Here is a 72,089-nt window from a genome sequence, read left to right as displayed (position 1 = left end):
CTCGGCGATCCTCCGGTGCCTGCAACGTCTCCAGCAGCAGCGTCGCAGCAGCTCTCATCGGTGGGGCAGCAGGCGGCGTCCTTGCCTGGTCGGAAAAGCGAGAAGAGGGGAGGTGGCGGCTGGCAACTCACACATGGCGGCTAAGGGTCTCTAGGTTTAGGGTTTTGATATATAACGAGGGGAAAGGCACGGGTTTAAGTCCCGTGTCATTTCCTTAACATTTCAATCATTTTTACACTTTCAGTCCTCCCCTTCCAAACCTTTTCAATTTAAATCCTACAATTTACAAAATAACCCCCAACATCCAAATTCTTATCAATTCAGGTCCCATATTTACCTTATAGCCCCTTGCTTCCTGTTAGGTGCATTTCATGTACCCATTTTGTAGCTTTATTTCATAAAAGTAGATTGCATTTAGGCTTAAACTCATGCATTTTGCATGTTTTTCGGGATTTTTCATGAGGCAACTTCATTCAAATACTTTTGTGATATTTCAGGGAATTTTGGAGGTAGGATATTGTTGGAGGAGGTAAATAAGAGTTACGGACAAAATTTCGGGACTTGCGGAGCACCGAGGAGCAATATATCAAAGAAACGAAGATTTTGGCTTTACAGCCGTTTACACGGCCGTGTAAATGGAAGCCTTGCGTTTACGCGGGCCGTGTAAACGTAGATTTCTGCGCAATATATTTTTGCATTTACGCGGGCCGTGTAAATGACAGTGTTAATTTACACGGGCCGTGTAAACGTAAATGCGGGTTTTAAAGCAGTTTTTCACCATTCTTAAAGGGGGGAACCAACTTTTTACCAAGGTGTCAATTTTGGGAGCAAAGAAGGCGATTTTCTAGAGGATTTTGGAGTTGATTAACACTTGGGAACATTTGATTTCATTTTGTAAGAACTTTAATTTCATTTTCTAGATTTGTGATCTTGTTCTAGTCATGAGTGGCTAGAACCCTAGTTTCTCCAACTTTATGTCTTGACTTTTTAGTTGTGATTTCAATCATGTGATTTGATGTTTACTTCCAATTCCTACCTAGTGAATTTGATTTTGTTTCAACTGAATGTTTGATTCTAATTGTAATTCTTATTGGCCATTTGAATTAGGGTTAGGTCATTCAAGTTATCTAATTGCAAAATCCGTAATTGTTTTGTGAATTGGACTAAGTAACAAACACTAAATTGATTTCCATTGAATGAATTTAGTGTAAATCTTATTCACATACTCTTAAACTCCCAAGCTTGTGAGGAGTATTGGGTGTTGTTGGGAACATTCACATAAATCTTATTGCAACCTTTTGATTTCTATCTAAGAGCTTGTTTAGACTTAAATTAGAAGGTTAGGTTATTTTCAAAGAGCTTGTTTTGAATTTGACAACTTGGTGAATGGGAAGTGTTAGAACTTGTTAACACTTTCAAGTACCAACTTAGGTGAAATTGAGTAGATATTATTTCATCATTGGAATCACATTGTTAAATTGTCTTGCATAGAGTTGGAGTTATCACAAATCCTGAATTTGTTTCATTTAATTGATCATTTAGTTATTGCTTTATCCTCTTGTTTAAATCCTTGCATACCAACCCCCCATTTATGTGACCATTATTGTACCTTCCGCAAAAAGGTATAAACACTTGTCCCGTGTCTCTGTGGATCGACCCTGCTTACCTTGTACTACATTATTAGTTCATAGTAGTAGTGTTTAAGGAGTCATTTGTACCCTTTATTTGTTGGGTTTGACACACCTAACACTTCCGTAATCTCTTCAATTTAAGTCCATAAATTACCAAACGCACCCTGACTTCTATAATTATGACTTTTAACTCCTCGAAACTAACGCCTCGCTCAATTATTATTCATTTTAGGGACTCTATACATTTATTTATTCATTTTATAAACGGGGTGTTACAACTCTCCCCCACTTAAATTAGATTTCGTCCTCGAAATCAATCCTTATCATACCTTACACGCTAACCACTCAAGTAACATGGTCACCATCCTGGGCACACCCTAACCTTCTCAGGGTAGCTGTGACCAATCATCACAAAGCCCTAACATCTGCAGGCGAACTAATCCCTCGCAACAAGCTCTCATGTACTCTGTCTGACGTTTGCTATCTCTAGATGATTTGAATCCCTAACAGACCACTCATATTGAATCATTATAGCTGAACCCCACGGTGGGAGACTAAGAATTACTCAGCAATCTCTTACGCTTATCATACATGAGATCCTCAAATACCATCACTGATGGAGACCCAAAACTGTCTGAATCCCTGATCTGCCTGAAAACATTGAACTGCCTGAAACACTGACTGTCTGAAACACTGAACTGCCTGAACATGGCTGCTTCCCAACATCTACCGAGACCTACTTGGTCTTAATTTTCTGCCAATCATCTGAAATATCGGGTTCCAGCCCAACTGCGGAGCCAAAGGACTCCTACTTAGCCGCCTCGCACGACTTCTGGACGAAATCCTTCTATGGATCTAGCTGCTACTAGTTATCCTGACACTATGGCCCTAACGGCCTTTTACTCTAACTGATTGGTTCCATGCGTCGAATCCTGACGTCACCAAACCCAAAGCTAAACGCGATTGCTACGTCACCAATCGTAGCCTTATGTCATAAATGACCTTAAGCAGTCCACTACTTCCTTGCTCTCATCTCTATAGTGGCGCTTCTACAATCTTATCACTGGCTTAACCAGGTCTCATCCGTCTGGGAAATTCTGAAATCTAATTCGTGGATTTCCATTTCCTCACTGCTACACCCAAACTGGTGGGTACTACTGTTCTTTCCGCATCTGAACAACTCACTCACGCTATCTACCAACCTAGAGAAGGCTGCTGCTACACCCACAGACTCACATCACTCTAGTACTATCTGCTAATCTTGTGAATGTTACGGCTACACCCGTAGACTTACAACACTCTAATACTATCTGACTGCTAGGGAATGCTACGGCTACACCTACAGACTTACAACACTCTGATACTATCTGACTGCTAGTGAATGCTACGGCTACACCCGCAGACTTACAACACTCTAATGCTATATCACTGCTAGTGAATGCTACGGCTACACCCGCAGACTTACAACACTCTGATGCTATCTGACTACTAGTGAATGCTACGACTACACCCGTAGGCTTACAACACTCTAATACTGGATCGAACACGCGTTTGCCCCGCACTCAGCTGAACTCGTGTCCTAAATGGAATCCCAAACCTGATTCCCTAAGGCTTGCTAGTAACATCACGAGAACGCGATCTCCTTATTGGCAAGCTTTTCCGAAATTCCATCTCACACTATCCTCAAACCATACAACCACTTGGGCTATCTTCCTTCCCAATAAGGATGCGAAACTTATCCTAGTCTCAAAACTGCCTCGCTTCTGAATCCTTGGGTGATTCTCCCCCACTTTGATTCAGCTAATGCCCTATAGCACACAAAACTGGAAGAATTCCCAATCCTTCTCACCACCCATGACCAATGTGCTAGAAACCACACTTACCATTGCTAGTGTTTCAACACTAGCTAATCCAAAAGATCACACAACTCTAAAAAATTCGAATAAAGCTCCGGTAATAACCCGCTAAACCCAGGAAGCTCCGAATCTCAATTGGAGACCTCGAAATCTCCCACTGCATCACGGCCTCTAACTTAGCCGGATCGACTAGAATATCCTTCTGATTGACAAGGTGCCCAAGAAATTGCACCGCGCGTAACCAGAACTCACAATTAGAGAACCTTGCGAAAATTCTCTCCCTCCTCAAAGTCTCTAGCACCTCCCTCAGGTGCTTCTCGTGCTACTCCTCAGTCTTGGAATAAACCAAGATGACTTTGTACTCCCTACTCCCACAAGTGCTACACTGAATCTGGTCCTACTAGTCTCTTGAAAGCTAATCTGAAATCTTGGGTCTCCTCTCGAGACCCTTCAATATGAGCAACTGATCTGGTTCCCTCTTACCAATGTGCTCCAAGTCCTTATCCCGTTCTCAAGCTCTAGAAGTCATATCATTCAGGGTCTTGCACCCTGAGATACTCATGATCTCTCCGCTATCATTCTATAGTATGTTCTGATAACTTACCTTCTTCATTTCCTCATCTGCTGCATACCAGTACCATATAAGCTCTTTCCCGAGACTTGGCAGTGATCTCTGCCACAATCTCAGTCTTCTGCTGGAGATCTAACAACTATTGCGCCAACTGTTGCGCCTCAATCGCCTGGTCACGCCCTGCTCAGAATCTGGTCTGGAAGTCATCCCATGACATAACATCAACCACATCATCCATCAACTCACTACCAACCTCTTCCTATCAATCTCGTGCTCTATCCCTCAAGAGACAGGAAGTAAGTCAGATCTTGTCCCCTTTCGAGACAATGCCTGGTACGCAAAGCGTTGGTGACATCTGCCAACCATATACTGCTCACAATGGGGTCCCTAACCCCCATGATAATCTGAAGCCTCACAAACTCTGAATTCCCGAAACATCAACGTACGGGTTTCTATCATGACTGCTATCTCAGTGCAGAATGCACTCGGCCTCTCATCACAAATCTCTATAATGCCCTCCTTGATCACATTGAGGATCACAGGAGTCTGGTCAGTGATACTGCGCAAAATTCTCAGATGAAAATGAACTCTCTCATCTGATCATCAATCTGCCCGGCTCCAGAGTCCGAGCCTAATCCCCTGTCGAGACTAGAACTACCATCTGGTCTACCACGTAGCGTCACTATACTCGACAACATGTCATCACTAACATCACAATACTCATCCAAACTCGAGGGATATCACACACTACAAGTTCCCTAGATTCATCTCAGCCTTCCTTGATTCGAGTACGGATCCTCTGCTTTCAGTAGTACGGGCCCATACTACCTTCCACATCTATCCGTACTTTCCTCAAGAACTGCCTCGACTCCACCAAGTCACTCTACTGCTACTAATCTCTGCTACTACCTTCCTAGGCTTGCCCTAGGGAAATCTCTGACTCCACCCAATCTAGTCCTCAGCTGCTGAAGGCCTCCCTGTAATGCTAATTAGCCATCACCTGAATACCATCACATGTGACGAGGCTCAGATAATCCCTCGAGTAAAAGACTAGTCCCTACAACGGTTAGACTCAAACAAGAGTTGTGCAATAGGGCCAAATCCAACACTCTGAGATTATTCAACCCTGATCACATGTGACGTGACGTATTCACCTAACGGCTAACTCCCATCACTCAGAGTCCTACAAAGCACAAAGCAAGCAGCATTCAGACACAGGAAACTACTCAAGCAAATCTATTCTCATAACGAGAAACTGTAATAGCATACAATGCTAGGCTCATACTATCAGGCATAACCTAAACAGGCTATCCTACTACTGTCTACTCAATAGTAGCATGCAATTCTCATAAAGCTGAAACACATATAGCAGGCACATAAGGCATCCTCCAAGATCCTTAGTCCTATTCTAGCATGTTGTTCTACTGAAACTGAAACTGACAATCATAACATAAACTTGTATGGGTAATTTGGGAGTACTTACTGATGGGTTTTAGGCATAAGAACAATCCTATGTGCTCATACAAACCCTAATGCTTGGATCTAGGTTTCTCTATTGTACATGCTTTGAATCCAAGACTAATAAACTTAGATCTAACATATTATAAACTGAATTAGGGTTTAGAGAATTACCTTTGATTGTTATATTGCAATAACAATCAATTCCTTGCTTGGATTGGCCTTAGAAAGCTTAGTGCCTCAAGTGTTGCACCTCTAATGGAGTCACAAACACCATATACAACTTAGCTGAAGAGGAGAAGAAGAGAGGCTGCCCAAAAACGACTAGAAACCCTAGAGAGTCAGTTCCACACGTTTTTGGGGCCTAAGGGGTCCTTTATATACTTGTGTGGGCTGCTAGGGTTTCAGTCAAAACCCTAATGGACAGCTTAAACTCTAAGCAGCCCATGGAACCTTCTGGATAAGGCTATGGACGAAAATATGATGGGCTTGCATCATAATTTCGTTCACCCCTTATTCCTTTAGCATTCCTTAGCCCAATAACTCAATTATCCAATAATTGCAGTCCAGTCCCCTGAATTTAATTAATCTCTTTTAGCCACAAAATTAATTATCAATTAATTCTTGACTAATATTAATTAAACAATATGACTTCTCCTTTAATATATTATTCTCATAATATATTAATAAATCATATTTAAACCTTTCTCTCCTTAAATCATCCTACATATTGCTATGGTGAAGGCAACCCAAAAGGACCATGCTCATAATCGGGTCAAGTACATACCAAAATAGTTATGGACTTAGACATTAATCCAACAGTCTCCCACTTGGATAAGTCTAGTAACTATTTTCCGTATGACTTCAGAACCTGATCAGCAATCGTAGCTTTCAAAAACCGCTGTCAACTCTGATCTTATCAAATAACGTGTCCTTTAGATAAGGGATTATATATTCCTCCATTCTCAAGATATCGTATAGACAAAAGACATGAATTTCAATCATTCTCTCTATACTGTTTCCCGACTTCCGATTTATGACGACTGATAACAGACTACAATTAAACACATCAACTTAGTCCCGGCTTGGCCAAGCGCTTAGGTGTCATCACTAAATCATCGAGAGGCCCACATATATCGCTTTTATCCCACTTTGAGTAAAAGGAATGGATAAACTTCGACTCAAATGCTCGCTTGCATTTATTGATCGAATCACACACAACAATAAGTTTTATAACACCAAGTTACTGGTGCGTTTACTAATTATCAATGTGCAACCGACCAACAAATAACAACTCACATGTCTCGGTTTCAAGAATATACAATATTATCGTCTCACTAATCACTCGTGATAAAACCATGAAGTGATCCAAGTGAGCGTGGGTTTAATCCAATACTCTAATCTTATCAAAGCACTCATGAACTCTGTAGCAAACTTGTGTTATGTCTAAACACTTCAGACAATCTACAGACAGATTCATGACAGTCTTTATTCATACGTACTCCCAACGTATGACCAACTGTGGATGTTTGAATAACCTAGTTATTCTGGAAGTCAAAAGATGAAAACTGAAACATAACAATAATACTTAATCCTATATGGCCCCAAACTTGTGAGAGTAAATAAAACACTTCTATTTAACCACCATATTGATTACTCATTATTATCGTTTAATGTTTCGGATAGTCAACTCATTACTTGAATTACAACAACAATTGTCCCATGCTCTAAGCATGCACACCTTGTTTCCTATGGTCCATGCTTTGTGAAATAGAACAATTGAAAACTTTTCCAATGATTCTCATTTCACAATTCCTCAATCCCCATTGTTAGTGTAAGAACACAAGTTTCTTGCCACTACTAGAATATGCTAGATTCTAACATTTTACGCAACGATCCTTTCGTAAAGTCACAGCACAAAAGTCACCAAGACTTGGCTAATGAAATTACAAAGTACTTTCTTAGAAATTGTTACAGGACAATTCCATAGACGTGAAGTCTCACATTCAAAGTACATTCCTTTGAATGTCCTTCTTGCATAAAAGTTTCTAATCTAGGCATAGACTCTCAATATCCAACTCCCAATATGGAAACATTTCCACATTTGCCATATGACAACTCTTTCTTAATAGAATCTTATCTATTCATAATAATGTCGATATGGTCCATCCAATACCACACTCCTAACTACTCACAAGCAACCAATCCTCAGTGAACTTTGGATCGTCCTTTGATAGTTGTTTAATTATTTTAGTCAAAACCAATTCTAGTCCTTTTTCCCTCTTAATGCGCTAGACATTTGGAAAAATTTTAGAATGGTAAATATTATAGCATTTGCAATCGATCCTATACCCGAAGCGTATGGGACACGATGCATAATGTCTTACATAAAGATATGATACTTTACCAATCTTTTGCCATAATATTTTATGTGTTATGTTCTCACAATTCGAACTATGAAGAGGGATGTCGTAATCATAATCGAATTTTAAGAACACACAATGTATCCTTTGACTGAAAATGTTAAAATTTCTCAATCTAAGCTTTTAGATTTTGAAAAGAAGTATAATATTCTCTCCCTTAATTATAGCAAAACAACTTTTCAACCCATGCAACTTTGCAAATTGAATCTTTGTTTTTCTATAATTAATGTTGCTAACTTGCAATACTTGCCATAATAATCATACAAGCATAACACTTATGCTCCCACTATCATGATGATTATCATATAAGCATAAAATTTATGCTCCCACTAGCTTTGACATGTATTCAGAAAACAAATGAACTTCCAGAAAACAATGCCTATTGAATTTCTGAAATTCATATTTCTAATACCAGATGCTTCGATAAGCCTTTATCTAAGCTTCTTAAACTTATACACCTTTGCCTTAGATAGCTCATATGTGTGCTTAAACAATTTAGAACTTATGTTACTAAGTTCCAAATGTTCAAACTAATTGCCAAATCTCACAATTCGAACTATGGAAAGGGATGTCGTAACCATAATCGAATTTGAGAATACAATTTTCACAATCGCTATCTTCTTAAAATCTCTCTTAGTGAAAGAATTTCCTCACAGTCATTTTCATGAAGGAGGGAATCTTATGACACTTAGATTTTATGGTGTATGAGTTCTTATCCATGTGAATTTGCCAAAACCAAGGTTTGCGACAAATCCAAACTCATATGGACTGAACTTTCTTAATCTTGATTTCTTGCCCTATGGTAACACGAGTGCCCACCATGTCTTCCAAGTAGTTTAGTAACTTGTCCTTACATATCAATGTACTTTCCATCGACTAAGGCTTTAGTATGCATTCAAATGAGAACTCATAGAACTCACATACACAATTAATTCAATTGGAATGGCACAGAAACAAAATAATGTCAGCACGATAGGTTGTAAACCTCAAGTCGTGTGCTAGTGATGATCGACAAGGTTTAGTCTTGATTTTTTTCGAAACCTTTTCAAAAACATTAAAACTCCCACTGACTCCTTGACATATTAGATTCTCTTGTCAAGAAACATTTCCTGACAAAGCAAATGTTCAAGAGTTAGTGTAGTTCTTATCAAGACAAAACACTTCACATAATTGGTCCTAGTTGGTCTTTGTCTTATCCAAGATAGCACAACTTACCAATTTCAAATGTGCAAAAATAAGAAAACTTTTCCAAGTTCCACATTTGATGAGTGTTATAAACCTACTTAAGACTTTTCACTCAATGTCACAATCTTGACTCTAAGACTTGATATTGGAACGAAGTATGATTGACTTATTGATTTAACCATTTCTACAATACTTGATTCCTCTTCTTAGACATGCAATTGCACTAAGACTCACTTAGAGGATCTATTGAGACATGGTTCTTAATCTTTAAGACTTATCATAACACACAATAAAAGGTACTCTCCCTTCTTCATAGAAAAGAGAAACTTTTATCTTTTTGCCTACTTGATTCTTCTTTATTCGTTCTACTATTCATTGAAACTCTTTCAATCAACTCAGAATTACACTTAATCTTATAAGTATAATCATATTTACTAAACTTTAGTAAATCATGACGAATATCTTTGTCACTCTTGTGGTGGACTTGATCAACGCACAACCTAGTGTACTTGATCTCCTAGTCCTTCAATTGACACTTTGTCAAAGAATTAGTCTAAATTTCCCAAATGTGAAAGTTTTTCATTCATCATACAATACACGTTGCATGATTCCAAGTTTCTGTCCAATTGAAACTTGGGCGATGAGAAACTCTCCCTATTTGGTAAACTTTTGATATTTCCACAAATAATACAATTAAGAATCAAATCCATTATTGCTAATAATAGAAACATTCAAACATCAATTTTTCATACATGCCATCGCAAGGATAAATAAATAAGATAAAATCAAAATTCATTTTATTGCGGAAAAAAATTTGTCCTTACAATGCAATTCAATTGAAAAACTATGTTATTACATATTTCTTAACAATCTATTCTAACTCCAAGTAGTAGCTCAAGAATCAATCCTTCAAGTAATGCGATCAAAATCCATTTCTTCATGATTAGATTCAGCTCACTTCTTTTCTCAAGCTTCCTCTCTTTTCTTTGATCCTACAAAACATCAAAATGTAATCTTATCACATCATGTATTAAGAATCTAGAATAGGAACTCAAAAGAGTTAGATAATGGATTTTACCTGAAGTAGAGCTATACGTCTTGACTCTCCCATCTCTTAGATCTTTCAGGTAGTTAGGGCAGCTTCGTCTTCAATGCCCCTTCTCTTGGCAATAAAAGCAAATGGACTCCTTTGGCACAGCACATCGGACAATCATAGACTTAGTTATTTCTGGACTTCCAATGTTGCCCGTGTCCATTGAAGTTTGGGAGTTTGATTCACTAGACAAATTTGCTTGACCATCACGCCAAATCATTGCTGATTCAACAGCTATAAGCAAATAGGTGAGATCAATTAGGGTCACGTCGTGGTCCATCATATAGTACTCTCTAATGAACTCACCATATGATTCAGGAAGTGATTGAAGAACCCAGTCAACAGCTAACTCGCTTGAAATCTCGACACCCAACATGCTTAACCTATCAATGTGTGACTTCATCTCTAAGACGTGTGCACACACAGGTTTCCCATCTTCGTGTTTACTTGCCAAAAGGGCTTGAGTGAGCTTGAACTTTTCAAGCCTTTGAACTTGTGGGTCAGGGAGAACAATTGGAGGAGGTGGAGGAAGTGAAGCATGACTCTCATTTCCTTGATCGTATCTCGGAACGTCATCTTCATTTGGAAAGCTTGTTCCAAAGGATTTGGGAAGACCATTGTAAGATGTAGCCATCTACAAAACGAGAGAAAATTCAAGTTAAGTTGATTAGAATTCTTGATGCAACACCCAAATGAAACATCAAGATAGGATCCAACACAATACTCTACAACCTAGAAGAGGGATGCCGTAATCTAGTTGCAGAATATTTGAAGGTAGGTAAATGACAATTTACCAATTTCCACCATGAAAAACGAAAAGGAAGCTTAAGTTTTAAATGAATTGAAACTCCTAGATCTTTTGAGATTCATTGAACTTTTCAATGGCATGTTTAATCTCGATTATGCCCTACTATTTGTGACTGGGATGCCGAGGATCACAAACAAGGTGTGAATAACCATACGAATCACGTGGTGCACCCAATGCTACTATCACCTAATCAATGTGTCGGTTAGCCACACACGCTCCATTGATCTATGATAAGCTTCAAGCCACCCTTCGCCACCAATGTCATCCCCAAATTAGTGTGCCGGTTAACCACACACGCTCCACTAACGTTTGACAAGGGTACGAAGTGTAATTCCATGGGTTAGCATACAATTTCACATTTTTCCTAAAGTAACTATGATTTGGGAATTTGAAAAAGCATTTAGTTACTTTGTACTTCATTATACTTATAATGGAAGGTTTCTGTCCTATCCTACCTGTTCGGCTAACAACCCTCCACTAGTCAAGAGTGCGGTGGGTAAGAGTGGATACCCATTCAATCGCCATTTTATAGGCAATTTCCTTAAACACCCCTTATAGACCAGCTTCGTGAATGAGGCCTACTAACGGTAAGACTGACTGTTTACTCATACATATATATATATATATATATATATATATATATATAATATTAGACTTTTAATGTTATATATAGTATAGGGTGTATCTTACACTTTTAAAATACTAGGTGGTTTAACTTAGTAAATTATACTTTTAATTTAATTAAATGTAAACCAAAACTTTATGGATTTATTAAATCACTTTTAATTATACACTTTAATTAATTAACAAAACCATAAGGGTGTGATTTGAACTTTTCAAAATACTAGGGTTTTAGAATTTAACATTTCAAAATTAAACTTTTAATTAACTTTTAAATTCCAAAAACTTGAGGGCAACTTTTGAAACATTTCAAAACATAAGGGATCAAATAACAAATAACATAAATTAAAAAATTAATTTGGTGATTATCTATATTTGACCTAATCTTATTTTAGAATAAGATAATTACCAAATAGTTTAAATAATCCATATTTATCATATAAACAACCAATATTTAAAAGATTTGAAATTATCTATTGTTTTGGCAAGGATAATCACTAATTTAAGATAAAAATCGGATTTTAACTTCAAAAAAAGAATTAGGCATCAAATCCAAGTCAAAACAGCAGCTAAATCCCGAAATACCCTCTGCCTGACGCACAGACTCGCCAAGTCAGACCTGGACTCGCCGAGTAGGGCCAACTCGCCGAGTCCAGATACTGACTCGCCGAGTTGAGTCGGGCAGAGGCAAATAATTTGTTTTTCAGTAAACAAAACAGTTAAGCATCACATACAACTGAAACCAATCAAGGCTCTGATACCACTGATGGGTTTTAGGCATAAGAACAATCCTATGTGCTAATACAAACCCTAATGCTTGGATCTAGGTTTCTCTATTGTACATGCTTTGAATCCAAGACTAATAAACTTAGATCTAACATATTATAAACTGAATTAGGGTTTAGAGAATTACCTTTGATTGTTATATAGCAATAACAATCAATTCCTTGCTTGGATTGGCCTTAGAAAGCTGAGTGCCTCAAGTGTTGCACCTCTGATGGAGTCACAAACACCATATACAACTTAGATGAAAAGGAGAAGAATAGAGGCTGCCCAAAAACGACTAGAAACCCTAGAGAGTCAGTTCCACACGTTTTTGGGGCCTAAGGGGTTCTTTATATACTTGTGTGGGCTGCTAGGGTTTCAGTCAAAACCCTAATGGACAGCTTAAACTCTAAGCAGCCCATGGAACCTTCTGGATAAGGCTATGGACGAAAATATGATGGGCTTGCATCATAATTTTGTTCACCTCTTATTCCTTTAGCATTCCTTAGCCCAATAACTCAATTATCCAATAATTGCAGTCCAGCCCCCTGAATTTAATTAATCTCTTTTAGCCACAAAATTAATTATCAGTTAATTCTTGACTAATATTAATTAAACAATATGATTTCTCCTTTAATATATTATTCTCATAATATATTAATAAATCATATTTAAACCTTTCTCTCCTTAAATCATCCTACATATTGCTATGGTGAAGGCAACCCAAAATGACCATGCTCATAATCAGGTCAAGTACATACCAAAATAGTTATGGACTTAGACACTAATCCAACACTTACTTGAGCTCGGCTGATTGCATACACCACACCCTTTTCTCTTTTCAAAACTCTTTTCGCTTTTTCTAAAACTCTTTTCTTTATACTTTTTCTAAAATTGTTTTCTTTTCTCAAAATTCTTTTGTAACCATGGTTTTTCTCTTGAAAACTCTATACCACTTCCTTAGTTTGAGTTCAGACACACTCGGGAGTGCGCCCGAATCCCTCAAACCAAGGCTCTGATACCAACTTGTAACATCCCAAAAATACAGTCTGAAAATTTCGTTTTAAAATAGTAATAAAACCATATTCATCAATCGTCATATAAGAATCATAAAGAATGTATCTCAAAATATCTTAACAACTGTCAAATATATCAGAGTATAACATCCCAGGGTGAACAAATGGTGTGTGCACTGCAAACTTCCCGAGCTCCTCCTTTGAAAACTGAGTACCTGAAACCAAAACTGAAAACCGTAAGCATGAAGCTTAGTGAGCTTGTAACAACGCAAATTTTCAAACAAATTTTTCATTTAAAAAAAATTATTATTTCCATTCAAACAAGGCATAAATAGTTTTAAGTATTCTGTCAAATACAAATAGTCAAAATCCCAAGATCATAAAAGCATTCTTCAGTGTGTATCGATCACGCCGGCGCCTTCCCACGGTCCTCGCTAGTACCTGAAACACATGCACAACAACTGTAAGAATAAATGCTTAGTGAGTTCCCCAATATACAACTTACGCACATACGCCTTTCTAGGCCCTGACCTTCCGGTCCATGTGTCTTAGGGGACTTCCGTCCCTGCTGGGTAAACCTTCCGGTCCTACCCACGCCGACCTTCCGGTCCATCACACAACATATTGCCTTCCGGCCCATAACATATTGCCTTCCGGCCCATAATATAATCGCCTTCCGGCCCATAACATACATAGCACATATAACAAACAGCTTACCACATATAGCATACATATCACATATCATAGCTGACCTTCCGGTCACACAGTCAAACCCTTCCGGGTACAGTATAGTGAGAAGACTCACCTCGTAAAAGCTGAAAGCTAGCAAATCCTGAAATCACTCGTGCACAATCCGACGAGCTACAACCTCCCTATAACATCACATATCTCTCATTAACATTTATATCTTATGAGTGTGACTATCCCTAAGAAGACAGACTTAGGTCAACTCTGGTCAACGGTCAACGGTCAACGGTCAACTCGACCGGACTCGGCGGGTGCCATGGCGACTCGGCGAGTCTAGACGTCCTCCAACTCTCTGAGATTCCCTATCTACTCGTCGAGTACCCTCCTTGACCCGATGAGTTACTCCTGGAAGAATCTCGGGGCCACCCCGACTCAACTCGCCGAGTCTGAAGAACGGCTCGACGAGTCCCAGTTAATCTTCAAACTACTCGCCGAGTCTGTTCATCGAACTCGGCGAGTCCATGCCATGCAACCGCTCAAACTGCATCCTGGGATAAGTATGGTTTCGAAATACACAAGCATGGGGCCTTCTGGTCCTCTAAGGGTCCTAATACAGGGTTATATTCGTTTGGGCAACAAGGTAATAATCCATCTAATCACCAAATGGGTTCCATAAACCCTAGATCCATGCACACATCAAAATAACAGAAATGATCTGAAATGTTACCTGAATAACGCACTCTCTGTGTCCCCAAACCTCAGAATTCGAATCCCTTGCAGTTCCTTTAGCCAAAACTCTTCTCCTCCTTGCACCACAATTTCTTCAAGTCACCAATGGCCTTCAATCTTCCTCTAGATGCCCACGGCCGCTTAGGGTTCTTCTCAATCGACTAAAAGACGAACAATGACGGCATATAATGCGTTATATACGACCCAAACCTGAACGGTTAGGGTTTTCGCTAAACAGCGTAGACTCGCCGAGTCCATATCCGGACTCGTCGAGTCCAGTCGCGAACCCGCGACCAAGTCTGCGGTCCTACTCGGCGAGTCTAGGCTCCTACTCGCCGAGTCCCCTCTTAACTCACCCCAAAAACATAATTTAACAATACCTGAGATTCCGGGCTGTTACAACTCTCCCCCACTTGGATTAGACTTCGCCCTCGAAGTCTCACTTTGAAAATAGTTCCGGATGCTGCTCCCGTATCTCACGTTCCGGCTCCCAAGTCATTTCCGACCCCTTACGGTGTTGCCACTGAACCAACACCAGAGGTACTTCCTTGTTCCTCAGAACCTTGATCTTCCGATCCCTGATGGCCACTGGTCTCTCGGCATAATTCAGGCTCGCATCCACCTGAATATCCTCCAATGGAACCACTGCCGACTCATCGGCTATGCACTTTCTCAATTGCGACACATGAAAAGTGTCGTGGATCTGTCCCAACTCCGCTGGCAACTCCAACCGATAGGCTACCCAGCCTATCCTTGCAATCACACGAAATGGCCCAATATATCGGGGCCCCAACTTTCCCCTCTTCCTGAATCGAATCACTCCTTTCCAAGGAGAGACCTTCAGGAGAACGAAGTCGCCGACCTGAAATTCAAGCTCGGATCGGCACCTGTCTGCATAACTCTTCTGTCGGCTCTGGGCAGTCAATAACCTCTGTCTAAATTGCTGAATCTGCTCTGACGTCTGAAGCACGATCTCCGTGCTGCCCATCACTCTCTGACCCACCTCTCCCCAGCAAATGGGGGTCCGACACCTCCTACCATACAACAGCTCAAAAGGTGGCATACCAATGCTCGAATGATGGCTGTTGTTGTAGGAAAACTCTGCTAAGGGTAAATATGCATCCCAGCTACCCCCGAAGTCTAACACACACGCTTGAAGCATGTCCTCCAGTGTCTGAATCGTCCGCTCGCTCTGACCGTCTGTTTGGGGATGGTATGCGGTACTAAAATGCAATTTAGTACCCAGCTCCTCATGAAATTTCTTCCAGAACCTGGAAGTGAAACGCACATCACGGTCTGAAACAATCGAGATCGGTACCCCATGCCGAGATACCACCTCTCTCACATATATCTCCGCCAACTTCTCCGCTAAAGAACTCTCACTGATGGCAAGGAAGTGTGCACTCTTCGTCAACCTATCCACAATCACCCAAATTGCATCAACTCCCCTGGCAGTCCTCGGCAATTTGGTGATGAAATCCATAGTGATTTGTTCCCACTTCCACTCGGGGATCTCCAATGGCTGTAACTTGCCATGCGGTCTCTGGTGCTCGGCCTTAACCCTACGGCAGGTCAAGCACCTCTCAACGAACCATGCGACGTCCCTCTTCATACAGGGCCACCAATACTCTTTCCTCAAGTCCAAATACATCTGCATAGCACCGGGATGGATCGAGAATTTCGATCTATGAGCCTCTTCCATCAAAGTAATACGTGTACCGCCCACGAACGGTACCCAAATCCGGCCCTGAAACGTCATAAGCCCTCGACCATCCTTAACGAACTCTGAAATTAACCCCACAACCCGCTCTTTCTTCTGCATTTCTGGTCGCACCGCTTCGGCCTGTGCCCCACGAATAGCATCCAATACAGGAGTCATCACAGTCAGTCTCAAGCATACATCTCGCAATGGAGTGCTCTCCGCCTTGCGGCTCAACGCGTCGGCTACCACATTAGCCTTACCTGGGTGGTACAGGATCTCACAATCATAATCCTTGACCACATCCAGCCACCTCCTCTGACGCATATTTAGGTTGGGCTGATCCATCAAATACTTCAAGCTCTTATGGTCCGTATAGATCGTACATCGAACCCCATACAGGTAGTGACGCCAAATCTTGAGAGCGAACACTACTGCTCCCAACTCTAAATCATGCGTGGGGTATCTCGCCTCATGAGGCTTCAGCTGCCTCGACGCATAAGCTATCACATGACCCCTCTGCATCAACACTGCACCCAGTCCCGAAATCGATGCGTCGCAATATACCACAAAATCTTCCATCCCTTCTGGGAGAGCTAATACCGGGGCTTCGCACAACCTCTGGCGAAGTGTCTCAAAGGAGGTCTGCTGCTCGGGCCCCCATGAGAATGCAACACCCTTCCGGGTCAATCTGGTGAGTGGCACTGCAATCTTGGAGAAATCCTTGATGAATCTCCGATAATACCCTGCCAACCCAAGGAAGCTCCTGATCTCAGAAGGTGACTTCGGCACCTCCCAGCTCATCACCGCCTCAACCTTGGCCGAATCGACCAATATCCCTTTCTGATTGACAACATGTCCTAGAAATTGGACCTCCCGCAGCTAGAAGTCACATTTGGAGAACTTTGCATAAAGCTTCTCCGACCTCAATACCTCGAGGACCTCCCTCAAATGCTCCTCATGCTGCTCTCTAGATCTAGAATACACCAGAATGTCGTCGATAAATACAATCACTGACCGATCCAACATCGGTCTGCATACCCTATTCATGAGATCCATGAACACAGCCGTGGCATTGGTAAGCCCGAAAGGCATCACCACAAACTCATAATGCCCATATCGCGTCCTAAACGTTGTCTTATGGACATCCCCATCCCGTACTCTCACCTGATGGTACCCTGACCTCAGATCGATCTTGGAAAACCAAGACGCTCCTTGCAACTGATCGAATAAATCATCGATCCTCGGTAACGGGTAACGGTTCTTGACCGTCAACTTGTTCAACTCCCGGTAATCAATGCACATCCGGTGTGAACCATCCTTCTTCTTGACGAACAGAATAGGTGCTCCCCACGGCGAGCTGCTCAGCCGAATGAATCCCTTCCCCAGCAACTCCTGGAGCTGCGAGGACAACTCTTGCATCTCTGGAGGTGCAAGACGATAAGGCACCTTAGCAATAGGCGCGGCCCCCGGAACCAGATCGATACCAAACTCTACTTGCCTCACAGGAGGTACTCCCGGCAGCTCCTCGGGGAAAACATCTGGAAACTCGCGCACCACAGGGACCTCCTCAACTGATTTCGGTCTCTCGGAAACCTCCCGCGTATCCATCACATACGCCACAAAACCCTTACAGCCCTGCTGTAGACACTGCCTCGCCCTAGCGGCCGAACAAAAAGCTGATCCCGAACGGGTACCCTCACCGTACACCGAAAGAACTCCCCCACTATGGTCTCGTATAGTCACCAACTGACGCTCACAGTCGATGACAGCGCCGAATCGGCTCAACCAGTCCATGCCCACGATGACACAGACATCACCCATCGCAATAGGAATCAGGTCAATCGGGAATTCAACCCCGAAAATCTCTAGTACACATCCCCGAAGAACCTCCGTGGCACAAATCACTTTCTCGTCAGCTATAGAAACTCTCAAAGGTCGACTCAACGACTCACGACTAACGCCGATATGCTGACTAAAGGCTAAGGACACAAAGGACCTACTCGCACCCGAGTCAAATAACACTAAGGCAGGCACAGAGTTCACAAGGAAAGTACCTACGCATATAATAACATAAGCATGACATCTCGACATTAAAATAAATACATGAATTACAACATACCTGCCACGACATCGGGCGCAGCGCGGATCTCCTCCGCAGTCAGCTGAAAGGCTCTTCCCCGAGCCCTCGGGGCCTCGGCCTTCACCGGTCGAGTCGCAGTAGCTCCGGCAGCAGGTGCAGATCCCTGAAGAAGCTGAGGGCACTCGGCCTTCCTATGGCCTGTCTGGTTGCAATGAAAGCAAACCGTAAATCCCTTGGGACACTCCCTAGCAATGTGCCCCTCCTTGCCACACTTGTAGCAAGCACCAGATCGACACGCCCCCTCATGACCCTTGCCGCACTTTCCGCAAGCGTGGCCCTTCAAACCTCCTTTGCTCGCATCGGCGGACTTTATCCGCTTGGCTGCCGGCTGGAACTGAGCCGGTCGCCGGTCCACCCGCTGAGACTCGGCCTCCTCCCTGGCCTGGGTCTCCAACTCGATCTCGCGCTTCCTGGCATTCGCCTGAAGCTCAGCAAAAGTATGGTAAGTGGAGTTTGACACAAACTCCCGGATATCCCTCCTCAACACTCCCAAGTACCGGCTCATCCGAGCCTGATCAGTGGACACCAGCTCGGGGCAGAACATCGCCCTCTCATGAAACTTTCGCGTGATCACCGCAACAGAATCAGTACCCTGCTTGAGGGTTAAGAACTCCTGAACCAATCGTTCCCTCTCCACCGGGGGAACGTACTCATCTCTGAACATGGCAGTAAACCCCTCCCATGTTACTGCTGTAGTCTCTGCCAAAGTGAAGTTCGCCGTCACGAACTTCCACCAGTCATTCGCTCCCAGACGGAGCTGGTTCAATGCGAACCGTACCCTCAGGTGCTCCGGGCATGAACAAGTGTAGAAGCACCCCTCTATATCCGCGATCCACCTCATCGCAGCAATCGGATCCTGCGTCCCATCGAACTCTGGTGGCTTCGTGTTGCTGAACTCTCGGAACAGCAACGAGTCACCCCCCTGTGGCCTAGCAGCGGCCACAGCTGCGGTAGCTGCAGCGGTTGCAGCCTCAGTCAATGCGGCGTACCGCTCATCAAACGTCTCCATCAGGGTGGTCTTAATAGACCCAAACATCTCCGGGATCTCTGTCCGGATCGCCGCCGCTACCTCCTCGTGAATCATCTGACGAATCTCCTCGTCACTCACACTGCTCGAACTCGCTCCGTGGCGCGGTCTAACCATGATATCTCTGAAATACAACATAAAACTATCAGAGACTCCACCGAGTATAATCGCACTCGATAACGCAACCCTACTTAGTCTCCGATATCCAGGGATTCTTACTTGAGCCTCCCACTGACCCGGTGTCTTCGGTAGTACGGGCCCAATACTACCGACCACACCGCATCAGCATTCATCCCAAGTCTTCCTCCCCAAACCCCGGATAGTGAGTACTCTACTTCTGATATGCACTATCTACCCGCACACTAGCAAGCATCTCATATCGGCAAACTTCCCTAGACTAAGGCATCACAAATCAGGCCACTCTAGTCCTATCATGAATACCTAGTCTTCTAGCATGCATAACAATTTATATCATATAACATTGTAAGGTATTTTGGGGATCTTTACCGTTCGGGCGCTGACTGATCGTACACACTGCTTCTTTCTTGCTCAACACAAAACCATTTACAAAACTTTATGCCTTTATTTAAAAAGTTTTCCTCAAATCCTCGGTTTGAGTTCAGTTACTCCCGAAGGTGCACCCGAATCCCTCAAACCAAGGCTCTGATACCAATTGTAACAACGCAAATTTTCAAACAAAATTTTCATTTAAAAAAAATAATTATTTCCATTCAAACAAGGCATAAATAGTTTTAAGTATTCTGTCAAATACAAATAGTCAAAATCCCAAGATCATAAAAGCATTCTTCAGTGTGTATCGATCACGCCGGCGCCTTCCCACGGTCCTCGCTAGTACCTGAACACATGCACAACAACTGTAAGCATAAATGCTTAGTGAGTTCCCCAATATACAACTTACGCACATACGCCTTTCCAGGCCCTGACCTTCCGGTCCATGTGTCTCAGGGGACTTCCGTCCCTGCTGGGTAAACCTTCCGGTCCTACCCACGCCGACCTTCCGGTCCATCACACAACATATTGCCTTCCGGCCCATAACATATTGCCTTCCGGCCCATAATATAATCGCCTTCCGGCCCATAACATACATAGCACATATAACAAACAGCTTACCACATATAGCATACATATCACATATCATAGCTGACCTTCCGGTCACACAGTCAAACCCTTCCGGGTACAGTATAGTGAGAAGACTCACCTCGTAAAAGCTGAAAGCTAGCAAATCCTGAAATCACTCGTGCACAATCCGACGAGCTACAACCTCCCTATAACATCACATATCTCTCATTAACATTTATATCTTATGAGTGTGACTATCCCTAAGAAGACAGACTTAGGTCAACTCTGGTCAACGGTCAACGGTCAACGGTCAACTCGACCGGACTCGGCGAGTGCCATGGCGACTCGGCGAGTCTAGACGTCCTCCAACTCTCTGAGATTCCCTATCTACTCGTCGAGTACCCTCCTTGACCCGATGAGTTACTCCTGGAAGAATCGCGGGGCCACCCCGACTCAACTCGCCGAGTCTGAAGAACGGCTCGACGAGTCCCAGTTAATCTTCAAACTACTCGCCTAGTCTGTTCATCGAACTCGGCGAGTCCATGCCATGCAACCGCTCAAACTACATCCTGGGATAAGTATGGTTCCGAAATACACAAGCATGGGGCCTTCTGGTCCTCTAAGGGTCCTAATACAGGGTTATATTCGTTTGGGTAACAAGGTAATAATCCATCTAATCACCAAATGGGTTCCATAAACCCTAGATCCATGCACACATCAAAATAACAGAAATGATCCGAAATGTTACCTGAATAACGCACTCTCTGTGTCCCCAAACCTCAGAACTCGAATCCCTTGCAGTTCCTTTAGCCAAAACTCTTCTCCTCCTTGCACCACAATTTCTTCAAGTCACCAATGGCCTTCAATCTTGCTCTAGATGCCCACATCCGCTTAGGGTTCTTCTCAATCGACTAAAAGACGAACAATGACGGCATATAATGCGTTATATACGACCCAAACCTGAACGGTTAGGGTGTTCGCTAAACAGCGTAGACTCGCCGAGTCCATATCCGGACTCGTCGAGTCCAGTCGCGAACCCGCGACCAAGTCTGCGGTCCTACTCGGCGAGTCTAGGCTCCTACTCGCCGAGTCCCCTCTTAACTCACCCCAAAAACATAATTTAACAATACCTGAGATTCCGGGCTGTTACAGAGCTCCCCCAAACTACCACATACCATACAATAACATATAAAGCGTCTACTAGGCCTTGTCCACTGCATCGGACCGAAGTCCGGAAACTAACCAGGGCCTTGCCCTCTGCATCGGACCGAAGTCCGGAAACTGCATCGGACCGGAGTCCGGAACTAACCTGGGCCTTGCACTCTGCATCAGACCGAAGTCCGGAACTAACTGCATCGGACCGAAGTCCGGAACTGATTGGGACCTTGTCCCCTGCATCAGACCGAAGTCCGGAACTGACTGAACATAACATAGCATAAACATATCAACTAGCATGAATACATATACTGCATACTGCATCGGAACAGAGTCCGGAACACATAACACAAAACATGCTTGAATCACAAAGACATCGAGCACTCTAACTACTGTATCGGACCGAGGTCCAGAACTAACTGAACATAGCATAACATAATCATAGCATATAATATAAACATATATACTGCATACTGCATCGGACCATAGTCCGGAACACATAACTCATACCATGTCTGTATCACAAAGACACCAAGCATACTGAACTACTGCATTGGACTGAAGTCCGGAACTACTGCTAACTAAACGGGCCGGCATTATGGCCGTAGGCCCGTTCCTACTGGAAGGAAACTCACCTCACACTGCTGAAGTGCCGCAGACACAATCCCACACTACTGAAGTCCCGCAGACTCCACCCCAGCTGCTGGCTGACAGATTCCCGAACTGTTAACACCAAATAGCACCCAATTAATAATTGGGTTCTAACACATAACTAAAAATATATGCTTTGGATAATTACTACATTACCCCTAGCTTGGCTTACCCAAGCCCAAGGCCCAATCCATAGGCCCAAAGTCAACTAGGGATCAAAGTCCAACATATGGCCCAATTTTCCAAATTGGGCCCAAACCTCTACGTGGACTTCCCTTAAGGCCCAATTGATCAGTCCAGTCCAACATGTATCATTCTAGGGCCCAATATCATACAACCATCTAGGCCCCAACTATGGCCCATCTATGGCCCAATTTTCCAAATTAGGCCCAATCCTTCATATGGGCCTTACCCTAAAGCCCAACTAATTACTCTAGTCCATTTGATTATTCTCGGATGGCCCAACACAAAGCCCAAGTGAAATTAGGGTTTCACATCAAACGATAACTAGGGTTAAGTGTTTCTTACTTAACCTACTAAGGACTTAACACACTAGGGACTTAATCCATTAAGGACTTAATCCATTAAGTCCATTATTGGTTTGATTAATTTCTGCTAATGATTATTATTTAATATATACTTATTAAATAATTCTCGCGTGCTGATAATCTCTCAAATATTAGTATTTTCTCAATTAGCCCATTAAGGACTTAATCCATTAAGTCCTTTAATCTACTAGATAAATGGCATGGAATAGTTTGGGCTTAATTCACAATCCAATCCCAATGGCCCACAAGTGGCCCAATTAGTTTAAGGCCCAAAACTCATAATTAGGGTTTTCCACCCAAACATGGCCCAATAAGCCCAAAACTAATCTCTAGGCCCATTAGGGTTTGCTAGCGGGGCACCACCCACTACCACCTCGGGTAGTGGTGGTCGATGGCGGCTCACGGCGGCGGCCACCACCCTATGGTGGTGGTTATGGTTCTTTTCATTACATCTTTTGCTAATTACAATTACAAGCTTTTAATCCACAAATAAACACATACACTAACTATTCTAACACACACACACACAACCACCCTAGTGGTGGCCGGCGGTGGCTCGTGGCGGCAGCCACCACCTCACGGTGGTGGTGGTTATGATCTTGGGCCAACGCAACACCAAAAGCACTTCAATCATCAATCTAAACGCACCCGAAAGCCCACTACCGCCGGAGATGGTAGCTAAAGGCGGCATAAGGTGGTGGTGATGAGTTTTCTTCATTTTTCCTGCCCAAGAATATCAATACAATATTAAATCACAAACTAGGCATGCGCACACACTAAATCACGCACACAGCCACCCTCCCACGGTGGCTGGTGGTGGCAAAAGAGTAGAAAACGGTGGCAGGCACCTCCTTGTGGTGGTGGCAGCGGGGGTTTTTGGCTAACTGTCTCGCAAACAACCCTCGAATACTGAGAACAACTTGCATACACGATTATACTCATATTCAGCCACCTCTCGGGTGGTTGTCGTCATCGGAAAAAGGCAAGAACAGTGGCCAAAAGGTCACCGGCGTAGCAGGGACGCATCTGACACCTCACACACACAAAAGGAACGGAGGAGAGGAGATAGAAGGGCGGCAGAGGGTCATACCAGGAGTTCCTCGGTAGTTCGCGGCCCAAGCATGCGAACACAACGCTTCCATCGATCCTCGGCGATCCTCCAGTGCCTGCAACATCTCCAGCAGCAGCGTCGCAGCAGCTCTCATCGGTGGGGCAGCAGGCGGCGTCCTTGCCTGGTCGGAAAAGCGAGAAGAGGGGAGGTGGCGGCTGGCAACTCACACATGGCGGCTAAGGGTCTCTAGGTTTAGGGTTTTGATATATGACGAGGGGAAAGGCACGGGTTTAAGTCCCGTGTCATTTCCTTAACATTTCAATCATTTTTACACTTTCAGTCCTCCCCTTCCAAACCTTTTCAATTTAAATCCTACAATTTACAAAATAACCCCCAACATCCAAATTCTTATCAATTCAGGTCCCATATTTACCTTATAGCCCCTTGCTTCCGTAATCTCTTCAATTTAAGTCCATAAATTACCAAACGCACCCTGACTTCTATAATTATGACTTTTAACTCCTCGAAACTAACGCCTCGCTCAATTATTATTCATTTTAGGGACTCTATACATTTATTTATTCATTTTATAAACGAGGTGTTACACAAATGCAATCAAATCTCTCTACCATCTTTTTTGCATATTCTATTAGACCTTATGCTAGTCTTTGTATATATTTTTTATAGAGTTTTATAAGTTTAATTTTGCACCACAAATCATGTATAAGAATATTTTACCAACTACATATAAGTCTCCATATTGAAATGTAATACATAAAACTACAGTGAACGATTGAAAGCGCTCATTAAAAAACCTAATAAAGCTCATTACATAACACATCAAAAAAAGAGGACTATGCAAGTATACATAAGGTAGGTGTCAAAGGAAGTTATAAAACTTAGTGGAGGTCTAATAAAAAACCAAATTCAAAATACATACATGTTGGGGATGAATCACGAAATCTATATTCATCTGAGTTCAAAAACACTAGGAAGAAGCTAAAAATGAAATAAAATTGTGTTTTTTTTAATCAAAATGAAGTTAATGTTGATAGTTTTATACCTAATATTACATACATGACAGTCATATATTCACTTTTCCCTATATATATATATATATATATATATATATATATATATATATGTGTGTGTGTGTGTGTGTGTTTAGGTTATTCTATTCTAACTAATTATTGTGCGGATATCGTATGCTATTAGAATTACTAAGGCTAAAGGGAGTTGAGGTGTCAAGGGAGGTGCTAAGGAAAGTGCTAAAGGTGTTACACCACTCCCTACCTTATGCCAAGGAAGGTGCTAAGAAAAAGATGCCATGGGTGTAGCGAGATGAGAGAAAAGAAAGAAAGCATGAAGGTGTGTTATGATTGGTTGATTTGTATTTCTTTATATAATTTAATTTTTTTTCTCCACAATTAAACCTATTAAATTGTCACATTTCCACTCCTTACCTTTTTTGTGCTAGACATGCTAAGCCTACGTGTCATGACAAAAACTTAAAAATCCTATGTGGCAACATGCTAAGAGTGTTACCACTCCCTTTAGCCTAAGAAAATAAGTTGTTTAGCAATGCGAATATGTTCAATCTTACATAACTATTGTCATTAACACACATTCCCACTAATTAAATCGTCTATAAGGTTATTATACACTTATTATTATTATCTCATTTTTGTTAGAATGTTTTTCAGAATGTTTATTGGGTCATATTCTGTCAGAATGAAAATGAGTGAAAAACGATGTGTGAGAACAAAAGTAAATAATAATTAGCAAGAATGCATGAAAATGACGATATTTTTGTAAGGTTGAACGTATTCGCATTGTTAAACAACTTATTTTCTTAGTAATTCTCATAGCATACGATATCCGCACAATAATTAGTTGAAATACTTGAACCTAGTTATATATATATATATATATATATATATATATATATATATATATATATAGAGAGAGAGAGAGAGAGAGAGATTCAAATGTTTCTCACATCTATTGTATGCTAGAACGCACCAATAACAATTTAGTAAAAATTAAATTATTATTTAATCAAATAAAGATAGATATTAAATTATTTCTATAATTATATGTATATTAAATGATATCCATACTTATAATTCTTTTTTTATGGAAACTATTTAAATTCGTCATTAATATCAACAATAATATTCTTTCAGAATGAATTTGTATCTAGAAGAATGAAAGTGTATTCTAGAAAAATAAGAGTGTATTCTAGTAGAATACACTCTCGTTCTTCATATTTCATTCAACTTTATTCTATTTTAAGTGAAGGGTACTGAAACAAAACATGAACCCATACATAAAAACCTAGATATGAATTAATTCTGAAAAAATGTTATTGATGACATTAATAGCGAATTTAATTAGTTTCCATAAAAAGAGAATTATAACTATGGATATCATTTAATATAAATGCAATTATGGAAATGATTTAATATCTATCTTTATTTAATTAAATAATTATTTAATTTTATTAAATTCTTGTTGGTGCATTCTAGCACACAATAAATATAAGAAACACATTAACCTAGCTCTCTCTCTCTCTCTTTCTCTCTCTCTCTCTCTCTCTATATATATATATATATATATATATATATATATATATATATATACACACACACACATCATAATAATTATGAAATAAAACTACATCAAAAGGAAATGTAAGGATAGGCAATGTGCTTAACTATACCATAACCTATCAAAGATATTAATACAAAGATAATTATTATGTATATAGGGTTATGTGTGTGTCTATATATATATATATATATATATATATATATATATATATATATATATATATATATGTGTGTGTGTGTGTGTGTATGTATGTATGTATGTATGTATGTGTGTGTGTGTGAATGATTATGGAAAAGCTAAAGAAAGAATAACAAAGATAATCATACGTAAAAGGTTAAATAAAGTAAGTGTTAAATGAGGTGTATTATTCATCCATAGTTGATTGGTATTCGGCTACCCCGACCCTATAATCGTTAATATTAAGTGAGCGTTAAAGGTATGTATAGATCTATATGGGATTGACTGTAACACTCCAAATCAGGTAGTACTTTGAAACCCTTGAACAAATCTAATTTTAGCATAATTGCCCCTTAAGTATGTTGGGCGTACTTATGAGTACGCTTAGCGTACTATGCAAGGATGATTGCGGAGGAGCAGCACGTGCGTTGGGCGTACCAGAAGTACGTTGGGTGTACGTGCCGAATGTGCAAACCCTAAATTCTGGACTTGAGGCCTATTAAAACGTCCTTAAGCCCCTTGGATGTAACCCTAGACAGACTCCATAGCCTCATTTCGTCCTTCTACTCCAGAGAGAGTTTGTGAGAGCATTTTTGAGCTTAGAGAGTGCATTTATGGCCATTTTAGTGTCCATTCAAGAAGGAGAAGTTGTCAAGTAAGCGTAGAGTGGCATTGGGCTTCAAGAATATGAACCTAGTTCACCTTGATGAGCTTCTGGAGGTATAAAGCTTTGATCTTTCCATCTTATTCATTAGATCTAGTTAGGGTTTTCTAGTTTTGTCCCTTTTGTTGGTTTTGGACCTCCTCTTGTGAGTTGAGCAACTCCAGAGGCTGTAAATGTTAGATCTGAGGTCCTTTGGTCCATTCATATCATAAAAACGAAGTCTTGATGGGTGTTTTGACCTCATGCATGGATTAAGACCCTTAAAAAGGTCTTAATGGGATTGTTGGGAATATATGACACATGCAAAGGCATAAAGCTGCCAACTTTATGCCCTAGGTCGTCTTAATAAGCTTAGATATGACTTTTGGACGTGAGAAAATTAAGTAGTAAGTACTTAATGGAGAAAGTGCTTAATCTGTTAGTACGTTGGGCGTAACCTAGCGTGCGCAGCGCGTAAGGCCCAAGGACTCAGTACGCTGCGCGTACCAGGGTGGTACGCTAAGCGTACGCTCAGCAGTTGGACTTGAATTTGTTTTAGGCCTTTAAGCTTTTGGGTCTCAATTAGTCATTGGGCCTGGTCATGTTTTGGGTTAGTAGGCCAGTTTATCTGTTTTGGACCATTGATGTTATGATTGGGCTTTATTGGGCCATAAGGCCCATTAATGATTCATGGACATGAACTTTGGGCCCATTATCAAAGGAAGAATATTTGGGCCTTATGGAGGGACTTGAAGTTTGGGATTTCCATTGGTTGTGTGAAGTTCTAACATTGGGTAATGTTATCATGGTTCAGCACGGGAGGTTACGGACAGTTAGGAGAGCAGCTTTTGGATTCTTCGATCAGAGGTGGGTCTTCTCACCATACCAATGGGTCTAAGGCACTAAGGTTGGCTCATTTAATGTTATACGGATTGATAGTTGGTTATGTGATATATTATGACATCGCCAATTTCAAGGCCAGAAAAGACCGATTTGTTTATGCTTTGTTTTAAAATCAGAGTAATCTTTTTTAAGGAAAACAGTTGCGGAATTTGTCCTAAAAACAAAATATGATAACCATTTATCAAAACATTTCTCAAAGAGAATGTATTTTCATTAAATAATAAAACCTCGAGATGTCATGTTCTGATACAGACCAAAAACATAAACAATATAAAATAGACCTTACAACAGTTATTTATAAATATTGATCTATAATCCAAATTCTTTCGTCAAGTCCACCAACTTATACATAGTGAGAGGGCCTCGCAGGGGCCAACTCTCTGTTCGGCTGCGAGGGCTAGAAGATTTATGCAACAGGTATGTACGGGATTTTTGGCTTATATATCATATATGAGGGTTGAGACCGCGACGGATATGGGCAGTCTGCCAGTTGTACATGAATTTCGGGATGTCTTTCCCGAAAAGCTGTCAGGGCTGCCTCCAGAGAGGCAGGTGGAGTTTTGTATAGAGTTGGTGTTGGGTGCCGCTCCAATAACAAAGGCACCATATCGGTTGGCACCGCCCGATATGCAGGAGTTATCTACGCAGATTCAGGAGCTGCTAGACCGAGGGTTCATCCGTCCGATCAGTTCCCCGTGGGGAGCATCGATACTATTTGTGAAAAAGAAGGATGGATCACACAGGATGTGCATTGATTACCGGGAGTTGAACAAACTAACGGTGAAGAACCGTTATCCGTTACCGAGGATCGATGACTTTTTCAATCAGTTGCAGGGTGCGTCTTGGTTTTCCAAGATTGATCTTCGGTCGGGGTACCATCAGATGAGGATTCGGGATGAGGATATACCGAAAACAACTTCCAGGACTCGATATGGGCATTATGAGTTTATGGTGATGCCTTTTGGGCTCACCAATTCCCCAGCAGCGTTCATGGATCTTATGAACAGGGTGTGTAGACCGATGCTGATTGGTTGGTGATCGTTTTTATTGATGATATCCTAGTATATTCTAAAACCAGGGAGAAGCATGAGCAACATCTGAGGAAGGTATTGGAGACCCTGAGGGCCAAGAGGTTGTATGCCAAGTTCTCCAAGTGTGATTTTTGGCAGCGATAGGTACAGTTTTTGGGGCACATCATCAACCAGGAGGGCGTTTCAGTTGATCCAGCCAAGGTTGAGGCAGTGATGCTGTGGGAAGTACCGAAGAATGCATCTGAGATCCGTAGACTTTTGGGTTTAGCGGGCTACTATCGGAGATTTATCCAGGATTTCTCCAAAATTGTTGTGTCATTGACCTGCTTGACCAAGAAGAATGTAACATTTCGGTGGGGCACAGATCAGCAATTGTCTTTTGAGACTTTGAGACGGAGGTTATGTGAGGCTCCGATTTTAGTACTACCCGAGGGATTAGATGATTTGTTGTTTCCTTGAGCTTGTGAGACTAAAAGAGTGCTTTTGGTGTATTTTGTTGAAGAAGTTGGAAGGTTGAGAAGCTTGGAACGGGAAGGAGCTTGTAGATCCAGCATCTACAACGTTTAGGCATCCATTTGAAGGTAACAAGTTGTTACCTTGATCATTCTAGCATTAGATCCCCTTTTCTTGGTTTAAGGCCATTTTTAGTATATTTGTGGAGCATTGCAGGTGCTGGGTAAGATCTGGAGTTGTAACTCCATATCTGGAGTCCTTTAAGTCCTTAGAGTTATAAAGTCACTGAACTTATCAAGCATTGGCCCTTCTCTTAGGCTAAAACCCCTCCTTTAGCTTGGTTTTGGCATTTAGGACCTTTCATGTACGTAAAGTTTGCAACTTTACGTGGAAACCATGCCCTAGGAGGTTAGATCTGCAATTTAGAGTTTTGGGGTAGCTTAAAAACGTCTGAATAACTAATAGACTGAAGGGACTCGACGAGTTGCATGGCCAACTCGTCGAGTCGGATGAAGATTGCCTGTATTAGTTATGCATGGACTCAGCAAGTCGGTAAGAAGACTTGACGAGTTAGTTAGGTTTTTCCCGACATTTGGACATCGCATTGACTCGACGAGTTGGCTGGGAACTTGGCGAGTCAACTAGGGTTTTCACGATTTCTCGAGTTCTGGAAGGACTCGACGAGTCAGTGAGCTGCACTCAACGATTTGGGTCAACATGGACTATTGACCTTGGGCGTTGACTTTGACTTTGACCAAGGTTGACCGGTTTGACTTCTGGGGGTATTTTAGTAATTTGGGAATTTATGGAAGTGGATCATTGGTGGATGTAAGTGTTGGAGTTGGAGCTGTATTTGGAGGAGTTTGACATTATCACTCCGAGCTACTTGTGAGGTGAGCTCTTCTCACTATATCAACAGGGTCTAAGACACCAATGCCGGCCCTTTCGGATTTGTATCCGGGTTTATTGCATGATACTAGTTTATAACCCGTGGGAACCATGGTTACAAAAATAAATTAAAATTTTATAGTAAGAACTCAAAATTATTAATCAATTATATAAATAAATTATTAATTAAGAGATTTTTTTAGTTATATAACATTATAATCATTGATTTAAATAAATATGTGAAATTATATCATTTTATAATTTGTATTAATTTTATTTTAATTTTTATTCTAATTTTATTAATTTAATGTAATCAGAGTGGGAAATTAAAATTTGAAATGGAGAATCAATAGGTTGACAAGTGACATGCATTAATTAGGAGGTATAATAGGGTGACACATGACAAAATGAGAATAAAATATGAATTAATTAGGAGGCCTAATAAGATGACACATGTCAAAAGGAGAATAAAACTATTCTTTTATTAGAATAGGGAGATTCTTATTGATTTGCATCCTGGTAGTTAGGATAGTGGTATGCTTAGTGACCTGGTAGTTCGGTTTTGCTGGTATATAAGATAATGTTATGTTAGTGACCGGTTAGTTCGGTATCCTGGTTATAGGATGTTGTTATGATTAGTGATCTGTTGGATCGGTTTGACTGTTATATATGCTAACATATGATATTTATGTGCACATGTTTGTTTGATTTGGGGTTGAGTTGAGGTGGTTCTGCTTTGTGCTGAAGGCCAACATACCCAGGGCGGACCGGATAGACTACGGGTCTGAGAGGGCGTATTAGTCAAGCCGAAGGCCCGACGAGTGGTCCAGATAGGCTAAAGGCCCTGTGAGGCAGTCCAGACGTGCCGAAAGCTCGAAGAGCGGTCCAGATAGGCTGAAGGCCCTGCGAGGCGGTCCAGTCAGGCTGAAGATTCATTATGCATGTTGTTTGTTTATATGATATGATTATGATTGTATGGCGTTGGTATTTTGGGGGAACTCACTAAGCTCCGGGCTTACAATTGTTGATTTTGTTTCAGGTACTTCTGATGATCGCGGGAAGGTGGAGTGTGATCGTACACCTCCTTATGTTTTCATGATTTGATTATGGGATACTCTGACACTAAACTATTTTGAAAACAAGTTTTGTAATTATTGTTGGTTTTTGAATGTTTTAAAAAGTTTAAATTTGGCATGATTTTTATGGGTGTTACAATGTTTGAGTAAACTTGCATGTAATCTCATGCTCTTCGCCCTTTCATTCAATGTTCTATTCATCATATTAACTACTCCATTTTGCTGAGGTATTTCTAGAATGATCTTCTACATCTTGTTTCCATGTTCAACACAAAAATCAATGAATTCTTTGATATTGTATTCGCCCCCATTATTGGATCTAAAACACTTAATTGTCAAGTTAGTTTCATTCTCCACAATTGCTTCCTATTTGTTGAAAGCACTAAAAAAACTCAAACTTCTACTTCAAGAAATATACCCAAACTTTCCTTGTGCGGTCACATAAAAAGTAATATAATATTGGGATCCTCCCATTGAATCAACTGAGGTGGGACCATAAACATTTGAATGAACAAGATCCAATTTCCATGTCTTGGGAGGATGTCCCATATTTGTGAAAGTGACCTTCTTTTATTTTCCAAGAATACATGACTCACAAAAATCCATTGTCATGTTCTTCAGATATGGAAGTCTTCCTTTGGAGGTAAGCATCTTCATTCCCTTCTCACTCATATGCCCAAGTCTTTAGTGTCATAGAGTGGATGCCCCATCTTCTTCAACATAATGTGCCTCATTATCAAAAATTTACACCATGTAATGTGTACCCCACTTCTGATATCAACATTCTTTTCAAGTTCGGAATGAACTTTACATTCTTCAAATTCCACTTCGTACCTAAAGTAGTCTTAAGGACCACGAACCCAACACATGTAATATCAAGGCTCTTGTTGTCTACTAGTCTGACCTTCCCTTCGTACGACCTGAAATTCTGTATTACTTCTCTGGAGTGACTAGCATGGAATGACGCACCATAATTCATGATCTAAGATTCAATTGAGTTTTTAACTGCACAGATAAGAGCATCTCCTTCAAAATCTGATGCAATGTTCATCTCATTCTTGCCTTTGTCTGAAAGAGGCTTCAAACATTAATTCTTGAAGTGACCCTTTTCTTTGCAGTTCCAACATGTGATGTCCTTCCCGTTCTTTGATACACCTCTCTTCCTTGAATTTGATATTCCTCTACCCCCACTCCCTCTGTTGGATTTCCTTCCTCTTTCCTCAGTACTAAGAAGACTTTTAGAGGATTCTCCAGCAATTCGTCTGCTCACATCCTCACCAAGGATTAAGTCGCGAAGGTCTTCGAATGTCAGCTTGACACCTCCAACTGATCTACTGACTACTGTCACTGTTCCTGACCAACTTTCGGACAATGATGACAATAGTAGCAATTCTTGGACTTCATCTTCAAATTTAATCTCAACTGATGTCAACCTTGACAGGATTGAATTAAATTCATTGACATGATCAGTCACTGAGCCACCTTCCTTCATCTTTAGATTTACCAATTATCAAATCAAGTGAACCTTATTCGTTGTTGAAGGTTTCTCGTACATGTTCCATAAGTTGTCTTCTCATTGATAATGTTGTAAGAAACGTTCTTTGCCAATAATAAACGCACCACACCAAGTGCCTCTTGATCTAAGAACTCCCAAACATCCTGCTTCATAAGGAACAACTTATCTTCTGACAAAGGTTCATGTAAATTCTTCTGGTAGAGGTAGTCTTCAATTTTTATCTTCCAGAAACTGAAATCTTTTCCATTAAACTTGTCAATCTTTACTTTCTTGTCTTCGACCATAACTCTAATCCCAGTTTCTTTAGATAAAAACAAAACAAGTTAAGCACTTTAGACAAATATCAAAGAAACTTAGGTAAACTTGAGGAATTAAAACTTCTGAAAAACATAAATAAAAGGAACACAATATTTAACGTGGTTCGTTCAATGTGACCTATGTCCACCGACAAACGAGAGAGAAATAGAGAGAGAGAGGGGGGGGAGAGAGAGAGAGAAAGAGAGAGAAAGAGAGAGAGAGAGAGATGATTTTATTAACTTTCTCACAGAAATTGAGCAATTTATAATGATAGGGATATGAACCTATTTATAGGCAAGTATGGAAAACCTTAATTCTGATAGGTCAGGCCTATCCATAATTAGCCTACTAAAGGGATGCCTTAATTTTCAGCGAATCGTGGAATGCCATGCAGACGCTTTTAGGAACTTCATCATTCAGAGACATTATATTGGTACCATCAATATTCCACCAGCACATCAGGTGTCACTTAGTCGCATATCCTGTCACGTTGGCATATCCTGTCACTTGGTGGCATATCAAGTTACTTGGTGGCGTATCATGTCACTTGGTGGCATATCCTGATTCTAAAGTGGTGCATCTTCTTTATAATGGCGTTCATGAAGCATGGTGCATCATTGATGCTCCATTTTCGTTCCTAATGCTCCACTCCAACTCTAAGTGCTCCATGTTGGACAAGACTTCATACCCTAACAAGTGGTGTTCTTTTTGAAACAACATTTCCACCACATCCATTTGCAGGCATTGTAGCTTCCAGACTGATGCATTATGTATTTCTAAATACTCCTCATAAATTTCATAAAGTGCTTTCTTCACTTCTTCAATGTTCTTTTCAACATTAGAGTATATGGTTGGGAAACCAAATTCTATTAACTTCATTTTGAATCTCGGATCTAACATTGAAGTTATAACTATAACAAGATGGCATCCCCTCCCTAATATTTGTCAAACTTCTCATTCTCAACCTTTTTTTCTTTGGATTTTTGCATTTTGGTTTCTAACACTGCCATTATCACTTGGAATATGATTTTGAAGAGTTGGTTGCTCATCGCCATCCAGATTTATGGGAGCATATCGCTCCTCATTCTCAACCCCTTTCTTTGGATTTGTTGTAAAGACTGCAACTGATTGAGGTGGTGGATCTAATTAATTTCAAAATAGTTTCTAATTAATTTATTAAGCACAATAAATTGGTAAGGTAATGATTCTCCTTAATTCCTGTTCTTTTTAATTCTTCGAATGGGTCATAAGGACAACCCAAAACAACGTTGTTTAGAAGATGTTGTATTTTAAATTTAAGCTGTATATAAGATTGTTTATTTTACGTTTGTCTTGTGATTATTTTGGTAGACCTGACGTCTTAAACATTTTTTAATGGTAAAGATTTAACCGTTTGAGACCTTATTTCGCAAAAATAGTTTTCTTAAATGATTTTCCATTTTACAAAATTTATTTTAAAACTTGTTTTAAAAGAATACTTCAAATAGCTTATACGATGTGTGTTTCATCTAGGACGCGAAAAAAAAAAGAATTTAATGTGCAACTATTAATCATTAGTAATGGTAAAATAAACAATCTTAAATACATTTTTTTTCATAAAGAGTTACGATCTTGTATACATCTTAAATTTAAAATACATTTTAAAATTTTAAAGTATCAAATAGCTCATACATTTTCATGTAGGAACTTATTGATATTTGTTAACATTTCTATAGAAGTAAGAAACTTAAAGTTAATTAGGTTGGTCCAACTCAATACCTTTTTACTTCTTTATAGTGTTTATTTTCCAGCATAAAAAAAATTCTAATGAAGACAACATAGAGATATTAAAGCACCATCATATATCGACTGCTTAATAGTTTGTTTTTTTTTTTTGTTTTTGTTTTTTGTTTTTTTTTTTGAGAAATTCATATAAATATCTAGAATTGGATTTTACTTGAGTTTTCTAAATGACTTATTGTAGGCGTTAAATTAGATCGATGTTGACCGTTAAGTAGCTAGAGTTTTATACTTCTATTAGTTTATAATCTATGTGAATCACTGTTAAAAAATTAATTAAACTTTCATAGTAAAAAAACTCAAAATTATTAATCAATTATTTTAAATAAATTATTAATTAAAAGCTATTTTTTTAGTTATATAAAATTATAATCGTTGATTTAAATAAGTACGTGACCATATAATATGTATTAATTTCTTTTTATTTAATGTTTAATTTAATTTAATATAAATAAAGTGAAAATTTAAATTTTGAAATTTAAAATGGATAATCAATACATCACATTAATTATAAGGCTTAATAAATGACACATGTCAAAAAGTACAATCAACTTATTCTTTTATTAGAATAAACAAGATTATTATTAGAACAAGGATACGAATGGACACAATCTCATGCCCATATTATAATATTTGGTAATCTCCTAAGCAATCGTTAAAACTTAAAAGTAATAAAGGAAGCATATTTTCCATTTAATTATTCCAAATGTTGTTTCTTTCTTTTACGTTGCCTGATTTACAACAAATTGTTAAACTTATGCAAACGTGGTTCGAAAAGTAAGTGGGAGCTTACAGAGATAAATCCATGAGACTCTATTGTTACGCTAATAGAATTACAAACAAAACCCGCATTAACTATGTCTTAGTTTAATATAGAATTATGCTTTTGTAAAAGATATATCAAAAATATTTTAAGCATGAGTTATTACTGAGTTCCAACAACATTTACTAGTTTTGACCTGATGCATACATTTATTCTTTATTAAAAGTTTATAACTATTACCAAAAGTATGAATTTAGCAAACTTTAAAAAACTTGGAAATTTACATATTTTCCAAATATAGAAGGACAATTACTATAACTTCCAACAACTTTCCATTAATAGAAAGTTTATCCTAAGCAGCGTGCGTCTGAACTTTGGTCCTCAAATGGGCCGGAACAAATTCTGTGGGCCCACTGGCCACCGTGTAAAACCACGTGGCATTGGTCTTTGCGTATACGTTAGTTTATGAGACTTTGCTGAGCTGTACTCCAGTTGTCAACCCTCTAGCCAAAGCAGTGGCTCAACCGCTCAAGTCAAGATTTGCACATAATCCGTAAAATATTGTTTCCTGTATTGTTATTCTTGACAAATCAGTTGATAAATTATTATATTATACGTAAAAGAAACATATATTAATTTAATTATAATTTCACAAGACAAGTTGTTTAAAATAACGTCTTTTGCCTCAACTAGCACAAGTTTTATATTCAATTTAAAACTAAATTAAATGACTTTAACTACATAATCATACAATAATTTATAAGTATATAATTATAAACATATTCATTTCAAACATAAACATATATAGTTATGTGATTAGATGATATGATTTAATTATTTGTTAAACGATCCAAACAAAATATATGAAATAAGTAGGTCCGATTTGTGAAAAATTCTGAAATTAATGTTTAATATTTTTCTTTTAGCCAAAAAGTGGTTATTATAATATTCTTTTTGCTCTTGTTAATCATAGTGAAAATAATAGTGAAATTGAAAAGTAGATAAGCATTCTTATTTTAGCATGGCTTAGCGGCTAGTTGTCTTAGCCAAGCCAGGACAGAGCTGGTGAAACTCGGCTTGTGTACGCCAAAATTAAATTTTATATAATTTAATGCGTTTTCTTTTAGCATGAATACAACGTCAATTTGTATCTCCTTCATCATCAACTCCTGTCCATTCTCCTCCCTCTAGTCCTCTTCCTTCTCTCACCACCTGGAAACTTCGATACTTGCTTTCTCAGCGTTCCCGATAAAGCAAGAAGTCGCCGAAGTTCAGTTAACCTCCGGTGTAAAGATGCCGGCAATGTGGAAACTCCGGTGGCTACTTGATATACTGCTATTTGTGTGTTCGGTATCGTTGACGGATGCCCGGGGATCTAGTAACAGAACTAGTAAATGGAATACGTTAAACGGTATAGTATTATTGCAATCACTTCTATGCGATTCTCATTTTCTAACATTGTTCGTGTTTCATTTATTTGATTGCATGTTAAGTTTTATTTTCAGAATTTAATTTCAAATTTTCGAATGTAAAATTGGAGATACATTGTAGTAATGCGTTTCAGTTCTAAGATAGAGATCGAATTTAATAAGGCAACATCAAATCGGTTAAATTTATGGAAATCAGTTGCGAACTTGTGTTCTTCTAAGGGCATTTTTGGATGTGTGCTTCAACTACGAACAGTTTTGAACGTCTAGGTAAAATAATCAAATGGAGGAGGATTGCTTAGATGATTTTACTATTTCTGGTTTTAATCAACTCATTGTACGAAGTAATTATTAGAAGATTAGATGAGTTAGGGTGTGTAATTATAAATTATTGCTGCATCAATCAACACCTAAATGGTCAAATTGACTAAGTTTCGTCATTTGTGCGTATTTTTATTGCATGTTCTTCAACTCTACTTCCCTACCTTTTCAGGAGAACGCCCTTTAGTCATAGCACGTGGTGGGTTTTCAGGAGTATTTCCTGACTCGAGTGTAGATGCTTACGAAATGGCGAAGATGCTTAGTGTTCCCGATGTGATCTTCTGGTGCGATGTGCAGTTAACTAGAGATGCAGCTGGGATCTGCTTTCCGGACCTTGATCTTAATAATGCTTCTACCATTAGCCAAGTCTTTGGTAACAGATCCCAAACATACCCTGTCAATGGAGTACCCACAACAGGATGGTTTCCTGTTGACTTCTCACTCGATGATCTACAAAAAAATGTCTTCTGTAAGTTCAATTTTCACGCTAATTAATACTTCGCGATACCACTGAACTACACAAGATTCCCTTTTTATGTGTCTGATATCTGCAACTTCATGATTTCATGAATAAACTCATGATGATTCCCTTTTGTGCAATGAACAGTAACACAGAACATCTTGTCCCGAACACCATACTATGATGGCTTGTTTCCCATCCTTACTGTAGATGATGTTGCAAATCAGGGAAGATTGTGGTTGAATATCCAGGTGATTATTACTTTGTAAATTAATTTAAAGTGCTAATGGCATACAGGCATAGGCAACAAGTTATGTTTGCTAACCTCTCTTCTGTTTATACTTTTGCAGCATGATGCATTTTTCAGGCAACACAATTTGAGTATGAGAAACTTTGTGATTGATGCTTCTAAAAGAAATCTTGTTAAATACATATCATCACCAGAGGTGGAATTTCTGAAAAGTATCATGACAACATTCAAATCAACCACCACAAAACTAATTTTCAGATTTCTTGAAGTGAACAAGACTGAGCCCTCAACCAATCAAACATATGGTTCACTTTTAAAAAATCTGACATTTATCAAGACATTTGCTTCTGGTGTTTTAGTTCCTAAATCATACATATGGCCTGTGGATAATGACTTCTATTTGCAACCATCTACCTCATTGGTCTTGGATGCCCATAAAGAGGGTTTACAAGTATTTGGTTCAGATTTCATGAATGATGTGCAACTTGCGTATAATTACAGTTATGACCCTGTAGAAGAGTATCTGTATTTTGTCGATAATGGCAGATTCTCTGTGGATGGTGTTCTTTCCGACAACCCAGTGACTCCATCAGCAGCTTTTAGTAAGTTTTGAACCCTTTAAATCTCATGATATGATTCTGCCTTCATATATTGAAAAGGGTTGAATGCAAGAAATAACATTCTATTTTCTACAACCATGCAGGTTGTTTTTCTCATATTGGGAAAAAACATTCTTCAGGAAAGCCTTTAATTATCTCATTTGAAGGAGCAAGTGGGGAGTTTCCAGGGTGTAGTGATTCAGCATACAAAAAAGCTGTTTCAGATGGTGTAGATATAATCGATTGTCCTGTTCAGATGACAAATGATGGAGTAGCTTTTTGTTTAGGTGACATAAACCTTCTTGAAAGGACAACAGTTGCTGAGTCAGATTTTGGTAACCTTTCATCCAGTGCTCCTGAGCTTCAATCTGGAAATGGAATATATACATTCAGCCTCACATGGAGCCAGATCAAGAGCTTAAGACGTAAGTATTGTATTATTCTATTCATCAATAATAGGAAAAGATTCATAAAATGATAAAATCAACATTTATAGTTTTGGTTTTGTCTTTTATATATATGTTTTAGCTGCAATGTTCAACCCATTTGCAAATGAGACATTGTTTCGTAACCCCAAGTTCAAAAATGATGGAAACTTGATGACATTGTCTGAGTTTTTGGACTTTGCAAATAATGCTACTTCTGTATCTGGTGTCCTAATCAACATAAAGGTGTGATTGATTCTCTATTTTCCTCAAAATTTATCTATTTCATTATTTCTAATAACTGACATATTTTTGTTACAAAAACTCCCAGAATGCAGCCTACCTAGCAACAAATCATGGATTAAACGTAACAGATGTTGTGATTGACGTTTTGAATAAATCTAGTTACCAGAACAAAAAGTTATTAATCCAATCTTCTGAGATGAAAGTTCTGAAATTATTCAAGGAAACAAACAAAAACAAAAGGCTTGAGCTTGTTTATGAGGTTAAAGAAAACATCCGTGATGCTGAAAACTCAACCATCTCAGAAATCAGTGATACAGCTAATTCAGTTATCATCGGGAAGCAATCTGTGTACCCTAAATCGAACGGATTTCTTATTAATCAAACTCAAGTTGTGCCAAAGTTTCAAGGGTTTAACCTCTCTGTATATGTCCAAATAATGAGTAATGAGTTTGTATCACAGCCATGGGATGTATTTTCAGACCCTTATGTTGAATTAGCCACATATGTAGAGGGAGCTGGTGTTGATGGTGTTATTACTGGTTTTCCAGCTACCACCTCCAAATATAAAAGTAAGTTTGCTCATTTGATGTTACTTTACTTACTCAGGAATTCATAATCTTTTTTTTTTTTTTGGAAAACTACAGGGAGCAAATGTTTACATTTCAAAGATATCCCAAATTATGCACACTCTATAAAGCCTGGCGAATTGGTCCATCTCATGGCACGTGGGGCAATGCCGCCAGTTGGACCTCCAAATCCGATACTGACCGATGCTGACCTGGCGGATGCCCCTATCACTTCCACAAACAAACCGCATTCGCCTGTTGTCAATGAGTCATCAGCATCACGGAAAGCTTTTATGTGGATAATGCTTCTTTGTTCCATTTCCATATCTTTCTATTGATGTACTAATAAACAAATATTATCACTTCATGTAATCTATAATTAATTTCTTAGTTAAAAGTACAAAATCTAGACACCAAACTCGATATTCAGGTATCTAGACTCTTGAATACAAATAGGGTCTATCTCTACCAACTCTAAATGAATGTTTGTCGTATCAACAACTACTCTACAAGGTACAACTTTTTCTTTGGATATGATACGACAATTTTCATATACACCCTCTTTGGGTGGAAGATTTAACAAGCAGGATTTCGGATACGAATCCAAAATCCTGCTTGTGGTTTTGATGCTGAATGATTGCGAATCATTCAGCATCAATATCAGACGATGGTTGCGACCAAGAAGCTCCGAGACATATCCCATGTCTCCCTCTGAAAGTGCATAACGAACACGTGTAGACGACACCTGTCCTCTTTCTTTCGCATCGTTGAATCCTGTGGCTAATATGCTTTGTTTTTTGTCCATCACGGGGTTTATAATGTATGCCTCTATACCATACTCTTCGCATAATCTTGATAGTTCCGATGCATCACCTGAAGCTCTATAACCAAACCTGTAGTTTTTTCCTATTACGTAAAAAAAATATATAGTTAGTTTAGGAAATATGTGAGAAAATGATGTCACCCTTGAAGAAATGAGGTAAAATTTGTTCTACCTGCCACAACACCACGAACACCAAGCTCTTTGGATAACTTCTCCACAAACTGACGTGGCGTCAAATTGCGAACTTTAGAGAATTCAACTTCAAGCTCTGTGGGGACCACTTCTCCACAACAAGAAGACCAAGATGAAAGCACACGTTTACGGTCACATTTAGCAACCACAGGAGCCCTGTTCAATCACTTCAAATTTTAAACTTTATACCACAACACAATTCATGGTGGGCCCCATTGATTGCACAATACTTGTACTGTATTTGGTGTGCATTTAGACTGAGACTTAGACTGATGTCAATGAGAATAAAAGCTTCGTCCCACACAAAAAGATTCCAAAAAATGGGGAAGGGACTAGCATCTAATCTCATATGTGCAAAAAAAAAAAAAAAAAAAAAGACATAAATACCCTTCGCATCATATACCTAGGTTCCCAGCCAAGAACTTCAGCCATTCCAGTAAATGATAGAAGGAATGGAGTGCCTGCCTTTGATGCTTGGATAGCAAGCTCGCGATGACCTATGTGTAGTGCATCAAACTTTCCCAATGCTACTATGCCTCCTACAATACAATATTAAATTCTTTAAAATAAACAAAACATAACATAGTGTAATGCAATGTAATTATCTGAGGTTTTTTGTTGTTTATATGGTATAAGACGAAATGAAGATGTGACAGTGGGTCAAATTACTAGAAATGTGAAATAAAGGAATACCTGCCACGGAAGATAGTTGTTTGGAGTGAGGGGTGTTTTCGTCTTCCTGTTGACTTTTTGCACACGTAAAGAGATAGATTAACAATAAATAAAAACCCAAAAAAATTCAAGTCTTTAAATACTAGAGGACAATTTCAATTAATTTAAATGAAACTTGGTCAAATAAAATTTTGGGTTATATTTCAACGATAAAAAGTCATACAGCCAACATTTTACAATATAGCTAAAAATAAACAGGTTAAGCAGGTTAAACATTGTCCAAAGCTTATAAATGAGAAATTTTCAATACATTAATATAAAAATTCAAGAAAAGGGATTAAAAAAGAGTTGCATAAAATATATACCTTGTTGCCTGCATATCTGAAGAAGATAAAGAGATAACCCGTCTTGAAGCCCCTTGCACAGTAACTGGTAACCTAATACCCCTGCACAAATACACCAAATTATATTCCCAAAATACCCTTAGAGGCTTAGACTTAGTTTAACAAACCAATAATCCCAATTTCAAGCTCATACAAATTAAAACTTACCCGTTCAGATGGACAAACAACTTCTGATTCGTGAGCATTGTTTGTTTCAATGCTCCAACAAATATTAGACCAATTGTGCTACAATAAACTTGAAATATCTACTGCAAATGTGTTCACCAACACAAAGGCCATGAAAGCTGTTTTAATGCACAAAAGGCTATTACATTAGTAGCCAAACATCTAAAATACTCACAAAAATTTCCAAGATATCTTTTCATCGTGAAAATAATGTGTAAAGATGTATATTTTCATTGGGGAATTTCATCCAACACTTGGAGTTCATAAAATACAGAGGGGTGTCAAATCCTCATATCAGACTCAAAATTGGGGTGAAATAATTCGACTTACTGTTGGTGTTCATGATTTAAAAAAATCATCAAACAAGGATTCACATTAGGCCACGGATTCCATAGAACTCTACGAAGCTCAACACATAAATCAAGTGTTCGATTAACATATAAATCGATTAAGTGTTAAGCAACTACTAATTAAATTTGTTCAACAACCCCCTAACTAACAATTACTGCCCGTAACTAAAGAAACAAACTTTATATTAAGCAATGCTGAAATTTGTCTAGATAGAAGAGGGATGAGATTAATAATGGGTGCGATGAATACGAAGTACTACAGACATCACGAGGGAAAGAACCCAGCTGTGTCTTAACCCTAAGTAAGAACAAAAGAAGAATACTCACCGGAAAAAAGTGGTGGTGGTGGTCGGCGATGGGTTTCCTCCGATTTGGTTCCGCGAGTTCTGGTATGCGACTATGGGCGAAACGAATGACTGCATACATAAAAGTTTGTATCATCAACAACCTCATAGTCTGCTATCTTCTTAGGGTGATTTACATAAACAGTCTATTGACTTTTCTTTTCTTTTCATTTTCGCCCCTTAAAAATCAACTTTATTACTTTTATTCCCTTGTAAAAAAAATTAACAACTTGGTTAAAAACTTGTAGGTTAACACTCTAATTTTTGAAGGGCATGATGGTCCTTAACAAGAAGCTCGCTTTCAATTTTTTTATGTACTCATGTTTTTTACTCGATTTAACAATGTTTTATCTCATTTTCTTTACTAAGCCTAAACATATAGACGTAAAAAAAATAATAAGAAACATATGATTGTGTGTAGTACAACGATAAAAGAAGGTATGGATAAATTGTTTAAAGTATTAGGGAACAATGTATGTACTTAAATGGATTTGTTACTTTGCATCAACTTCAACTGTTTTTTCTTAGAAAAACTGATAAACCTCAGCAAAGCAAGTACAGGAGATGTGCTTTCTATGAACATTAAAACTAAAACAAGTGGGGTTATATAGATGTGTAGCCAAATGACTTATAACGATTTAGGTGGTAGGTTCTTATTTGATTGTTTGTGTGTTGTAACAAATTAAATTATACGGTGGTGTCATATGTGAGTATATTGGCTTCATAAGAGTTCTACATTACAATTCTTGTGTAAATCGACTTGCTTTACCTAATGTAAGATTGAAACAAATGAAGGAATGTGATTTAGAGAAGCAAGGTCTCGATCATTTTGTTGAGATGCTTAAAGATGCTATGGTGACAATGGACTATTAGCAACGACACAACGGGTTCCTCCCACCGCTTATTGTGGCTCCCTGATATCACGAGTTTTGAGGAAGAGGGATCGCCTTTGGCGAGATACTAAACAACACTTTTTAGAATTGCATCACACACCTTTTTCATGGTCAACCCTTGATTGAAACCCCCACAGTTTAAACTTGAGACTTCCCCTATTTGGTGCCCCAAGTGGTACCCGGTGAAACATAATTAGGAAGATGCGACTATTTCAACCTAATTATAAGCAATAAGTGAATCTTGTTATACTTTATAGATAGAACTAAGAACTATACTAAGACTCAAAACAAGTCAAATTGGGTCGAACAAGACAAACAAATCGAAAATTAAAAAAAAAATGTATTCAAATCCATAAAAATTCACATTTTAATTTATTATAAAGAAATTATTGTTATCATAATAATATAACTTTTATAACCATATTTAAAATACTAGTCATTTTTTGAAGTAAAAAACTAGAAACTACCTTTTTCCCCGATTCAAATCCAGAAGCATCATCAACAAATGAATCAAATTTCTTATTTGCTGATATAAATCACCCAAATTTTACCAAACATAACAACAAATACTTGGTTGATTTTAAACATACATTTTTGTTGAATAAACGTAGTCACCCAAATTTTACCAAACATAACAACAGATACTTGGTTGATTTTAAACATACATTTGTGTTGAATAAACGTAGGCCTGACAATCGTGTCGTGTTCGGGTTGGCGTGTATGTCAACCCGAACACAACCCATTTAAATATACAGGCAGGGGCGGCTCAACCATTTTAGGGGCTCTAAGAAAACAAAAAATTTGGGGCCCTTCATGTATCCAAATAGATTTGAACTTAAGACCCTTGGTTTGCTAAACCACCACTTCACCGCTAGACCAAGTTCAAACTTGTCTCTTAACCCAAGAAATACGTATATATATAAATATAATTAACATAATAAGTTTTAAAATTGGAGGCCCTTTAGAATTTGGGGCCCTAATCCCTTGCTTAGTTTTCTAAAGCATAGAGCCGGCCTTGTATACAGGTCACGGGTTGGCGGGTTTGGAACATAAACTCATATATGACCCGCCAACCCATTTATTTATACGGGTTCATAGGTTTGCGGGTTCGTGTGTCAGATTTGGGTTCGTGGGTCCGAATTTTAGACATTTAAGTCTTAAACATCCAAATGAAAATTAAAAAATTATAGAAACATGTTAGAGACTTAGCCTTATAGGTTACGACTTACGAGCTTACACCATCCACCACGAGTCAAAATGTCAAAACAGTCAAATGGTCTATGAATCAATGGTTATATTATATAATACTTATTAAATATTAATACTTGAAACATAAATACATTTAAAAATAAAATAATTTTTTTATTAAGAATATAAACGGGTTGGCGGGTCAACCCGTTTATTTTTTTAGAAACTCATATATGACCCGTTTAATAAACGTGTTGGCGGGTCATATATGAGTTTATGTTCCAAACCCACGGATTTGAGACAAATCCACGATATTTTCCATGTATCGCAATTGAGGAAGTATATAGCCGATGAGTCGGCAGTGGTTCCATTAGGAGACATTCAGGTGGATGCAAGCCTGAATTACACCGGGAGGCCAGTGGTCATCAGAGAACGGAAGATCGAGGTTCGGAGGAATAAGGAGATACCTCTGGTGTTAGTTCAGTGGCAGCACCGGAGGGGATCGGAAATGAACTGTGATCTGGAACGTGATATGTGGGAGCAGCATCCGGGGCTATTTTTCAGAGTGAGACTTCGAGGGCGAAGTCTAGTTCTAGTGGGGGAGAGTTGTAACAGCCCGAAATTTCAAATATTGATATAATTATGATTTGGGGGTGTTTTAAGAGGGGACTCGGCGAGTTGGAGCCTAGACTCGCCGAGTAGGATCGCAGACTTGGTTGCGGGATCGCGACTGGACTCGACGAGTCCAGATATGGACTCGGCGAGTCGACGCTGTTCAGCGGAAACCCTAGCCGTTTGGTTTTGGAACGTATATAAGGCACTTATAGGCCGTCATTGTCCGTTTTTAGTCGACTGGGAAGAACCCTAAACGGCGGTGGGCATCTAGAGCAAGATTAAAGGGTATTATGGCTTTGAAGAAATTGTTGTGCAAGGAGGAGAAGAGTTTTGGCTAAAGGAACAGCAAGGGATTCGAGTTCTACGGTTTGGGGACACAGAGAGTGCGTTATTCAGGTATTATCTCGGATTCTTCTGTGTTGTTGATGTGTGCATGGAATTAGGGTTTATGGAACCCATTTGGTGATTAGATGAATTAGTACATTGTTACCCAAACGACTATAACCCTGTATTAGGACCTTTAGAGGTCCAGAAGGTCCCATGCTTGTGTATTTCGGGACAAAACTTATCTCAGGAAGCAGTTTGATCGACTGCATGGCATGGACTCGCCGAGTCCGATGAACAGACTCGGCGAGTAGATTGGAGATTGACTGGGACTCGTCGAGTTGTTCTTCAGACTCGGCGAGTTGAGTCGGGGTGGCACCGCGATTCTTCCAGGAGGAACTCGTCGAGTAAAAGGGGGATACTCGACGTGTAGAAAGGGTGTCTTAAGGAATCGGTGAGTTAAGGGCGAGTGGACTCAGAGTCGTTGAACTCGGCGAGTCTTGGGGTGACTCGGCGAGTTAGGTCGCGGGTTGAGTGAAGTTCTGAGTATGGGGACTCGGCGAGTCATAGGGTTGACTCGGCGAGTAGGGTCAATCAGGGGTTGACTTTGACCTTGTCTTTGACCAAGGATTTACCAGTGGTTCCAGGGGTATTTTGGTAATTGTTGTTATTGTTTGAGTTCAGTGCATTGGTGACTGTCCAGAGGTGGAGATCGTATCAGTGATCGGAGCAACTTGAGCTATTTGTTCAGTCGGCAGTTTCGAGGTGAGTTATCCTCACTATATCGCTAGGGTTTATGGCACCAAGGCCGACCCTTTTTACCGGATGGAAATCCGGATAGTTGTCATTATATGTTACAGGCCGGAAGGCATTACTATGTGGACCGGAAGGTCATGGCCTGTAAAGGCGTATGTATGCATTTAGTATGTTGACTGATTCATAGGGTAATGTTATGATAGTGACTGGCTAGACCGGTATCTTGTTAGAGTAATGCTATGATATTTGATCTGTTGATCGATTGTTGTCTATGAATTGTTATATGATTGTTTGTTATTTTATATATGCATTTTATGCTTATGGGCCGGAAGGCAATATGTTATGGGCCGGAAGGCGATTATGTTGTGTGATGGACCGGAAGGTCGGCGTGGGTAGGACCGGAAGGTTTACCCAGCAGGGACGGAAGTCCCCTGAGACACATGGACCGGAAGGTCAGGGCCTGGAAAGGCGTATATGTGGTTGGTATTTTGGGGGTATCTCACTAAGCTTTCGGGCTTACAGTTGTGGTTTTATGTTTCAGGTTCTCAAGAGTCTGTGGTAAGGCAAAGGCGTGATCGTACCGTTCCTCGCATTGGTGTTTTATGATACGAACCTGGGAAAATACTTTGTTAAATAATGTATTGAAAACCTTTTTGTAACAACGTTATTAAAATGAGTGGTTTTTGAAAAGTTTTAATTATTTCGAAATTTTGGACGTTACAATGTTTAAAGAGTTCGACCATAACCAGATCTGTTTAATTATCACGCTGGGTCATGTCAACCCGATTTTCATGTCGAGTTCGTGTTGGTTTTCATGGTTAGACCTTGAAATGTGTTGTGTAATGTGAGGTTGAAATTTAAAACACTAAATATGTTGAAAGAGTAGGAGTTTGATTGGTAGGAAAGGAAAAATATAACTAATTAAGGAGACGAAATGGTTAGATTCATAGTAAGTGTGAGTTAAAGAGGCATAGGGGCAAGATCATGAGGAGAAGAGAGTGGTCGAAATGATTGTATACATTGGAGAGAAGAGAAAAAACTGAAAATGAAGTCTTAACATAGGTAGTTAAATTGTTTCCACATTACAAAATGACTTAACCCATAATTTATCTTTTACATATAGTTTTGGTTTTGAATCTTTCTAGTTTATCAAAAGAATTCAAAAAACTTACAAACAAATAAATGAATTATTTTCGAGTTAAAATTCTCAACTTTAACCTTACCTGTTTAATCAAACTCGTTTACTTTGTGTCGAGCTTATATCGAATTAACGTGCCGTGTCAATATTTGTCACCTCTACGTACATAGGTGAATTCGTCAATTAAACATTAAATGTTTTTATTTAAACTCATCGCTCAACTTGCTTATTTTATCCCATTAATATATTTGAGTGACTAACAAGTAACAACCATGAAGATAGAGTATGAATCATTTTGTACAAAAAGTTCCACTCAAAAGCAAAATGTTAAAAGAAACTCTGAACACATACAAAATGAACTTTGAGAATAGCTGGAGGACTATTTGTAAAATTTTTCATTTTTACATTTAGCGATTTGATCTCTTCCGAAAGCCCTCTCACGACCAAAGACAGAATTACAAGAAACATTGGTAGTGGGTATGTCGATTTCATCTCTTCCCTTTCAATCTGCATACACATGTGCATAGATCTTCATCTAAATATATGCTTCACCTGATTTCATTAAATAACATCTTTATACGATGGGTGTCGAAGGAAATTGCACGTTACATGTTCGACGAAATGCCAGTTAGGTATTCATTTTAGCATACATTGATTGTGATCGAAATTACATCGTAACCAAAGGCGTTTGGCTCAGTTATGGAAATAGAGCTTTTGAATCCTTTCATATTGTCTTTCCATGTGCATAAGTGTCTTCAATTTCATCAGTATATCGACATATTGTAATTGCAAGTCCTTGAAGCCGTATTATTAGGTTATTCCCCAGCTTCCAATAAATGAGCTACATTGTAAATTTGTAGTGGTTAATTTCAAATGCAACTTACAGATTGTACATATATGTTAGTTAATCTGTGTTGTTTTTTTTTAAACAGTGTGCATAATAAAAGGCCATATGGTGTTGTGCTTTCCCTCAACGCCTAATAAGCTGTGGATGACTGTGGGTTTGTTTCTTGGTGGTTCATCTCTTTTTGGCGTTGGTTTGTATCTTTCTTATGTCCATATTGCCCCTCAACAAGCTCGAATAAAAGCCCGAAATGATTATGTAAGAGATAGGTTGAAAAAGAAATACGGGTATGACAAATTCACCACCCAGCCAAACAAAGACTAATTTCACTTCATGTCAAAGGAAATGGAATAGGAAGCATGAAAATGACCAAAATACCCTTTCTTTAATTTTGTATGGAACTTGTTGTGTTTAGTATCAATTTACAGGTCGTATCAAAATTGTGCCTTTGATATGAGTACCACATTCTTAAGCACACACCATTGGATTTTGCATTGTTGGATGGAATGGAATGAACTAACAAATGAATGGAATGGCTAAGATAATTGAATAAGCAAAAGATAATGGAATGAGTCATTCCATTCTATGATCATATTTGGTGTTGGCTTGTATGAATGGAATGAATTTTCATATGAATACTTTGTATGGTATATTGGTATGTAAATACAAGTTATAATTTTAATACCATTAAATATATTATTTGATTATAGTTTTATAATTTATTATTTACAAAATTAGAAAAATTAAACATAATAAAAGCTTATGAAAACCAACCGACATTATGATAAAAACAATAAGCTTTAGTTATGCTTAAAAAATAAGTTGTAGTTTAATTAAATGAGGGTTGATGTTTTATAAGGATAATGAATTTTACCCTATGCATTAAGTTAATCATTTTTTTGTATGATGTCACTATTAAACTTTTCTACACCGATCAAAAAATCAATGTTTTAAAATCAGTTTTCTAGTTAAACCAGATTGGTGATCGGTTCCCGGTTCGACTGTCGGTAAACTGTCATATCTATGAATTTAATGTATTTTTTATTTTCCGGCATATATATATATATATATATATATATATATATATATATATATATATATATATATATATATATATATATATATATATATATATATATATATATATATATTTCATGTATTTTTTATTTTCCAAGAATTTGACGTTTATAAGTTCAAAAATTAAAACACATAAAACTAGTAGATCAATCCAATACATTAAAAACCACATGACCATAAATGTTATATCAACCCGAATACATAAAAAGAGACGAAGGATAATACCAAAACAAAATAGAGTTTTAGATGAATACAAATCTATCAAGATCAAACCAAATCATGGTATTGGTATTGAGACATTGGAGTGTTAAATGCATCAATCTTATAATCACTCCGGTGCAATTTACTATCAACTTCATCCTCATAAAAAATAGTCGCTTTCTCATCAAACCTGGTTCAATGTAATCGGTTGAATCAGGTTTTTGTAAGAATCGGCCGTTCTGTTCCGGTCCATAAATAGACTTAAATTTGTGTTAGTTGAACCGCTCTCTTCCCCAGGCTTACGGTCCAACTGATTTGACCCGATTTTTAAAACATTGCAAAAAACATCATTATGACCGACTGTTATAGGTTTAGTCGATCTTTGGTATCCCTACAAGCGCTAGTATGACCGTTATTGTAGGTTTAGCTAGTTTCCGGTGTCCTCGATAGGTCAAACTTTGGTCGTCTTCTGTGGCCAGCATGATTTCTCCAGCAACCCTATTATTCACAAACACATGTGTGGGTGTGTGTGTTTATGGAACACACACCCTTGAATTTTTCTTGGGTTTTACACATGAACACACACACCCTTGAGTTTTCTTTGGTTTTACACATGAACACATGCTTGATTTCTTGGTTTTACATATAAACGCACTCAATTTTTTCTGAGTTACTTCTTTGGTTTTAAACATAACACACTCTAGGTTTTACATATGAACACACACTCAATGAACCAAGATGAAGATGAACGCATGCATATATCTGAAAACATTAAACCAAATGTTCAGGAACTCAAGATCTCTGATTCGAGATGTGTGTTCTTCAAGGATTTTGCAAATTGATTTTGATCATAAACACACATACACACAATACAGACTTTTAGGATGTGTTCTTCAACCCATATAAACACAAAATAAAGCTCATCGCCCTTAGAACTCATTAAATACCATTTGCAACTTCTTTTTCAATAACATGCATCTTTTCATTATTTAAAGCGCTTAGAACTTACAGTGACATGCAGTTTTTAGTGACGTAAAGCGCTTTATATGTTAAGCACTTAAGTTGAACATCTCTAATTGGTTGACTTAATGGATTAGACAAATAAAACAGACAAATACATCAAAACATTGATAGTATCTATTTCATCTCTTTTGTATTTTTTTTAACTTAAATACTTTTTTTAGTAGGAAAAAACCCATCAACAAGGGACCATATAACCCATTTTAATAGAATAGCTCAAAAAAAAATTTAGTAAAAACCTCCTACCGACTCGTCCAAAAGGCTTACCAAATTAAATTTCTTTGTTTTATGCTTAATTTTGCATAATAATATAGAATAATTACGTGTTTGAATCAATAGTTGTAGTACTACTGGTATCGATAAGAAGTAGAGTAAACCTTACATAGACTTAACATTCAAAAACAACATTTTAAAACGTCAAAATTTCAGTTTCAAGGCTTTCACAGGGTAAAAAAAGAAAGATAAAATCTATTAAAACTCAAACTGAATAAAAATAAGCATATTAAAAACAATTTAAGCAGCACCCTTTCCTTTCTTCTTCTGGAGTTTCTTCATGTAAAACTCAAGCTCTTTTCCCTCCAAAATATATCTACAGACATACAAATTACCAATCATCAATTTCGCAAACATTTTTATTTTAAGAAAAAAAATAATAGAAAAAACATACCCATCAGCACGACCACATTGGCCAGGGCGTGATGAAACGGCAGCCAATAAACGACCACTTGAAAATTGCTCTTCAACATGTGGGTCCAGTTTGCGTTCCTCTTGACGCTTCTCTATCTTCCTAGCAACATGATTGCTCTTTTTTGTCTCCTCAGTAGCACCTTCTACTTCCTACAATTAAATCAAAATCACTAAATCTCAAAACCACAATACAAGTAAATATAAAAAATAAAATGAAAAGAAAATAATACCTCTCCATCTTTCTTAGCAGCAGAAGCAGCTGGAGCTTTCTTCTTTCGACCAATGTCAACTCCATAGTGCTGAAGGTACCATTGTTTGAAAGGTGCAGCATCAACTTGAACAATAGCACTCTTCACTAGTGTTTGTGTCCTCACCAATTCATTGTTTGATGCATTGTAAACCACATCCAAGATACGTGTCTTTCTTGTTACAGCTTCACTTCCCCATGAGTAGTTTCCTGTATCTAACCTCAATGCTCGCCACTTCACATTTCCACCACGAACTCTCACCCTTCTAACTGTCTTGTTGCTCGATATTTTAGTGTTTGCAGGCTGTCTTCCAAGCTCATACCTTTAAGAGAAACAACAAGTGTTAAAAAAATCTAAATAGAGTTTGATTTGATGGATGTTAATGAATTTGAATCATAACAGAATGTTTGAAATAAGAAGGATGTATATAAATACTGATAAAAATAAGATTACGAGATAGCATGTGTTGATCGGAAATCAGTTTCGTATTCAAGCGCAAATCGCTTTCCTCAATTCATTGATCCATAGTGTTCGACTTGAATGATAAAATCAATACAAGTTATCATCACAAACTCACAAACTCACAATCACATTATCAGGATCGAAATCAGTAAGCACAAACGAATAAAGAGAGAAATAAAAAGCAAACAGTATCGTGTCTACAGCGAACAGGACCGATGTTTCTAGTATATAACTTGTCTAGAATAGGATAATCATAACATAACTATACAGAAAATATAGACGGCATATGTTAATTTAGAGGAAAACTTACTTTCGCTTCTTTCTCCAGGCCTTCTTCTTGCCACCAGTGGCACGTCTCTTGTGCATCGAATCACGAGAGATACCTGAAACAGTAGAGAAACATCATCAGAATGTTCGTAATCATGATAGCACGAAGATGGAGATTACAAAGCAGTGTATCAAATCCGACGTATGAATTTGAGTTGGCCATTGGCAAAACTTACCCATGTTTGCAGATCAGAAGGATCCTCCTGCGCCTCTGAAGTCGAACTCTTGGGTGACAAAGAGAAAGTTTAGGGTTTCGCAGGGCAATGGCTTAAAAGGGTGAGGCTGATTACTTCTATTCGTATCTACTCAAAACCCTAGTGGCCTCGGTGAAATGTGGAGGCCCAATCACTTGGCCCAAACAAATTTTCTCGGCCCATGGATATTTTTTCATGAAATATTGTAGCAATCAACTATTCTGTTCGCTAAATCATAAGTAAATAAAAAAGGGTTATATTTTATATATATACCATAAAGAAATTGAACTGTAAAATATTATATTTTCATCAGTTAACTATTATACTCTTATTATAATGTTATCTGTATAAAATTTTCTTTCTTTTTTTCATTACATGTGGATAATTCATATATCAATATCAATGCCTCGATTATCCATGTAAATTTGTCATTCTTTTAGAGCATTCGGTGTGAGCAATAAGGTGCAACACCAAGTTGTGTCACCTTACATGTCACATAAGCAAGTGGTGTTATAACACATCAAGTGGGGAAATGGGCAACAAGATATAACACCAACTTTTTGAAAATAAATATGTTTTTTTTTCCGAAATTGGGTTTTTTTTACTTTTTCATTTATTTTCTTTCTTTTTTTTCTTTTTCGTTTTTTTCGTTTTTGCATTTTTTTTAATCACTAACATGAATATATTTTTTATAAAAAGTAACATTAAAAAAAAAAAAGACATAATATTTAAAATCTAAAATTACGATTACAATTAAAAAAAATAATTTTAAACCTAATATTATAACTAAAATATCATTCAGATTACTACTAAAACCATAGTTGTCAAAATCGCGATCCTGATCGTAGGATCGTGCGATCCTACGATCCTACATATGAAAAACGATCTAGATCGTAAAATGATCGTATTTGAGGTAGGATCGTAGGATCGAGATCCGATCCGATCCTACCTTCCTTTGATTTTTTTTTTTTTTTTTTTTTTTTTGCAAATGGAATTTTTTTACCACTTTATATCTTTTACCATTTACCAATCTACCATTTATCATTTTTTATTGTGACTTATGACTAATATTTTGAAGTTTTTATAACTTTTGAACGAAAAATTAAATGTTTGAAATATTTTTCATTATTAAATATTATAAATTAAAATTATATTCTATTTTGTGGGATCTTAAGATCTCGATCCCGATCTTGCAAACCAAAAAACGATCCTAGGTAGGATCCTGATCTTGACGCCCTTGACTAAAACCACATAACAATCATAATTAACCCAAATATTTCTTCTTAATTTGTTCCTTCGTCGCTTGTAGCAACCCTAGATCAGCAGGCGCTAAACTCTCCTCGCTTGTCCGAAGAATTGACAACTGATATGTCATTAGTTCCCTCTCTTTTTGCTCCTGCTTCTCCCGTGCCTGCCTTTCCAGGAACTCCAAATGACGACGTTTCAAGTCATTTTTTCTTTTATTAATAAATCGTGCTCGTCGAATTTCGCTCTCATTTCCGCCGTATCTTTTGCTCTCGTCTCCACCTCCTTCGCATGTCTTGCAGCGCGCCTCGCTTTGTCGCGTCCGGGCGGTCGTCGTGGTGGGGATATCTCTTGGATATCATCGGGGATCTCATCGTCATCGGTGTTTAGGTCGATGTTAGTCCGTGCGTCCGACACGTCGACCGAGCTAGAATTGCGAGACCTTTTGGATTGAACCTCTGACGATGTAGGCGTTTTATTCCACTTTGGATCCGCTCGCAACAATTCCCATGATTTTTCAAAGTCGAAAACATTACCCATTTCAACCCGATATTGTTCCTTAGCAGATTTGAACAAATCGAAGTCGTTGGTTCCGCTTTGTTGTTGCGCCTCAAGCCGGTTGTAAATATCGTTGAATTTGCTGCACCGCTTAGTTATCATACCCCATTTGCTGCTCAACATGTCATTGTTGTGATACAAATTTTTCTTTAAAATAGCGTGAAACTTGTCGAGCACCGCCCCCTAATAAGCTCCTTTTTTCATTCCATTTCCGCGAAGTTCGTTTTTTGAAGTAGCACACCAAGCCGCCGTCAAAGCGTATTCCTCCTCCGGTGTCCACCATTGTTGAACGTCTGCATTTTCTGTTTCTACCGCTATTGATTTCCCTTTTGATTTTCCTTTCCCTTTCCCTTTCTTGTTCCTACTACCTTCCGCTTCCGCTTCACCCGATTGTTGTGTTGTAGGCAATGGTTTGTTGGTTTGTTGTTGCATCGAAGCAAAAGAAAGAAAAAGATTTTGTTGTAAATTTGGGTTTTGACCAAATTGATTTTGTTGAAAGTAAGGTGAGTTGGGAAACTTGTAGTGGCGGTGAAGCGGGATTGAAAGTTGCGCCTTGGTATGGGATCTGTGGTGAGACTTGAGTCAATAAAAGGTTGAAATAACTTTCATAACTGGCAAACCCGACAGGCGGTGTTGTGTTTGGTTGTGTGTTTGGGTTTGATGATGGGGAGGTGTTTTGGTTTTGCTCCATTTTTTTAGAAAGAAATAAAAATGTAGTTAGAAAGAAATGTAAATGTTTGAAATGAAATGAGTATATATATATATATATATATATATATATATATATATATATATATATATATATATATATATATATATATATTAGATTATGACTCGCGTTAAACAAGGGGAACATAAATTAAATACATATTACATTAATAGGTGACATTGTTTTAGGTGAAATTTTAATAAAAAAATGTTAGTTATATTCATTTTTATAGTTTTTGGACCAAACTTATTAAATAAAATTATTTAATATTTATATTAGAGCAATTTGTTTTTTTTAATACAGTAATTTTTAACATGAATGATCCATGCGATCTTTGTTTTATCACGGCAAAATGTGACTTCTTGATTAAAACATGTTGCGTAGTAGCTTAATGAATTAACTTTGTTCGGTGTACCACCCCCCATGAATTTCATACGATTCTTTTCATATTGCCCTATAAAATCAAAAACAACAATAAGTTGTTATATGTACCAGCAACATTAAATTTTGCAAATAAATTCGATAAACATTAAAGTTAAAGAGCATTGTCATAACTATAAACATCAAATTCAAATGTTTTAATTTGGTCAAGATGGCATAAGCAATTTGATCTAAGGATGGGAAATGTATAAGTGAAACACAATCAAAAGTATTTATTTCTTTAGATGATGAAATAAAGTTTCTCCTTTAGACATAGAACTCAATCTTCCATATTGTAAATGTAAACGTCTTAGTCTTCGCCTCTCTTTAGCATCATTGTAATGAGTTTTATTATTTGAATCTATAAAATTATAGGATATCATTAATATCTAAAAATAATAATATTTTAATGGTAAATATTTACTAATAAATTTATGAATGATTTCACAAGGATTTATTAATAATTGTTTCAGAACGGTTACAAAATTAATAAAAGTTTACAATTTCATAAAAAATTGTAGTTTTCTAATATTTATATTGAAGTTGTAATGAATAACATTGTAACAATGTTGACAAATTCACATTCAAACGAAATAATAGAGTAAAATATTATTAAATTTCTAAATTCATCTGAGTTTAAACCAAAAAGGCAAATAGATGAATAATTTAACATTTCATAAAACCCAACATGTATTCAAATGATCAAAATTCTAACCCAAAAATAAATAGTATGAAACAAAGTCATCAAAAATCAAACCCCAAAACCAAATAGTATGTAAACAAAATATGAGATTAATAATATTCAAATCATTCAACTACTCAAACAAAATCATGAATATCATATATTATTTTTCTTGCTTTGGAATTAACAGTTTTGACTTGCCTTCTCTAGAAGTACGATATGTCATTGATGTTGATGGTCGTTTGTTTAAGGACATTGTTGTCAGATTATCAACGTCGTAAACATCTCCCAACATGCATTTTAATTCTTCATATCCATACACTTTTTTAAAGGATGTCCATTTAGTCAGTGGACTTGTTGCAGTGCATTTATCAAGATTCAAAGCGGGTGTGATGTTATCACCAGTAAACGAAACAACATCCTAAATGTGGAAAATAAATTCATATGTCAATCTAGAAGTTAATAATAATTTAAATTATTTAACATATTAGTTTTAGTTATATTATATTTAAAACCTTCTAATTTAACGTGTCTTGAAATCCGAATTCTGCTAATAAAACGTTAAATAAATCAGATTATGGCGCATATATTTTTAGTACATAGAAATATGTTAGTTGATCAACCGAAATATAAAAAAAATGAAATTTAATAAGTGCATGTTTGTAGCATTCTTCGTAAAAGAATGTTTCATGTTTGAGTTAAATTTTTTTCCAATTCAATAATGATTGTATTATCAACAGTGAAGTTTGAGATTGCATAACCATCAAATTTGTTCTCCAAATTATAATGTAAAACTTGAATTTTGAACACCAACTTTTTATCCAAAAGTACATTCAAAGAAGATGGATAAATCTCCATATTACCCTCTTAAAAATTTTAAAAAAATGGTTATAAAAATTAATAGACAAAAAGTAAAAAATTAGTATTATATAAATGAAGTTAATATCGATAACTTCGTTAAACTTTTAAAGCAACTCTTGTGCGGTTTTTTCTAGAAGTTTCTTTGCATCATGATCAAATAGTAAGTAACACCACATCGGTAAATTCTTGTACTCGAATGATGATTTTGAAACTAAAATCATTAATATAAACAAATTCAGTAAAATAAAATTAAAAAATTTAACTGAAGAGTATAATAATATGTATAAAAAAAATTTAAAAACCTTAAAACAACATATATGTATTTGTTCATGCAAGTTGAAGTGTAATAATAAAAAACTTATTTATATTGCTTTTGGTCCGTTCCACGAGTTTTGTCATCATGCATTAAAATGACTTTTATGGCTTTCTCATAACAAACGTAGGTCAACACACACACACACACACACACACATATATATATATATATATATATATATATATATATATATATATATATATATATATGGATATAATTTTGTTTTTATAACTAAAAGAATGAAACTAATATGCTTAAAGTAGATTAATAATTTTACTAATGACCTCTCAATAAGAATAAAGTAGAAATAAGAGGTAATAAGAATAGAGTAAATACAAGAGATTGGAGAAGAAGAAGGAGAACACGGTAAACAAAGAACTTGGAAAAAAGAATAAAAGAATAAGACCGCTAAAGAAGAAACACTGTAAATCATAGGACTCAATCCAAAATCATAAGAAGAACAACTTCAATGTAATCGCATATATAGGTTGTTTTCCAATAAGGAAATCATTATCTTCCAAAAAAATAGGATCCTAAGATATCATCTTGGAGAATTTTGGTTATTCAAAAAAAAAATATCATTTTTATTGAGTCAAAATTTCAAATTAATTGACTTTCTTAATTAATAAGTTTTAAATTCAAAACCATTATCTCAAATTGATTTCTTTTACGTGGGATATACCAAGAAATAAATTATGAATAATGTTGACTTTAATTTTGACTCTTAAATATTTTACAGATTTAATGGGATCATATTAGCTTTTATAGGTTAATAACTAAATTATTTATATGCTTATTTAATGGGTTTTTTCAAAAAAAAAAAAAAAAAACTAAAATCTAAACAGGTTTGAATTTTGAAGCCAAAAGCTATAAATAATAGAGTTAAATTAGGAACAATATTAATTAGAGAAACCGATATCTAGTAAATAAATAGAATGATATGTGGTAATTGATAATATAGTTGCTGAATTTAAAGATTGTATAATTGAATCTTATTGTGTTTGAATTCTATTTAAAGAAGATAATGTAAGCAATCTGATCTAATGGTGGAAAACATAGGATTGAAATTCAATTAAGGGTCCTGATTGCTTTATTGGTGAATTAAGGGTTCTCTTTTAATAATTTTTAAAGATAACTGAATTATTTATATGTTTATTTAATGATTTTTTTCAAAAATAATAAATAAAAACTAAACAGGTTTAGATTTTGAAGCCAAAAGCTATAAATAAGGGAGTTAAATTAGGAACAACGTTAATTAGAGAAACTGATATATTGTATATAAATAAAATGATATCTTGTAATTGATAATATAATTGTTAAATTTAAAGATTCTATAATTGAATCTTACTGTGTTTGAATTCTATTTAAAGAAGATGATGTAAGCAATTTGATCTAATAGTGGAAAACATAGGATTGAAATTCAATTAAGGGTCATGATTGCTTCATTGGTGAATTAAGGGTTCTCTTTTAATAATATAATATATATATATATATATATATATATATATATATATATATATATATATATATATATATAGAGAGAGAGAGAGAGAGAGAGAGAGTTAAGATCAAATAAGAAGGAAAATTTTGGTAGGAAGGTAAGAAGTTTTTTTTCTACATATTTTTTTAGCAAACAAACAAAATGAATCATCACATGATTCATTTGTAAGATGATTCATAAGAAAAAATTCTCAAAAAAACATGTTGATGATTCATTTATACAATGATTTTGTTGTTATTCACTAAAATTGTCATAAAAATGAATATTTTCTTAATTTACATAAAAATGAATCATAAAAATGTTTTTTTGAAATTTTTTTCTTGTGAATCATCTAGTGATTCATTTATTTTGTTCGTCAAAAAAATATGTACAAAAGAAACTTCTTACCTTCCTACAAAAAAAATTTCTTACCAGATCTCTCTCTCTCTCTCTCTCTCTCTCTCTCTATATATATATATATATATATATATATATATATATATATATATATAGGTAAAAAGGTAAAAAAAAAATTAATTGCTGTGAATTTGACCGTTACAACGGCTCAATTTTTGGCCGATTCATCTCATTTCCGTGGCCACGAGAAGCAACGAGTTGGGGGGCGGTGTTCTCCGAACACCCCGTTACGACGCCGTCGAGCTGCACCACGTCACCGCGTTTCATCTCGTTTGGACCCATACCGTGTGGTCTTATATTATAGCATCATGCATAGCCTGGAGTGAGTAAATGAAAACAAAAACAGGAGATAGAAAATACGACTTAGATAACAATTTTTTTATATAAAGGAATGTTATTCTAATTACACAATGTGTAATAACAATTCAATTCAACACCAGTGAGGCAAAAAGTAAGCATTTCATCTATATCTGTTTATCATCAACAACGATTCATACACGTTTTTAATATTAAGAAAAGTAATGACATTATTATTATTATATATTTATATAACATTTTTAATAAAAAAATCATAAATCTTGGAAAAGCAGCTATAAAAATAGAGGGACAAGTTTCATTAAAGTAGACTATCACGGAATAGAATTGCACAAAGTAGTAAAAACTATTAGTTTATTCATAACGAGTTTAAAACTCGTGTACCATATAGTTGCTAAATTATAAAAACGAATTTTAATTTTTAACATCTTAGCTTTGTATTTGGATGAAAGATTATTTTTGAAGACTTTCCAAAATATAATGCAATAGTAGGAAGAAAAGAAAGTAACCTGCTATTATAAACAAAAAATAAAAGCACACTGGCATATCTTTCATTTAATCCAAGTCACACAAAATAAATAAAGTTCATTGTTATTTCAACAAATCATAAAAGAAAAAAAAAATGTTATTTAGGGGGTGTTTGGCTTATCTTTTGAGAGGTCAAAAGTCATTTTAGGAAAAGATAAAAAGTAAAAGATGTTTGGTAAAAGCACTTTTAGATTTTTGATATAAGAAAAATGAACTTTTTGGAAAAGTCACGAAATCCTGACTTTTTACAACTTTTCCTAAAAATGAAAGTAAGTTGCTATTACTTGGATTAAAATGAAGAATGATAAAATTTCGAAATTAGACTTCAACAGAAAAGTTTAAAACTTGATGATATAATAAAGAAGAAACAAAAGTCACATACAAAATACATACACATGATAACACTCACACACACCATACAATGAAATTGTAATGCTCCATCCAAATAACCCACTTCGACAAGATGATTCCGCACTTCCAATACCAATACTGAATTCCTTAACTCTCCCACTTGAAATACATCACTTCCAATGAAATATCATTAATGGCTTCCCTGCCTTAAAGGCTCATTTTGCACCATTCCCACATCAAAATGGCCATATAAGACCGACTCCAACCCATCTCCATTTTTTCTCCCATAAATGGAGTAAACAGTGTTTCATCTCCAAACCTACTCCATTTTCTACCCCATTTTTTACCCCAAAAAGTATATTTTTGGAATATTCCATTTTTATAACTTATATATATTGTCAAATACACCCCTCTACTAATTAAACTCTATATTTATGATTAATTAATATAAATTAGTATACAACATGATATTATAATATTAAATATTGCATTTAAATTATAATTAGTAGATAAAATAAACTAGAAATGTATAAAATAAAAATGAGAGGGACTAAAATTGACAACCAAACTTCACCTCTATTTTTGGAGATATGAATAGTATTCCCCCATATATGGGGGAATACTATTCATATCTCCAAAAATGGAGGTGGAAATGGGGTAGGGTTGGAGAAGAACGGGGGGAGAAATGGGGGAATAAATGGAGTATGGGGGTGGGTTGGAGATGCCCTAAGGCCCGACTCCAATCTTTTCATCACTTCGAGGATGCAGTAACAAAGCTTGCATGCAACAAGCTTGTCATCTTGACCAAAATTGTGATTAACATCCTATCTACGTATTTTTTAATCATTAATATGATTCAAGAATAATGCAAAATTATATGTAAGAAAGAACTTACTTGTAAAATATACGCTTTAAATCTTTGGACAATCGCTTGTTTGGTTGAGGAAAATTTTTCATTTTTCTATGAAAATTTTGAAAACGAGTTTGGTTGATTCATTTTTCAAAAAGTTTCCAAGAAAATGAAATTTTATGTTTTCCAAGTTGTATGTAAATTAGAAAAGTAATTTTTACAGGTTTTCAAAGTTTTCTAAATTTCTAAAATTGAAAATTAAAACACTACCGGTTTGAACCAAATGCATTTCCTAAAACTTTCGTCTAAAACTGAAAATGAAAACTCAACTTTATTTTCTTAAAACATTTAATAAGAAAAATATAAAAAAATTCACAACCAAACACACTCTAAATATCTCCAACTATATATGTTTTCTCAACACCATTTCATAATGTCAGTTCCACCCTCTACAGTAAATTTATGATACTGAAACAACGGGGCATGATTTTTATTGCTAGTTTGCTGCTTATTATCATTAACCTCAATCGCCACCTCACCCTTCTTTTCATGAATTTATCTACTTTTGCTCAACAAACTGTACACTGTCTTCTGGTTTATCAATTTCATGTTCCTGTGATATTACCAAAACACGAAATACATATAGTTATCAATACATAAAACCAAGATTCAAAATTTATAAAAAAAAAAGAATAAAAAATTGTACCTTCCCGGAAAATATAATATTGACTCTTGAACCGGTCCCAAGGGTGAAACTTTTCCCCATGATAAAACATCAATTGTTCCCTCGAGTTTGTCTGATGCCCCCGCTCTTTGTTGCTTTCACAAAGCAATCATATGGATTCTGAAACAAAAAAATAAATTATGTTACATTACAAGAAAACTTGAAATTTTATGAAAAACATTTGAATATTTATCCAAATACTAAAAACATGCTTGAGTAAATGGTGAAGAAGCATGCATTTGTTTTCTTTGTATTGTTAACCCTTTAGCATTTATAGAAAGAGTTAAACTACATATTTGCCCCTTTTTACCTTCAAGCTTAACAGAAGATAATTCTCAAGTGCATGGATTGGTGGATAAAAATTGCAATTTCAGTAACTTCAAGTGAAAACAAACACTCAAGCTATACTTTCAGTAAATTAGTAGCTACCTGGACAAATCAAATCCAAACATGTAAAATCAAAATCGAACCTGGGAAAGCAAAAGATTCTTAACACTTGCCAAATAATAAAAGTTATGTGTATCAAATCAAATAATATTGAAGACCTAACAAATCAAACGATACCTAGCACTTACCAAATCAAATCAAAAGTTGAGAAACAAAAAAAAGTCGTAGATCAATGGCAAAACATTATGTTTTTCCAACTGATTGTTTCTGAAAATAAAAACAAAAAATATGTTAAATTGTATAAAACCTAATGAGATTTTGAGCATAGTCAGCAATGTCAAATGTCACGTAACGATAGTATGCCGCTTTCGACACTAAAAAAAATCATAAAAATATGTTTGGCTCCTGGATGATCTAGTCTAGGTTACTATATGAAAAAAGGCATCATATAGGTAAAGAGAACTATCAAAGTAAAAACATTAATTTTAAAGTTCCTTACCTTTTTTCTTTGGATAAGACGATTACATATGTAAGTGTAATGGGACAAGGATGTGAGAGATGGAACTATGGATGCATCATCATTTTAGGTTGCCACCACCAAGCTACACCCCAAATTTACATAGCGTTCAAAGGTTTGCCCATTTGGGTTTAAGAGCGAAGCATTGGAATCATTTAGGGTTTGGGGGAGATGAAAAATTGATATACTAACCTAAATTAACCATGATATAACGAAAAAAACAATAAAATCGCAGCTTCATTAGGGTTTGATTACGTTACTGATTTCTTGTCTAGTCCATCGAATTTAGGTGGAGGATTACATTGTTGATTTATTGGAATAAGATCACATGATAATTGGTCTGAAAAACCGAGCGGGAATTTAAAGGAGAAGGGTAAAAGTGGTACTTCATTATGTAAAATAAAGAGCAAGAGGATGTGACACGTGGCCTAGAGGTACACTTTTATTAAAGTAGGAGATTTCATCTCCATTTAACAATCAGAGAGAAAAAAAGTGGGAGAGAACAATTACATGGCAAAGCAAGGTGGAGCAAACGAGGCGGAGCAAGCAATGCAAATGTCCGACATTTTATTAAGATTTGAAAGTTATAAAATAAAAGATGGTATTATCGATATTCTAAATTTTGTTCTATTATTATAATGATTTTAAATTACAATGAATGATTATAAAAATATTTTTAATATTTTTAAAAAAATATAATTTAAGCAAATATGATATTTTATAAATTTATTTTAGCTATATATGATATTTAGATATTAGATAGGACAAATATGATATTTTGTTTTTTATTTAGAGTATATATATATATATATATATATATATATATATATATATATATATATATATATATATATATATATATATGAAATTCCTCCACAAAATAAGAAAAAAAGAAAACAAAATAACCATAATAATTATCTCCATCATATTCTTTCCAAAAATAATAAAAAATCATAAATATTATCCAAATAGCTCTGATTTTTGTAGAGGATCACATGCAAAAACGACGTAGTTTTTGCATATGTTGACTGCGAAAATCTCGTTTTTTTTTTCCTTAACTTTGTATATACATAATTGATCCATATGAACTTCATTTGAGCTATTTTTTTATTGTGTTCTTTATAACAATGGTTATCATAAACATATCACTGTTAAAATAGTAGGTTGGGTGGTATGCCCAAATGTTATGTGGAATCTTTGAAAGTAAGTGAACTGAATGTACTAGGGTTATAGAACCTAGTGGTGTGTGAGTATCAACATGAATGAAAATTGCTTCTTAATAAGGAGTTTTTGGGGAAGGATTTGCCTTTTATAAGGTAACCCAATTAGAATAACTGCTTCCCGAGTATGTCTACCTAGCGTGTGACAATTAGGACCAAGTAATATTGTGTAGTAAGATAAATTGATTGTAGTTGAAACAAGGCCATTCATATATATATATATATATATATATATATATATATATATATATATATATATATATATATATAATCTAGAGTTGGTAGAAGGCTCTATAGTTATTTAAGTTTTCATGGTTATCTAATCCTTTTACAAAAAAATACAATAATGAAAACTTGGAAAATGCATTGGGTTTTATTAGCTACAATACACTTTCTAAAGGTAGCGGTAACAATCATAGATTTACCTAAGTGTACATGTGTAACACCCAGTTCAGGTAATCACTGCATTAAGTTAAATTTGGAAGTCTCACCTGGCTCACGACATGATTTATGCTTGTCACATCATGATGGGTATGTTTGAAAACACACATCATCTTTGGGCTCACGTCGTGATCATATATGGCTCACGACGTAAAGCCGATCTAAGAGGAAAACCCTAATTTTGGGCTTGTGTTCGTATTTAAAGGAAGTGAGGGTTAGGGTTAGCCCACCCTCAACCTCCATCACCTCTCAACACTTCCATTTGAACCCTAGCACTCCACAGTTGATTTTTAGCTCACTTGTGGTAATTTCTAGCAATAGAGAAGAAGAAGAATAGCATCTAGTCGCACTCAAGCCTCTCCATCATTCATTTTCACCCCTTTTGGACCTTTATGAGTTTTCATGATCATACCTTTATCGTTTTATAAGCTTAGATCTATGGTTTTATGCGCTTTCCTTCATGGATTTGATGATATAGTGGTTGAAATCCATAAAGTTGCCAACTTTATGGATCTCCAACGTCCCTTTGATAAAATAAGTGTTAGATCTGAAGTATGGCTGAGTCTTGAGACTTTTGCATGAGATTCGGTGTCATTTCTTCCTTTTGTGCCCTAATTTGTGTTGGGACATGCATGTCTAAAAAGCCATGATTTTTATAATGCTTCGGGGTATATAACACACCTTGGATGTTTTGGTTGCTTATCTAAAAGGATTAAGAATTTTATTTAGTTTTTTTGTCCATAGTGTCCTCACGACATGAGCACATGACCACTAGAGGATGAGATTCCTAGTCTATTATTTCATATTAGGTCACGACGTGACCACTAGAGGGTCGTGATGCGACAAGTGGTTGTAGGAATTTTAAGTGTGGATCGACTTTGACCAAGGGTTTGACCAAGTTTGGCTTAGGGGTATTTTGGGTAATTTGTGTACTAAATTGAGTTTGGGTCACTTCTTATTGTAGAGGTGACCGGTAGAGCTAGCCGTCAAAGTAGTGATCGGTTCAGCTTCATTTCAAACTATAAGATGAGTTTTCCTCACTATACTTGTGGGTTGAAGGCACCAAGACCGGCCCACTGGATTTGATATCCTAGTATATTGATTGATGATATGTTGAGTATATGGTAGATGTGTATGATTACATGATGATTTCTGGAAGGCGTTATATTGGTGGATCTATATGATTACCTGATGTCTACTGATATGCATTAGTTTGGTAAATATGTATGATTACCTGTATTATTGGTTATTGATTTTTATTGTATATGCCGACATGTTTTGGTGGTTGGGTTGAGGCGGTCCTGCTTTGTGCTGAAGTCCAAGACACCTGAAGCGGTCTAGATAGACTGAAGGACCGAGAGGTAGTCCAGTCAGGCCGAAGGCCCGGAGAGCGATCCATATAGGTTATAGGTCCAGTGCGGCGTTCCAGTCATACTGAAGGCTCTGAGAGTGGTCTAGATAGTTTGTAGGCCCGGTGCGGCGGTCCATTCAGGCTAAAGGCTCATGTATGTATGTTGTTATTTGTATGGTTATGTGTGGTACTTTAGGGGGAACTCACTAAGCTTTGGCTTACGATTTCATTTTTTTGTTTCAGGTACTTTAGATGAACGGGGGAAAGCAAAGGCGTGATCGTGCACATCCTTCTGATTTTTATGTTATTGGATTTTGGGATGCTATAACTTATGATTATTACTTTTGGAACAATGTTTTGTAAACAATTGTGGTCACTGGAATGGTTTTGTTGATTGACAAATGAAAAAAGTTACCATGATTTTTGGAATGTTACAAGTTGGTATCTGTCACAACTAGCATTTTTAGCTAGGAAATTCTATTCTCATGTAAACATCATCAATTGTAAGGCTTGTACTCTAAATGAATATCATACTCTATGCTCACTCAATATATTTCTTATAGTCAATAAGGGGTTGGAAACCCTAGAAATCCCGGTTCAAATTCATTATGGGCTATGATTTTCTTATTGGGCCTAATGGGCCAATAAGCTTCCAATTTGACTACATTGGGCTTAAAACCCTTAAATGGGCTCTAAATGGACCCATATTCATAAAACTTAACGTATTGGGCCATATGGACTTAAAATGACTCATGTTACCCGTAATGGGCCTTATTGGGCTATAACAAACCCAATTAACTTGAATAGGCCACAAAACCTATTCTTTTAGGCTAATTGGGCCATGAACTATCTTAAGAGGCCCAATGGGCCGAAAATCTTCTTATTGGGCCTTAACATGTTCAAGCAAGACCAAAAATGGGCCCAAGTAATCCACTTCTTCTCCCTTTGAGCCCATTTCGGCCCAACTAATAAAAAAAGGAAGAGAAAAATTGTGAATTAACGAGGGTAAGACACCTCAAGTTTACCTTGTGGATCTCCATACCAATTATCCACTAAACAGGAACTAAATCCCATACTTCTAAGCAACCATCAAATCACACCTCTCTCCTCTCCCCTTCTTCTTACCCTTCTCGGCCGAGAATCACACTAACACACACAAATCACTTAGATTTTTCTCTTAAGAACTCACAACATCAACCTCTCCTTTCTTCATCAAAATTTCAAAGATCTTGGGCATTTCAAGTAGGATTTTCCACAAGAATCATCATCTTAGGTAAGTTGATGCTTGGATCCATGATCTAGTTTCTTCATTTCATCAAAAATCTCTTCTTAACTCATACAAACTCATGATCATTCTCTTAGAAACCCCTAAGTTCGAGATCCACCCAAGAAGGCTTGCTAGGATCAAAACTCTTCCATTTCTTCTTCAAAACTGTGAGCAACAAGCAAAGGTGAGTTCATACCCCTCTATTTTCGGTTTTACATGTTTTATAGCAGAGAATACAAGTGAAATGTGTAGATCTATGTGTATTTGTATAATATGTGTGATTTCTTGTGTTTATGTGATGATTATGTATTAAAAGGTGATATATTCGAGATTACTAACTATAATGGGAATAATATGTGATCTAAGTCATCTTATACATATTAATATCAAGACAAAAGTGTTATACAAGTTTGAAATGAGCAAAACAAAACACAAATCTTATTTATGGACCATTTTTGACAAATAAGCAAAAAGATGGGTAAAATGATACCATTTTCGGTGTTATAAAGGTTAAAAAGGTCAAATTAGTTAAAATATGAGTTTTTATAAAAATCATGACTTTTAAAGGACTAAAAATGTAAATTTTTGCTTAACGGGCTAAAATTTGGGCTTTTTGGTTTTTAGGCCCATAATTGCAAAAAATGTGATTTTAAGGACAAAAATTTTATATTTATCAAACTATGAGTTTTAAAAACATAAATAACAAGTTCAGAGGCTGAAAATCTAATTATTACAGGGAAGGACTAAAAATGTAAAAAAATTAGATTTTTGGATTTCAATTCTAAAAATTTCAAAAATATGGACTACAATTGTAAATCTTTTTAATTAAAGGTCTGAAACTGTCCAAAACCTTATTTTGGGCTGAAAATAAAATTTTGATAAGTGTTTGGGACTAAATGTCATTTTTCATAAAAAAAGGATTAAAATTGTCATTTTTATTAGAAAATGGACTGAATTGGCCAAACAATTATTTTTGGGACTTTACGTATTGAACAATTTGTTTAAACAAAACTTTAATTTTTTATACTATGCAAAACGGGTAAACACTAAATTAAATGGGCATAATATTTGTAAATTATGCTTAATGGGCCTTCGTGACCCATTAACATAATTATTGGGCCCAACAATAATAATAATACATGGTGATTGGGCTTCTGGTGACCCAATTACATGCTTAATGGACCCTCAATGGCTTTACATGCTATTTGGCCTTAGTGGCCCATCTGCATTGCTAGTAAGGTCGAACTTACTCATGTGCTCGATAACCTAAATTAACATACATGATTAATGGACCACAATTGTTCTTTTTCGTGTTGTTTGGACTTTACTCATACTCATGTAAAAGATAAAGGGAATGTGATAAATACTATTCAACTTCTCGGGGTAATAATTGGGATTAGTGAGGAATATGCGGTCGGCACCAATAAGTGTCGGTCGTAGCCTGTAGTTATAACGAGAGTCTCCTGGAGAGAGGGCGAGAGTTTGTGTATAGATCTATACGGGGGTGACTCCTCCACACCTGAGCTGTTCGCTACAGTTAGACTCGGCCAGTCTATGGTGACAAAATCTTAATCAAAACCGGCGTTTGTAAAAACACAAGACAGACAAAATAGTCATTATCATGCATGGTTATAACGTCTCACATAGAGATCCATTACCACATCACTATTATTTGGAAAATCGACTTCATACATATGGTCGTACTATGAGATTTATACGAATTCACAAAACTATCACACTGTTTTATATCGGAAAATATCGGATTTTCCGGGACTCAACATCATTTTTATATCATACTTCAACTGCTATATGAGAAATACTAATGTTAATAAGCCATATATACTAGTTCTGAAATTACACATATCTATACATTATTGGATCATCACATCGTGTCACAAACAATTTTACTTACAGAAAATATTGGATTTTCTGGGTTTTACCAACAACATGAAACGTTTTATATCAAACATGCTTATGAACTCACCAACATTTCATATATTGACCATTTTAAAAATAACTTGTATTCTCATGTAACATATAAGCAGAAGATGATTATCATGTATGATTAGGACTTCATGTTTTGTAACTTTCAAACAATATACTTGTGAATATGTAATATTTGTTCAATGTACTTGATGTGAACTATGTAAGTTTTACTATGTATTGTTGGTGATGTATGTGTTTGTTTCATGTATATTCATTGTTATGGTATTCAATTGTTAGTCACGCAAGCCCTCAAATGTTTCCGTCGTCCGGTTCGAGGGTGTGACAGTATCAGATCCCTAGTTTGAGAGAATTGGATGAACATTCATGTGAATCCAGACTCAAACTATTGATATGTAAAGTTTTCAAAATGGTTTTCATAAGCAACTAAGGAAGGATGCTATGTGTACGAGCATCTGGAACAAAAGTATACCCCAAGTTACCCAAACTGTTATTTGTTGTTGGTGATTATGATAGAACTGCATGCTAGTGGTAGGCTAGGGATCTTCAGGAGTTGTATGATAGAATTGACTGATGTATGATGCATGATAGCCTAGGAGGACTTCTTGTATGTTAGATGAAATTGACATCATTACTGTAGTTGCTTAGTGTGTGCATCATAGTTGTAGATAACTAAGATTCTATAGCTTGAGGATGTTTGATTTAGCCTTATTTTTCATTCCTTGTTTGGTTGTTGGGTTAATTAGAATCAAGTATTTGAATGTCTATGGAATCCAACATTATGTATAATTATGAGTAAGTGGATGTAGCAGGCCAGCTGATGAATGATTAGCCACTCTCGAGAAAGTAAGGATAGGATGTATGTGTATCATAGTGGTGGGTTTTGTTTTTCAGGAAGTTTTTGATGATCATTTGAGACAAATACGGGTAGGTGTGGAAGTTATTATGGGCCTGTACTATCGGAAGCACATGACTCGTACACATAACAAAGAAGTTACAAACCCCAAGGGTTTAGTTTGTCTGGGATTGTTTGTGATGGTATGAATTATGGAATTTCTAATATGATTTGGTTCATTTTTAGTATGGTTTTCATGAGAGGATTGATTTTTGGATCTAGAGCGAGTGGCCAGGATAGGTCGGGGTTGACTGATGATCAAATACGAGAGATGATTGTCGTTTAGGTGGCTACTGCTATCTGGGGATCTATTACAGAGTTGTTTGGGTCTATTAAAACCTTCATGATTGAGCTATTTGATGATCGTTATGTTGCACTCTCTGAGGTTTTTGTTGATACAGCTACGAAGGTTGTTGCTGCTGTAGGGATCCGGGGGAGAGAGCTTTTCAGTTTTGGGACTTCGGCAATATGAAGCCCTTAGAGTTTGACGGAGTCAAGGACCCGATTATGGCCATGAGGTGGTTGTCTGATGTGGAGGGTTGTTTCTTCACATGTTCATACCCAGATGGCGAAATGGTCAAGTGCGCCCTGAACCTTCTCTGGTAGGGGCGAAGGATTGGTGGAGATTGGTGATTGGCTCGTACACTCCTGAGTAGAGGGTTGTTGTTACTTGTGAACAATTCTCGGAGATGTTCCATACGAGATATGTTCCCTTAGTAGAGAGGGAAAGATTTTTTCAAAATTACTTAGATCTGAGACATTCGAATGAGACGGTGACGGAGATCACTAAGATGTTCACGGAGAGGGATCTTTTCTACCCTGAGTTTGCTCAAGGCAATAATTGAGCATGCTCAAGACGGGTATTTGGCAGTTTATGTCCACCCAACGATATAGTACCCTCATTGAGCTCCAAGAGGCCGCGAGGAGGCGAGATATTGAGATAGTGACATAGACCAGTGAGTAACATAAGGCTCCGGTTTAGTCCCAGCTTGCAACAAAGTGGTTCAAGCCCGTTGATTCACGATCAGGAGGTTCGAGGGCAAAGTTGTGGCAAGTA

General features: G+C 37.1%; 4 protein-coding genes and 1 long non-coding RNA gene across 5 annotated transcripts; 2 read left to right on the top strand and 3 right to left on the bottom strand.

Moving 5' to 3' along the window:
* The first annotated feature begins 37,497 nt into the window (after positions 1-37,497).
* LOC145072964 (glycerophosphodiester phosphodiesterase GDPDL3-like) lies at positions 37,498-40,968 on the top strand. The gene is made up of 8 exons (XM_079019484.1): positions 37,498-37,747; positions 38,257-38,553; positions 38,692-38,795; positions 38,895-39,396; positions 39,498-39,818; positions 39,922-40,064; positions 40,150-40,633; positions 40,709-40,968. The coding sequence occupies exons 1-8, from the start codon at positions 37,630-37,632 to the stop codon at positions 40,966-40,968; spliced, it is 2,229 nt and encodes a 742-aa protein (XP_078875610.1). The 5' UTR covers positions 37,498-37,629.
* An 18-nt stretch (positions 40,969-40,986) lies between these two features.
* Positions 40,987-43,688, bottom strand: LOC145072965 (FAD synthetase 2, chloroplastic-like). Its single transcript, XM_079019485.1, has 7 exons — positions 43,564-43,688; positions 42,869-43,005; positions 42,683-42,763; positions 42,339-42,391; positions 42,049-42,184; positions 41,626-41,801; positions 40,987-41,536 (listed from the first exon to the last, which is right to left on the bottom strand). The coding sequence occupies exons 2-7, from the start codon at positions 42,904-42,906 to the stop codon at positions 41,037-41,039; spliced, it is 984 nt and encodes a 327-aa protein (XP_078875611.1). The 5' UTR covers positions 42,907-43,005; positions 43,564-43,688; the 3' UTR covers positions 40,987-41,036.
* A 5,131-nt stretch (positions 43,689-48,819) lies between these two features.
* LOC145072047 (uncharacterized) lies at positions 48,820-49,930 on the top strand. The gene is made up of 2 exons (XR_013690906.1): positions 48,820-48,971; positions 49,427-49,930. It is a non-coding gene; the product is annotated as an uncharacterized LOC145072047 (long non-coding RNA).
* A 2,073-nt stretch (positions 49,931-52,003) lies between these two features.
* LOC145072953 (small ribosomal subunit protein eS8) lies at positions 52,004-53,666 on the bottom strand. The gene is made up of 5 exons (XM_079019466.1): positions 53,537-53,666; positions 53,344-53,416; positions 52,554-52,893; positions 52,304-52,473; positions 52,004-52,225 (listed from the first exon to the last, which is right to left on the bottom strand). The coding sequence occupies exons 1-5, from the start codon at positions 53,538-53,540 to the stop codon at positions 52,150-52,152; spliced, it is 663 nt and encodes a 220-aa protein (XP_078875592.1). The 5' UTR covers positions 53,541-53,666; the 3' UTR covers positions 52,004-52,149.
* A 1,331-nt stretch (positions 53,667-54,997) lies between these two features.
* LOC145076217 (uncharacterized) lies at positions 54,998-55,480 on the bottom strand. The gene has a single exon (XM_079022174.1). It carries the CDS (start codon positions 55,478-55,480, stop codon positions 54,998-55,000), a length of 483 nt encoding a protein of 160 aa, XP_078878300.1.
* Positions 55,481-72,089: the final 16,609 nt, after the last annotated feature.

This window comes from Lactuca serriola, chromosome 9 (assembly GCF_051521515.1).
Source record: "Lactuca serriola cultivar US96UC23 chromosome 9, Lser_US96UC23_V15, whole genome shotgun sequence".
Lineage (NCBI taxonomy): Eukaryota > Viridiplantae > Streptophyta > Magnoliopsida > Asterales > Asteraceae > Lactuca > Lactuca serriola.
This window is presented reverse-complemented; position numbering and strand designations above follow the sequence as displayed.

What these genes read in the sequence shown, in the direction of transcription:
- LOC145072964 (XM_079019484.1), top strand. Translation starts at nt 37,630, where the DNA reads ATGCCGGCAATGTGGAAACTCCGGTGGCTACTTGATATACTGCTATTT. An exon ending in TAAATGGAATACGTTAAACG is followed by an intron (nt 37,748 to 38,256) that starts GTATAGTATTAT and finishes CTACCTTTTCAG; the next exon opens with GAGAACGCCCTTTAGTCATA. An exon ending in GATTGTGGTTGAATATCCAG is followed by an intron (nt 38,796 to 38,894) that starts GTGATTATTACT and finishes ATACTTTTGCAG; the next exon opens with CATGATGCATTTTTCAGGCA.
- LOC145076217 (XM_079022174.1), bottom strand. Translation starts at nt 55,480, where the DNA reads ATGTTGAGCAGCAAATGGGGTATGATAACTAAGCGGTGCAGCAAATTC.
- LOC145072965 (XM_079019485.1), bottom strand. Translation starts at nt 42,906, where the DNA reads ATGCTCACGAATCAGAAGTTGTTTGTCCATCTGAACGG. An exon ending in TTGTTTGTCCATCTGAACGG is followed by an intron (nt 42,764 to 42,868) that starts GTAAGTTTTAAT and finishes GTATTTGTGCAG; the next exon opens with GGGTATTAGGTTACCAGTTA. An exon ending in TGTTCGTGGTGTTGTGGCAG is followed by an intron (nt 41,537 to 41,625) that starts GTAGAACAAATT and finishes TTTACGTAATAG; the next exon opens with GAAAAAACTACAGGTTTGGT.
- LOC145072953 (XM_079019466.1), bottom strand. An exon ending in CTGCTAAGAAAGATGGAGAG is followed by an intron (nt 52,474 to 52,553) that starts GTATTATTTTCT and finishes ATTTAATTGTAG; the next exon opens with GAAGTAGAAGGTGCTACTGA. An exon ending in CAATGTGGTCGTGCTGATGG is followed by an intron (nt 52,226 to 52,303) that starts GTATGTTTTTTC and finishes GTATGTCTGTAG; the next exon opens with ATATATTTTGGAGGGAAAAG.